Source organism: Apodemus sylvaticus, chromosome 23 (assembly GCF_947179515.1).
Source record: "Apodemus sylvaticus chromosome 23, mApoSyl1.1, whole genome shotgun sequence".
NCBI classification, from domain to species: domain Eukaryota; kingdom Metazoa; phylum Chordata; class Mammalia; order Rodentia; family Muridae; genus Apodemus; species Apodemus sylvaticus.
In genome coordinates, this window is record NC_067494.1 from 36,311,765 (window position 1) to 36,383,853 (window position 72,089).

General features: G+C 39.6%; 1 pseudogene; it reads left to right on the forward strand.

The window, feature by feature from the left end:
* The first annotated feature begins 20,718 nt into the window (after positions 1-20,718).
* LOC127673723 (protein BEX4-like) lies at positions 20,719-53,544 on the forward strand (annotated as a pseudogene).
* Positions 53,545-72,089: the final 18,545 nt, after the last annotated feature.

The following is a 72,089-nucleotide window of genomic DNA, read 5'->3' on the forward strand; positions in this document are numbered from 1 at the left end:
CATGATGTGATGAAGCCAGGAAGGAGAAAGGACAAAATGAGAGCCAGTATCTCCTTCAAGGGTTCTCCTCCATGACCTTTCTTTCACTAAACACAACCTACAACAATTTTTACCACTTCCCGGTAGTGGAGATGGAGAACAAGCCATCAACACATGGGACTTGGGAGATTTTTTAAGATCCAAATCATAATAAAACTACCTCCATTCCCCACAGGTATTTTCTCACAAGACAGATACATCCAGTCAATCACATGGCATCTTTCTAGCTTGACAGCCCAAGTAATAAATCTCCTCTGGGACACAAGGGAAATTCTTAACTATGAGTTACTGTCAAAAACTGCTAAATGAATTGCATACTTGCAGATTTCAAGAGCACAGAGTGAAAAGTACTGTTTCCAACAGTGAGGAAGTAAAAGTAATGGAAGGACCAGAAGAAGGACCAGAAATTAACTCCTCTGTCCTTGTGTCTGGATTCAAGGCGTACGTTGGTAATACTTGAAGCTTTAAGGATGTGAGCAACCATTCCACTATCCATTTGCTGCCTGTTTCCATGTCTGGCATCACTAGCTTCAATTCTACCTGTTTTCACCTTCATAGCTTCACGCATTGACTTATGAGGGCTGCTTTCAGGGAGTACAGTCCTGCTACAAACCCTCTGCCATTACGTATGAACATTAGTGGATGCTTCCATCACCCCACAGGTCTTGCATTCTGTGTCTTACAGATTCAAGAGATGCCCTATTTTTAATATTATCCCCATGCAATGGATTCTCTTCATTGACATTCATCTCAATAACAAGAACACCATCTTTGGCTACTGCAATGTTAAATGATTAATTGCTCTTGTGCATAAGCTTTAAGTTACTTGCTTATTTCTGCTCTAATTATTACTTGCAATTTTAATGTAAATGTGGCTAAAAGCAACCAGTAATAATCATGCCCCTGTGGCCATGCACTTTCTCCATCAGATTAATTAATCTGTCACCTTTCAACTCAACCTCACACAGTAACTTAGGTCATGTATAATGTGTAAAGATGTTTTACATCAGAAAACATGGGGGTGTGTCTGTTCTAATTCTCAATAGATTCTCCATTTCTGTCTGTAGATTCTATTCTGTTAATAGTTTGTCCAGTCCACAACTTGGGAATATTCTAGCATTCTTTCTCTCTAACATATATGGTGTTCTCATGGTTGGCTGGCTATCAGGTAACCCAAGACCAAATTCACATCATAGCACCTCTCTCTCTACACTATCATAGTCAGACTTCCCTAGAAAAACATTCTCAAACATATAAAAGAATATCTGTGGAAACAGGCTAGACTGCTGGTGTGCTCTGTATTTATTAAAGAGAGTGCTCACTATATCCACAGTGATCAATATATCACCAACAAACCATGGACAGGAGGATTCTGTTACTACATGGGAGGATGTTACATGTACTCAGATGCATAAATTGCCTCAGGTTCATTTTAATGTGCTGAGTAATGAACTAACTAAATTGAATTGATAAAATCATCCCTGAGGCAAAATTTCATATTCAATTTCTGTCTAAAGAGTTTTTTTTTATCAGCATGAATATTGTTAATGTCCTTACCATAAGCATGAGTCTCATTACTGTTCATTTGAGCCAGTTTCTATTTTCACAAATTGGATATGATATCTGTAATTTTATTTTTCTTTACTTTTCTCATTGTTCTGTTTTACATCAGTTATATATACATTTAGGATAGATCTAGACAGTCATGCTATCCAGTCTTTGGTTGATTATTATCTTAGCCTAAAGAAGATAGTTCCTATATATCATGAAAGGAGTATGTAGAGATGACATTTATGTCAAATAAGTGCAGAAAACGTTGATGTATTTTATACTTTCTTTTATCTCTAAAAGCAGAAAATTCAGTCAAGGTTGATAATGACATCACAACACAGCACTGTGAATAATTATTTGTATTTTAAGTACATAGGACAATTCTTGAGATGAACTAGATCTGTTCATGCTGCCTGTATCACACTGTTAGTTTAAAAGGAAATTATGGTTTCAGTGTGTTACATTAAGATTCTTTACTCTGGATTTATAGGATCATTTGTGAAAGATACTTTTCTCACTAAGCACTTTGTATATCCCACATAACCATCTCTGTCTAAACCTCGTTACTGTGACTATGAATACTTAATGTATTTTAGGTTCACAACTCAGCTACAAACTGTTCCTATAATAGGAAAAGTAGAAGATTTTTCTTCTACTTAATCTTTGGGTGAAACCCTATTTCACATTTGTCTCAAAATGAAGAAGAGCATGAGAAACAAAATCTATTACAAAGGCTGGTGAATAATTTAAAGGTGATAGTTATTAAACAGTAGGGCTGGGTACCACTTCCTTCCAGCTTACCTGGTAAGCTCACTTTTGAAGTCTAAGTCAGCAGTTGAGCTGGATATTATTGGGTGTAATGTTCCTTTACTTTTGCAGCATTTAGCTTCCCCTCCTCTTTAAATGGTCCCTTTCCATTTCCTTCAATTCAAACAATTATACTTTGATTGCTACATTTACTTTTTTATTAGCTCAAGTCTGAGAATGGATCTTCAAATCATTGCCTCCTCTTTTTACTAAACTTATGCATCGCTTGATGCTGCTTCATAGTTGCAATACTATTACAAGATGCATTTGCACAGAGTTCCTTGTGAACAACAAATGAAATTCACCTTTTGCAGCAAAAATACTTTTGAGACCAGTGTCTCTGCAAGTAACACCAGTTGAAGGTACTTGAAGTAATTTTGTGTTATGTGAGGTTTGACCACCAGTCCTTGGTACAACATCTTATATAAAGGAGATACTGTAATTTTAAACAAACCATAATAGCTCTTGGATTTTTGTAGTGGTACTTTATTTTTACGTTGATTTGACCTTAGTAAAAGAATTTCATGCATGAATACTGTTTTATATCATTTCTGCTCTTCTCTCGCCCCACAACTACCTCCGCTTTCCCTACTACCTCTCAAAATATTTTTATTATTATTTTTATTAATATTATATTAATATAATAATATAATTATTATTTTGTCATATTGTCATATATATTGTCATATATACATATGTATATATAAATACAACCAGCTAAGTCCATTCAGTGTTGCCTATGTGTGTTTAGAACTGATCATATGAAATCAAGTAGCATATCAAGGAAAAGACCTAGAGAAGATTGGTTCTCCCTCTATCAGTAGACATTTATTATTTCTGTATTTTATAATTGATTATAATATTCTTCAAATAAACCACATTTTCAGAAACCCTGCACCAAGGTATATACCAACAAATGTTATCACGTATCTTTCTTTTTTATCAATTATTTGATTAAAATATCACCTAGGGGAAATTAAATGAAATGAAACTTGTAATTACAAGTTTTCAATTTATTTATTTTGTGTTTTCATTTCTGCTTGTGGGTGTTTAGAGTTGGTCATATGGAATCAAGGAGAGTGCCTAGAGAAGACTGGTTCTCCCTCTATCAGCAGACATTTATTATTTCTACATTTTATGATACTACACACATGTGCAGGTACATTCATGCCGTGTGTGAGGATCTGGGAACTGGTGCATATGGAGCTCAGAGGAGAAGTTACTTGAGAAGTCATTTCTCCTCTCTACAATGTGAGTCTCAGAGACTGAACTTCAATCACTAGGCTTGGCAGGAAGTGAACCATTTACCACACCCCAACCTTCTAAGTTTTTAACCTTATGTGTGATATGAATAACCCCCCCTCCCCTGCATGGAACATTTTCTTTTTTTCTTCTTTTTTTTATTGAATATCATTTTCATTTACATGGCCAATGGCAAAGCCTTACTTGATTTCCTCCCTCCCCAAAGACCCCCAACCCCTCCTCACATCCCTTGCCTCCACATATATGCCCCTCCACCCGACTCACTCCTACCTCCCCCTCAGTTTCCCTTTGTTGGGGCCTCTAGTGAGCCTTTATCTTACCAAGGACCACTCCTCCCACTGATGCCCAACAAGGCCTTCCTCTGCCACATTTTTGGCTGGAACCATTGTACCCTTCATTGATGATTCAGTCCCTGGGTGTCTTGGGGCGTCTGGGTGGTCGAAGTGATTGTTCTTCCCATGGGGCTGTAAACCCCTTCAGCTCCTCTGGACCACCCTCCAGCTCCTCCATTGCTGACCCCATGCCCAGTCCAATAGTTGGTTGCTAGTTTCTGCCTCAGTATTTGTATATTGAGAGAGTTTGAGTGTGGGAAGGGAAGATCAGGGTTCTCATTAATAAAGGCTTAGAAAGCCTCTAGTTCCTTTGCCTTGTGGGCTGTTGTGTGACATTCTTAGGACATATGTGTTAGCACACTTCATGGCAGCAAATGATTAAGTGTGACTTGCTCACGTCTACGTTCTCTTCTGGACGTCTGCCACTATCATAACAATGTGACCAACTAGCTGGAGGACTGTAATTTATATAGGAGAGCCCATTTGTCCAGCACAGGCTGTCTTAGATGAGTCACTCCCAAAGTCAGCAAGACCACTGCCTATAAAAGGCTTCAGTCTAACCTGGCTAGGAACAACACAACAGTTCAACTAAGTCACAGACTTAAAGGAATCAGAAATAGTGGCTATTATAACTAAGAAATTTTGGTTTGTTCATTACACAAGTTGATAAAGCAGTGTATAGTTGGAGGTTCAGCTCTTTTTACATTCATGCATTTGGAAAAAATTGAACTACTTTTGTTATTGTCATAATCTCTGGCCTTGGCTATTTAGGATAAATATGACTAATGAAGATGTAAGTTCGTTAGGCAGAACAGTCTAGCACTATGAAAAAGGTTTTGGGAGAAGAGTAGGAGAGTGAGAGAGAGAGAGAGAGAGAGAGAGAGAGAGAGAGAGAGAGAACATAGTGGAACATGTGTCCTTATTGCATGTAGAAGCATCTTCTGGGTATTCCCAGGTATAGCTGGGTCCACAGGTAGTACTATGTATCATTTTCTGAGGAATTGCCAAACTGATTTCCAGAGTGGTTTTAACAGCTTGCAATCCCATCAACAATAGAGAAGTGTTCCCTTTCCCCCACATCCTCTCCAGCAACTGCTGTCCCCTGAGTTTTTCACTTTAGCCATTCTGACTGGTGTAAGGTGGAATCTCAGTGTTGTTTTGATTTGCATTTTCCTGATAACTAAGGATGCTGAACATTTCTTTAGGTGCTTTAGAGCCATTTGAGTTTCCTCAGTTGAGAATTCCCTGTTTAGCTCTGTACCCCATTTTTTAATAGGGTTATTTGATTCTCTGAAGACTAACTTCTTGAGTTCATTGTATACATTGGATATTAGCCCTCTATCAGATATATACACAATGGAGTACCTGTAATTCAGCTATTAAAAACAATGAATTCGAGGTCACGGCGGCGGCGGCGGCGGCGGCGGCAGCAGCGGCAGCAGTGGCTGCTCCAGCTGAAGGGCCATCAGCAGTGGAACCAAGGCGTCACAGGGACCAGTTAGGCCCTGCGCCCACGACCACTGACCTTCGCTGACCAGCCGGACAGCAAGCAGCTGCAGTTGTGCGGCGCCTTTCCTGCACGGAGGCCACTTCAGAACTCGGCCTCCCACCAGTCAGGAGAGGAGGATCCATCTTGGTTCCGTACTCCAGGAATCGGACAGACTGAGGTACACAAACATAATCCGAGGCCAACACCGCGGTGGTCTGAGCCCGACGGGCGTTGGCCTGCACCCAGGCCCTGGGCGGGTCGGGGGGCCATCGGGGTGCCAACCCAACCAGGAGGTTTTTTGCCCAGGCCTGCGAGCGCGCCGCCGCCATTTTGCCTGCAGGACGACAGAGAGCTCAGGCGGGCAGACCTGTAACAGGCATAGCCTAAGGCTAACAAAGCGGGGGTCCAGGCCCCAAAAGGCACAGGACTGACCCCAAGAACTGGGCGGCTTGGTGGGCCATCTGTGAGTCAACCCGCCCAGGTGATTGTTAGCAAAGCAGACTCTCCCGGCACTTTCTGGGAGCGCGGGCGCACACGCCCGCCATCTAGTCACCTGGCAAACCCAATTAACAGTCAAAGCCGTAGGGGAACTTTGCTCGGACCTTGGCCTCCCAGGCTTTTGCCTGGATTCAGGGACTGGGCGGCCAGGCTAACCTTGTGTGCGATAGCCCGGTTGGCAGATCGGCTGCCCAGCGGAGTGAGCGGAACTCAGGGGAGGTCACAGTAGCATACACCATCGGCACTCCCTGGAGTGCACACGGGCTCCATCTGCTCCACAGACACAATCTGGGGCAAGGCCTCAGGCAGAAGCCCTTAGCTCTACTCTCTCCGCTTCCGGATCCAGATCAGTCTGGGCGGCAGCATTACATCTCCAAGTCCTGCAAGTGGCTAGCTGGGCTTCCGGGCAGCCAGCTGGGAGAAGTCAGTGTGCTCCAGTGAATCCAGCGGGCCCCAGCGGGAGCCTTCGGGTGCCTGCTTTGGGATCTGAACAGCCTGGGCAGCAGCACACTGTCTACAAGCAGTGCAGGAGGTAAGCTGTGCACCAGAGGCCAACTGGGAAGGGGCAGCTTGCACTGGTGAGTCCAGCACTGACAAGATAAACTAACACCAGTGAGATCTAGATGGCAAAAGGCAAACGCAGGAACGTCACTAACAGAAATCAAGGCAATATGGCAACATCTGAACCCAATTCTCCTCTACCAACATGTCCTGGATACCCCATCACACCAGTAAAACAAGATTTGGATTTAAAATCACTGGTCATGATGCTGGTACAGGAACACATGAAGGTCATACATAAAGAAATTCAGGAGACAATGGATCAAAAGGTAGAAGCCCTTGCAAGGGAAACACAAAAATCATTGAAAGAAATCCAGGAGAATACAAAAGCCAACAAGGAGGAAATGCAAAAAACACTTAAAGAAATACAGGAGAACTTTGCTCAACAGGCTGAGGTCATGAAAGACGAAACACAAAAATCTCTTAAAGAAATACAGGAGAACTTTGGTCAACAGGCTGAGCTCATGAAAGAGAGAACACAAAAATCTCTTAAAGAATTACAGGAAAACACAAACATGCAAGTGAAGGAGCTAAGCAAAACCATCCAGGATCTAAAATCAGAAGTAGAAACAACTAAGAAAACTCAAAGGGAGACAACTTTGGAGATAGAAAGCCTTGGGAAGAAATCAGGGGACAGAGATACAAATATCAACAACAGAATACAAGAGATAGAAGAAAGAATCTCAGATGCTGAAGATTCCATAGAAACCATGGACTCAACAGTTAAAGAAAATGCAAAATGCAAAAAGCTTGTAACCCAAAATATCCAGGAAATCCAGGACACAATGAGAAGACCAAACCTAAGGATTATAGGCATAAAGGAGAGTGAAGATTTACAACTTAAAGGGCCAGCAAATATCTTCAATAAAATTATGGAAGAAAACTTCCCTAACCTAAAGAGAGAGATGCCCATGAATATACAAGAAGCCTACAGAACTCCAAACAGACTGGACCAGAACAGAAATACTTCCCGTCACATAATAATCAAAACACCAAATGTTCTAAACAAAGAAAGAATACTAAAGGCAGTAAGAGAAAAAGGCCAAGTAACATATAAAGGAAGACCTATCAGAATCACAGCAGACTTTTCACCTGAGACTATGAAGGCTAGAAGGTCCTGGGCAGATCTCATGCAGACTCTAAGAGAACACAAATGCCAACCAAAACTACTATATCCAGCAAAACTCTCAATCACCATAGATGGAGAAACTAAGATATTTCATGACAAAACCAAGTTTACCCAATATCTATCCACAAACCCGGCCCTAAAAAGGATAATAGGAGGACAACACCAATACAAGGAGGGAAACTTCACCCTGGAAAAAGCAAGATAGTAACCTTTCATCAAACCCAAAAGAAGTTAAGCATTCAAATTTAAAAAATAACGTCAAAAATGATAGGAAGTAACAATCACTATTCCTTAATATCTCTTAACATCAATGGACTTAATGCCCCAATAAAAAGACACAGACTAACTGAATGGATACGTAAACAGGACCCTACATTTTGCTGCTTACAGGAAACACACCTCAGGGTCAAAGACAAACACTACCTTAGAGTAAAAGGCTGGAAGACAATTTTACAAGCAAATGGTCTCAGGAAACAAGCTGGAGTAGCCATTTTAATATCAGATAAAATTGACTTTCAACCCAAAGTCATCAAAAGAGACCCTGAGGGTCACTTCTTGCTGGTCAAAGGAAAAATACAAAAAGAAGAACTGACAATCCTGAACATCTATGCCCCAAATGTAAGGGCACCCTCTTTTGTAAAAGAAACTTTATTAAAACTAAAAGCACACATTGAACCTAACACAATAATTGTGGGTGACTTCAACACTGCACTTTCCTCAATGGACCGATCAGGAAAACAGAAACTAAACAGGGACACAATGAAACTAATTGAAGCTTTGGACCAATTAGATTTAACAGATATATATAGAACATTCTATCCTAAAACAAAAGAATATACCTTTTTCTCAGCACCTCATGGTACCTTCTCCAAAATCGACCATATAATTGGTCACAAGACAGACCTCAACAAATATAAGAAGATCGAACTAATCCCATGCCTCCTATCTGATCACTATGGAGTAAAAGTGGTCTTCAATAGCAACAGAAACAACAGAAAGCCCACATACACGTGGAAACTGAACAATACTCTACTCAATGATACCTTGGTCAAGGAAGAAATAAAGAAAGAAATTAAAGACTTTTTAGAACACAATGAAAATGAAAACACAACATACCCAAATCTATGGGACACAATGAAAGCAGTGCTAAGAGGAAAACTCATAGCCCTGAGTGCCTCCAAAAAGAAAATGGAGAGAGCATACATTACCAGCTTAATGACACACCTGAAAGCCCTGGAACAAAAAGAAGCTATTTCGCCCAGGAGGAGTAGAAGGCAGGAAATCATCAAACTCAGGGCCGAAATCAATCAAGTAGAAACAAAGAGAACCATACAAAAAAATCAACAATACCAGGAGCTGGTTCTTTGAGAAAATCAACAAGATAGATAAACCCTTAGCCAGACTGACCAAAGGGCACAGAGAAAGTATCCAAATTAACAAACTTAGAAATGAAAAGGGAGATATAACAACGGAAACTGAGGAAATCCAAAAAATCATCAGATCCTACTACAAGAGCCTATACTCAACACAACTGGAGAATCTGGAGGAAATGGACAATTTCCTTGACAGATACCAAATACCAAAATTAAATCAGGACCAACTAGACCATCTAAACAGTCCCATAATGCCTAAAGAAATAGAAGGAGTCATAGAAAGTCTTCCAACCAAAAAAAGCACAGGACCAGATGGCTTCAGTGCAGAATTCTACCAGACCTTCAAAGAAGAGTTAACACCAATACTCTTCAAACTATTCCACAAAATAGAAACAGAAGGAACACTACCCAATTCCTTCTACGAAGCCACAATTACGCTGATACCAAAGCCACACAAAGATCCAACAAAGAAAGAGAACTTCAGACCAATTTCCCTTATGAACATCGATGCAAAAATACTCAATAAAATTCTTGCCAACCGAATCCAAGAACACATCAAAACGATCATCCACCATGATCAAGTAGGCTTTATCCCAGGAATGCAGGGTTGGTTCAATATACGGAAATCCATCAATACAATCCACTACATAAACAAACTCAAAGAACAAAACCACATGGTCATTTCATTAGATGCTGAAAAAGCATTTGACAAAATTCAGCATCCCTTCATGCTTAAAGTCTTGGAGAGAACAGGAATTCAAGGCCCATACCTAAACATAGTAAAAGCAATATACAGCAAACCGGTAGCCAGCATCAAACTAAATGGAGAGAAACTTGAAGCAATCCCACTGAAATCAGGGACCAGACAAGGCTGCCCCCTTTCTCCTTATCTTTTCAATATTGTACTTGAGGTACTAGCTCGGGCAATTCGACAACATAAGGAGGTCAAAGGGATACAAATTGGAAAGGAAGAAGTCAAACTATCATTATTTGCAGACGACATGATCGTCTACCTAAGTGACCCAAAGAACTCCACTAGAGAGCTCCTACAGCTGATAAACAACTTCAGCAAAGTGGCAGGTTATAAAGTCAACTCAAGCAAATCAGTGGCCTTCCTATACTCAAAGGATAAGCAGGCTGAGAAAGAAATTAGGGAAATGACCCCCTTCACAATAGCCACAAACAGTATAAAGTATCTTGGGGTGACTCTTACCAAACATGTGAAAGATCTGTATGACAAGAACTTCAAGACTCTGAAGAAGGAAATGGAAGAAGACCTCAAAAAATGGGAAAACCTCCCATGCTCATGGATCGGCAGAATCAATATAGTTAAAATGGCCATTTTGCCTAAAGCACTATACAGATTCAATGCAATACCCATCAAAATCCCAACTCAATTCTTCACAGAGCTAGAAAGAGCAATTATCAAATTCATCTGGAACAACAAAAAACCCAGGATAGCTAAAACTATTCTCAGCAACAAAAGGAAATCTGGGGGAATCAGTATCCCTGACCTCAAGCAATACTACAGAGCAATAGTGTTAAAAACTGCATGGTATTGGTACAGTGACAGACAGGAGGATCAATGGAACAGGATTGAAGATCCAGAAATGAACCCACACACCTATGGCCACTTGATCCTCGACAAAGAGGCTGAAAACATCCAATGGAAAAAAGATAGCCTTTTCAACAAATGGTGCTGGTTCAACTGGAGGTCAGCATGCAGAAGAATGCGAATTGATCCATCCTTGTCTCCTTGTACTAAGCTCAAATCCAAATGGATCAAGGACCTCCACATAAAGCCAGACACTCTGAAGCTAATAGAAAAAAAACTGGGGAAGACCCTTGAGGACATCGGTACAGGGAGAAAGTTTCTGAACAGAACACCAATAGCGTATGCTCTAAGAGCAAGAATTGACAAATGGGACCTCATAAAATTACAAAGTTTCTGTAAGGCAAAGGACACCATCAAGAGGACAAATCGGCAACCAACAAATTGGGAAAAGATCTTCACCAATCCTACATCAGATAGAGGGCTAATATCCAATATATATAAAGAACTCAAGAAGTTAGACTCCAGAAAACCAAACAACCCTATTAAAAAATGGGGTACAGAGTTAAACAAAGAATTCTCACCTGAAGAACTTCGGATGGCGGAGAAGCATCTTAAAAAATGCTCAACTTCATTAGTCATTAGGGAAATGCAAATCAAAACAACCCTAAGATTTCATCTTACACCAGTCAGAATGGCTAAGATTAAAAATTCAGGAGACAGCAGGTGTTGGAGAGGGTGTGGAGAAAGAGGAACACTCCTCCACTGCTGGTGGGGTTGCAAATTGGTACAACCACTCTGGAAATCAGTCTGGCGGTTCCTCCGAAAACTGGGCACCTTACTTCCAGAAGATCCTGCTATACCACTCCTGGGCATATACCCAGAAGACTCCCCACCATGTAATAAGGATACATGTTCTACTATGTTCATAGCAGCCCTATTTGTAATTGCCAGATGCTGGAAAGAACCCAGGTATCCCTCAACAGAAGAGTGGATGCAAAAAATGTGGTATATCTACACAATGGAGTACTATTCAGCCATTAGAAACAATGAATTCATGAAATTCTTAGGCAAATGGATGGAGCTAGAGAATATCATACTAAGTGAGGTAACCCAGACTCAAAAGGTGAATCATGGTATGCACTCACTAATAAGTGGATATTAACCTAGAAAACTGGAATACCCAAAACATAATCCACACATCAAATGAGGTACAAGAAGAAAGGAGGAGTGGCCCCTGGTTCTGGAAAGACTCAGTGAAACAGTATTCAGCAAAACCAGAACGGGGAAGTGGGAAGGGGTGGGTGGGAGGACAGGGGAAGAGAAGGGGGCTTGCGGGACTTTCGGGGAATGGGGGGGCTAGAAAAGGGGAAATCATTTGAAATGTAAATGAATTATATCGAATAATAAAAAAAAAAAAAAAAAAGAAAATTCGATGAAAGCCCCAGCCTGGGGAATTTGAGGGGTGGGGGTAGGTGGGAGTGGTTTGGGTGGAGGGGCATATTCTTGGAGGAAGGGGATAGGAGGATGGGTGGGGGTTTCCTGGGAGGGGGGAAACCAGAAAAGGGTATAATATTTGAAATGTAAATGAAGAGCATATTCAATAAAATTAAAAAAATATTTTCCTGTGGGAAAAAAAAAAAAAAAAAAAAAAAACAATGAATTCATGAAATTCTTAGGCAAATGGACAGAACTAGAAAGTGTCATCCTGAGCAAGGTAACCAATCACAAAAGAACACACATGGTATGCACTCAATAATAAGCGGATGTTAGCCCAAAAGCTCAAAATAAACAAGTTACAATTCACCAAACTCAAGAAGAAGGAGGACTTAAGTGAGGGTGCTTCAGTTCCTCTAAGAAAGGGAACAAAATAGTCACAGGAGCAATAACAGAGACAATGTGTGGAGCAGAGACTGAAGTAAAGGCCACCCAGAGACTGCCCTACCTAGGGATTCACCCTATAAACAATCAACAAACCCTGACACTTCTATGGACAACAAGAAGTGTATACCAAAAGGAGCATGCCATGGTTGTCTCTGGAGGGGCCCTGCTAGAGCCTTACAAATACAGAGGCAGATGCTAACAACCAACTATTGGACTGGGCATGGGGTCCCCAATGGGGAAGCTGGAGAATGGTCCATAGGAACTGAAGGGGTTTACAGCCCCATGGGAAGAACAATGATTTTGGCCACCCAGACACCCCAAGACTTCCAGGGACTAAACCACAAATCAAGGAGCACACATGGTTCCAGCAAAAAATGTGGCAGAGGAAGGCCTTGTTGGGCATCAGTGGGAGGAATGGTCCTTGGTAAGGTAAAGGCTCAACAGAGGCCCGAACAAAGGGAAACCAAGGCGGGGAGGGGTGGGGAGGAGGGAGTGTGTTGGGTGGAGAGACATATACATGGAGGCAGCGGGGGGGGGGGGGGGGGGAGAAGGAGGGAGGGAGGTCTTAGGGGCGTGGGTATATTTGGAAAGTTTTTACCATTGGCAATGTAAATGAAGATGATATTCAATAAAAAATAAATTAAAAAGCAAACGAGAGAGAGAGAGAGAGAGAGAGAGAGAGAGAGAGAGAGAGAGAGGCAGAGAGGTGAAATAAGGAGGCACATGAGTGTGTTAGTGGAAGCATTCCACCAGCAACTTCTGAAATGACAGGGTATGAACGTCAAAACAATCATTACTACTCCCTCGGAATAATTTGCAGTTGAACTTATGGTGTCTAAATAATTGTTCATTTCCTAATAATTATTTTTACTTACAAGCCTAGTTTAAAGAAACAGAGGATCTGTTAAGGGTTGAGATTGGGTTCAAATGTCTTATGGCTTTTGAGTTTTTGATGGTATTAAATCAGTAATCAGTACATTTCTATGACACATTTATGGCCATATACTATTGCTTTAGATATTTTCTAGAAAATAGTTAAATTAGCTTATTATTGGTTTTTATGCAATTTTTATTGGTTATTTCCAATGTTATCCCCTTTTCTGGTTTCTCCTCCAAAAACCCCCTATCTCATGCTGCCTTCCCCTGATTCTATGAGGGAACTCCCCTGCCCATCCACTCCCACCTCACTGCCCTAGCATTCCACAACACAGGACCAAGGGCTCTTCCTCCCACTGATACCCAACAAGCCCATCCTCTGCTACATATGCAGCTGGAACCATAGGTCCCTCCATGTACATTATTTGGTTGGTGTTTTAGTCCCCAGGAGCTCTGGGGGGGGGGGGTTGGTTGGTTAATATTGTTGTTATTCCTATGGGGTTACAAACCCCTTCAGCTCCTTCAGCCCTAACTCCTCCACTGGAGTCTCCATGCTCAGTCTGATGGTTGGCTGGGAGATTTTGCATCTGTATTGGACATGCTTTTCCAGAGCCTCTTGGGAGACATCTATATCATGTCCTGTCATTAAGTATTTCTTGGCATCAGCAATAGTGTCTAGGTTCAGTATCTGCAGATGAGATGAATCCCAAGTTGGGCAGTCTCTGGATGGCCTTTCCTTCAGTCTCTGCTCCGCTCTTTGTCCCTGTATTTCCTTTAAATAGGAGCAACCCTGGGTTAAAATTTTGGAGAAAGGTATGTAGCCTTATTCTTCAACTGTCTGTCATGTCTAACCTAGACCTCTGGATATTGTCTCTACAGGTTCTCTCTCCCCTTTGTTGAGTATATCAGCTAATGTCCTCCTCATTGGGTCCTGGGAACCTCTTGCTTTCCTGGCTTCTGAGACTTTCTGGTAACTACACTAGTTCCCCATCCCCCATTGCTACACACCTCTGTTCAATTTCCTGACCCTCTGTACACCTACCCCATTTCCTCCCATACCTGATTTTGCCCCCTTATTCTCCCTTACCTCATTTCTTCCTCCCAAGTCCCTTTTGCCCTCTGCCTCCTGTGATTATTTTGTTCCTCCTTCTCTAGAATGGCCAAGAAGCACCTAAAGAAATGTTCAGCATCCTTAGTCATCAGGGAAATGCAAACCAAAATGACCCTGAGATTCCACCTCACATCAGTCACAATGGCTAAGATCAAAAACTCAGGTGACAGCAGATGCTGGCAAGGATGTGGAGAAAGAGGAACACTCCTCCACTGCTGGTGGGTTTGCAAGCTGGTACAACCACTCTGGAAATGATTCTGGCAGTTCTTCAGAAAACTGGACAGTACTACCTGAGGACCCAGCTATACCATTCCTGGGCATATGCCCAAAAGATGTTCCAACATATAACAAGGACATATGCTCCACTATGTTCATAGCAGCCTTATTTATAATAGCCTGAAGCTGGAAGCAACCCAGATGTCCCTTAACAGAGGAATGGATACAGAAAATGTGATACATTTATACAATAGAGTACTACTAAGCTATTAAAAACAATGCCTTCATAAAATTCTTAGGCAAATGGATAGAACTAGAAAATATAATCCTGAGTGTGGTAACCCAGTCACAAAGGAGCACATATTATATGTACTCACTGATAAGTGACTATTGCAAAAAGCTCAGAATGCCCACAATATAACTCAAAGATCACATAAAGCTCAAGAAGAAGGAAGACCAAAGTGAGGATTCTACTTAGAAGAGGGAACAAAATAATCAGCTTATTATTGTTATTGTAATGAATGAAATATCTAAAGTTTTAGGGAGATCTTTGAGCACTTTAGTTTTTAATGTATAAATAATAAAATATTGACTATTAAATGTTTTATTTTTAATAACCCCCATCATAAAACCATATCTTATGTACTTTTCAGAGTAAACAGATACAGTAATAATATTAATGTGTACTCTTTACTTTCCCCTAGAATGTGCAGGAATGGATGTCCCCATAAAGGAACAATGAACACACGCACAACCAAATGAATAGGTAAAAAGTAATGTATCTTTGTCTTTTCCTCAGAGGAGACTATTCAAACATAAGAACTTCTGAAACACATACCCAGACTATGCAGCTTTTTCAGTAAATACAGAGGAGTGATACCTACCTATTAAATTCTATTCACTGTTCTAATTTGTCTCTTCCTCCTCCTCCTCCTCCTCCTCCTCCTCCTCCCCTCCTCTCCTTCTTTTTCTTCTTCAAGAGGAGTTCCCACTCAGGACAAAAACATTAGGCAAAAAATCCAAAGTTTTTGTGCTTGAAGGAGAAGGCAATTTTATTTTCTCTGCATGTTCTTTGTTTGTTTTTTATTTTATTTTATTTACATTTCAAGTGTTATCCCCTTATCCAGTTTCCTCCTCTCCCAGAAGCTCCCTCTCCTATCCCCCCTGCTTCTATGGCGTCCCTTTATCCATCCACCCACTCCCATCTCCTAGTCCTCAATTCCCCTACACTGGCACATCTATCAAGCCTTAAAAGGACCAAGGACCTCTCCTCCCATTGATGTCTGACAAGGCCTTCCCCTGCTACGTATGCAACTGGAGCCATGTGTACTCCTTGGTTGGTGGCTTAATCCCTGGGAGCTCTGCAGCAGTCTGACTGGTTAATATTGCTGTTCTTCCTATGAGGTTGCAAACCCCTTCAGCTCCTTCAGTCCTTTCTCTAACTCCTCCATTGTGGACCCCACCCTCAGTGCAATGGTTGGCTGTGAGCATCCGACTCTGTATTTATAAGGCTCTGTCAGGGCCTCTCAGGAGACTGCTATATCAGGCTCCTTTCAGAAAGCCTTTCTTAGCACCTATAATATTAAGACAACATGATGAACAGATACAGATTACAGAAATGCACACAGCAGCATTGCCGGAGCTTATGGCAGTGACTGTGAGGGTGTACTGAGTGTGGTCCAAATGGATCTAACATGAAGATGCTTGTGATGTTGCATGCCTGGTACGAATGCCAGCATCTTCCTCTGCTACACTGTTGTCTTGGAAGATGTTGTCATTGGGAAAATGCATAAAGGGGGAAAGACATCTATTGCGATTCATTCTTATAACTACAAAGGATACACAATTACCTCTAAAGAAAACATGACCTACATTGATGGCTCCCACTTGAGCTCATTCTATAGTATAATTTACAAGGATTACAGACATAAAGGGTACATTGCCTCTACATAGACTTGGTTTTTAGCTGTATTTGTGTCATTCGTTATGTTAGAAAAGCTCATCACAATGACTGCTCCAGCTTTGTTTCTGGGCCAAAATGGAAATGTGCCTGTCAGTCAAATCCTCCAAATCATCCTTTACTGTGTGCATCTTTCGGTGCCCAAGGCACACTCAGTCTTTCTTAAAGTAAAGATTATGGTCTGACGTGAGGTTTCTAACAGGGCTTGTAGAGCTCCTTCCCATCAACCTGAAAACTTCCCACAGAACTGGTTTATAGATCTGAACCTTGAATAGGTGCAGTCATGAGTTTGAGTCAAGTCTTCCAAAGGCAGCAGGCACATTCTTTAACTGCGTAAACTGGTTCTAACTGAACGCTTTCTATGTAAGCCTTTATCTCCTGATGGTTCTAAAGGCATTTGAACATGTTGGTACTTCATCACTTTACCCCCTTCTCTACCAGGTGCTTTTGGATGAATTATTTACCTTCTGCATCGTTTATTTTCTGTCTTTCAGGAGAGCTCCTATTGCAGAGTACCTTTTATTTATAAGCACACAGAACATGTCGCTTTTTCTCACCACCTCTAGGCTTTAAAATAATTGCCGTCTCCGGGTACATTTTAACCAAGCAACTGATTTGATTAGCATTTTCAACCTTTTCATGGATTCTCCTACCCATCAAATGGATGTGCTTAAATTATTCACAGAACACTTCCACTGGGAGAACAAAATGCTGACAGTGTCAGAGGAAGCTGTGAAGGAGAAGTGATGATAGTGGCAGTGGGCAAATTGAACAGCCCTACAGAGAAACCATGGTGACATCGTCTCCCTTGCAGAAGAGCTTTGTTCTCACCTATGAAAATGCATTCTTTTAAATGTCAGAATAGAGAGTCTTGCTCAGCCAGTTGCATGAGTGTGCTGTGGACACAATGCCATCCACAGGGCCTTGCATTCAGCGATTTCATTACTGGTATTTGACTTTTTTGTTGTTGTCTCATGTATTGAAGAATGACTGTGTCTTAGTCAGGGTTTCTATTCCTGCACAAACATCATGACCAAGAAGCAAGTTGGGGAGGAAAGGGTTTATTGAGCTTACACTTCCACATTGCTGTTCATCACTAAAGGAAGTCAGGACTGGAACTCAAGCAGGTCAGGAAGCAGAAGCTGATGCACAGGCCATGGAGGGATGTTTCTTACTGGCTTGCTTCCCCTGGCTTGCTCAGCTTGCTTTCTTATAGAACCCAAGACTACCAGCCCAAAGGTGGTACCACCCACAAGGGGCCCTCCCCACTTGATCACTAATTGAGAAAATGTCCCACAGCTGGATCTCATGGAGGCACTTCCCCAACTGAAGCTCCTTTCTCTGTGATAACTCCAGCCTGTGTCAAGTTGACCCACAAAACCAGCCAGTACAACTTGTAACTAACAGTTCCTTTGAGAAGTAGGGCATGGCTCAGTGTGCAAATATGCCAGTTGCACAAGCACACGGATGATAGTTTGGTCTCCAGCACCCACATAAATGTATAATCAAGGCAACTTGTCATGATCCCAGCACTGAGCAATCAGAAGCCAGAATCTTTAAAACAACTGAGGGAGTCAGGCTAGCTGCATGGGACTGTTCTGGGTTCAAGTGAGAGGTGCTCATTACGCAGGCCATTATCAGACGATCATGGTTTCCTATGCTTGTGTCCTGGGCATCCTTATTTTAAATGTCAATATAAAGAAAAGTAGGGATCTGACAGTTATAACACACCAAATCATTCTCAAAAGCACTCCTGTTAAGCAAAGGCATGACAGTGCAACATAATAATTTTAGAGAAACTATCATCATATAACTTTATTATAGTATATTATTATAAATTTTTGTTTTAATTATAATTGTTGATTTCTCAGTGGACCCTATTTTAAAATTAAGGTTTGTTATGGGTATGAATATATGAGGAAGGTCTTAGTATATATTCTTTTGTTGCTCTCTTGTGTTTAGTATGCAAGCATGCGTGTTTGTATGCTCACATATGTCTAGACATCTGTGTAGGCACTTGTGCACATATGTGTGTTAGGTAGTATGGTGTATGTGTGTGTGTGTGTGTGTGTGTGTGTGTGTGTGTGTTTTGTATAGACCAGAAATGATGTAAGGTGTTTTCCTTATTATTCTCCACCTTATTCACTAAGACAAATTGTTTCAGTTGAACCCAGATCTCGCCAATATGGATAATCTAGCTATCTAGCTTGCCCTGGGAATCTTCTGTCTTTGCTTCCTGGATACAGGAATCTATAATATGATGTAATAATGTAATATAAGATAAAATAATATATAATGTGACATAATATATTTTTAAATATATAATAAAAACCAAGTATGGGAACTACACCCTGAGTTTATATGTGTTGAGGATCTGAGCTTACAGAGCAAGCTCTTCAGCCTCTGACTCATTCCCGTCTGCCTTTAATTGATGCTCAAGTGTTCATATTATCTTGTTTTCAAGTCATCTATCATGAGTACATCTGTCCTAAGCATAGAAATAACTGCTGCTTTATTCTGACAATGCGATATATCCACAAATCAAGCCAAAACAAAACAAAACAAAACAGAAGATTGTTTAGTATCAGACAAGGCAGATACCCGAAAATGTCCCAATTGTCCAATTCAGAAATTTATCACAATCTTTTCTTACTTAAAATTTTGATAGCTCACTTATCATATAATTAGTTTTTATTTTTAAATATTTAATAAGCAGTTAAAACATTCAAGCACAATATTTTAAACTGTTATCTTGATTAATGTATTTTTTATGATGAACAAGAGGAGAGTAAAACTATTACCTTATTTAATTCATGCTCTCACAACCTTGAATTTTAGCAATATTCTCTCTTTAAAATATCCTTTTTGGTTTTCCCTTACAATAGTGTCATAATTTAGACATTTTGGTAGTTTTGGTTCATGCATCTAAAATGCTGGGGAACTTATGAAACCCACCTTCTTACATTTCCCCCCCAGTGGATCTTACTAAGTAAGCAAACTCATTAATCTGAATGTCATTTTTAGCATATTATAGGTTATACCCCTCTTTATTTCTTTTAGGAAAAATGAAAATATTCTTAATGTAAATGCATTTGACAATTCATTTAGTGGTGGCACATTAAAAATCATTACTAAGAAATTGGCCTTTCCATTTTTTCCAAACTATTTGTCTCTGTCTAAGAAAACACTTCCATTCACAATATGTATTGCAGTATCATAACATTTATATAATTTTAAGGACATCTACAAATTTCTGGGTAGAAACGCTATAATATAATAACACTACCATCATTCACCTAACTATTAATAAGAAAGCCTAAAAGTACCCATCACATGAAAAGGGACAGAGAGGTGTATCTAGACAATCCGTGATTTCTTCCCTCGTCCATTTACTAACCTGACCTGACCAGCACAGTACACTTGGAATCACGAAGGCCGTGTGTTTACCATCAAATTACATTTTAGCTTTATTATAGAAAGGCATGCATGTGTATACATATTGCATGTAAGCATGTAAGTAGCTTTGCCTGTTTGACTTCACATTTAGAAATTATTTAATTGAACCAACCACAAAAAAATTACTTGTGACAATTATACTATTCACATGAGAGTACATTCATTTTCATTACTAAAAAGATGTGCAATTTATGAATTTTCTTGATCTGTAATTTGCATTCCACTTCGTGTTTTTACGGTTGAACTGATGGCTGCGAACAAAGTGGGAGCTCTCAACAAAAACATATTTCTTCAAAAATCAGCACGTTGAAAGATCAGGTTTGTTTGGCTTATTGTATTCAAGTATAGCTCGTTGTAATGGCAACCGTTAATGTCTTAAACATAGAGATGACAGAAAGGAGGGGCAAAGTTGACTCCTTGATCAACATTTTACTCCCATTTTCCTCAGTGATTCTCAGGATGGCTTTATTATGTAAAGTGACATTTGTGGCAGCAGGTAGATAGCAGCAATGGGGACAGCTCTGTTGTTACTAAGTACTAAGTTCTCATTGGTGAGGATTTTTCCACACAGTATCATGGCACAGACAAGTTAAAAAGTATTGTCTGCCCCAAGACGACAAGATGGGTAAGGTAACTGGGAGCTTTGACTTCTTTTCTGAATTAATAATAGCTTAAAATTCCGGCAAATAAGCAGAGTAATTCATATAATATTTAAACTAAGAAACCTAAATCAAGTGTTTTAAATGGTAATTTGAATTGTGTGCCTCTTTTGTGAAGCCTGCCTGTCTTTTCAATTGGTATGTAAAAAGGACCCTTCCCCATAGACTTGATGAAATTACTTATATACTTAGAAGGCAAAACAATAAAAATGTGAAAACATTATCCAGCAATAAAATGTGACTTTTAATGTCACATTTAAGGATTTATATTTGAATCCAGCAGTCATGGCAAATCCCTTTAATCCCAGAACTTGGTAGGCAAAGGAGACTTTCTGTGAGTTTGAAGTCAGCCTGGTCTATAGAGTGAGTTCCAAATAGCCAGGGCTACATAGAAAAATCATGTATCAAAAAAAAAAAATTTAGTCTTAATTTTTTTCTTCTAATAGTTATTTGTGATTTATTCTGAGCACAATCTGTATTACAAAACGGTTGTTATATAGACATTCTTCCTAAAGAAACATTTTCTATAGTTTCATAATTTTATCAGTCAGCTAATGAAACATAAATTGGAAAAGTGGACAGTAGTCTTACAATCTAATATTTTATTTTCTTATGTGTGCTCATTGACACAAAGGTTTATACTATCCATATCTTTATTACATCATGCTTACTAAGGAAATAAATTTATATATATATATATGTATATATATATATATATATTCAAGTAGTCAATAAATAATAAAATGCATTCATGACCAAACAAATGCACTTTTTTCCATGTAGGTTTAGTTCAACCAGTTGATCAAATTTTAACTTAGAAAATGTGTCATATTTTATTGACCTGTCGTAACAATGAATACAATATATAATTTGTATTGGACTTTAATTGAAAGAAATAGCTTTGAACATCTAATGTGTTTAGCTGAAATGCATCATATGCCTAGTAAATTCAATTTATTTTATGATTACAGGGCTTAAGTTTTCTTATAGACTACTGTACTACTAAGTCAATACTAATAAGTCAAATTTATATTGCTATAAATTTAAGAAAATCTTGGTTAACTTTTATTTCATTTCTAAACTCATTGAATTACCTTCTCAGCATTTTTTGAAGTACCCATTGCTCTTGGAATAAAACACAAATAAATTTGAGAAGAAAATGTAATGGCAATGATTATTTCACAAGAAATATAATTTATCATTATAAATTCTATTAGGAGTCAGAAAAAGATGGCTGGTTACACAATTCCATTAGTAGGATCATCTGTAACTTATTAGGTATATCAAGGGCTTCATTTCCTGACTGTTTAACTTCAAGGGCAAGTAGGCAACTTAGTGTGTCTGTGTTTTGTTTTCATAATTGTTGGGGGAAAACTGTATCTTTAAAAAGTGGTGAAATAGTCACAGGTACAAGAAAGTAGTCAAAAGATAGCTATGTATCTATAATTCATAGATGTTACAAGAACAGTTAAATCTGGTTGTTAGAAACAAGGTTTGGTGGCTGTAGTTAAAAGGACTTATTGCTCTCTCAAAAAACTTGCGTTTGGTTCCCAACATTCATGTCAGGCAACTCAAAGCTAACTCCAGCTTCAGGGGAAATCTGATACCCTCTTCTGGTCTCTGTGGCCACTCCCACTCCATGGTCACACAAACACAAGCACATAAGCATGAATAAAATTAAACCTTTAAAAAATATGATTTAAGTCAGTTTCAGCTATTCTCTCCTTAAATTCTACTTTGCCCTTTTTGCATATTGCTTAATTATTGGAACAAAACATCCTCTTTTTACTATGAAATATCTACCACAAAATAGGGTTATTTATCATAAGATAAGCAGTACCTAGTGATATCAGTGAGCTCAAGGATCTCTCAATATTTATCAGATAATAGTCTGGAGATTGTCTTGTAATCACTTAATTGTGTGTTTCGAGGTTGCCATGGGAACATCCTGGGATAGACACATAGTCAGAGGAAAGATGAAGGGGAAAGTTAGAGGGGCACAGGGGTCTTAAGATAAGCTTCACAGGTTATCCACTGCTGATAAGACATTGCCTGATTGAAGGTAAAGGACCCACACGATCCTAACTGTGCTGTGCCTGTTTATTTCCTAGAGCACAGTGTCATCCACTTTCATTTTGTTGTTGGGTGTGTCACTTCTTCCAGGCTACCTTATCCTCCATCGAGTCTATATCCCACATTCTATCTTTCCATTTGTTTATGGATACTTACCTAGTACGGACCCACAACTCAGCTATTGTTAAAAGTTCTACAGTAAGTGTGGGCACTCACATATGTTTTTATTGTGCTTGATTTGGTTTCCTTTTCACATGAGTGCAGAAGTGGGTAATCTGTGATAGGATGCAGCTCTTGTTAGTTCTTAAGGAACCAGAAAGCTACTCTAGGTGAGGACTGTGCTAATTTACATCTCTACCAACCATGCATAAAAGTACCCTTTTCTCCAAGTCTTCAGTAGTACTTTCCCACTCTCCACCCTCACTTATAACCAGTCTAACTGGAGAGGCAGTGCATCTCATTGTAGTTTAGTCTTTCATTTATTGATGCAAATGATAACTTTTTGCATGTTTGGAGGCCATTGTTATTTCTTCTTTTGTGGAGCACCTATTCAGATCATCCATTTACTTGCTCTTGCTTATGGTTAAGATTTATCATTAAATTCTTAGGCAAATGGATGGAACTAGAAAATATCATCCTGAATGAGGTAATCCAATCACAAAAGAACACACATGGTACGTACTCACTGATAAGTGGATATTAGCCCAGAACCTTGGAATATCCAAGATATAACTCACAGGCCAGGCCGTGTAAAGCCCAAGAAGAAGGAAGACCAACATGTGGATATCATGGTCCTTCTTAGAAGGGGGAACAAAATTCCCATGGGAGGAGATACAGAGACAAAGTGTGGAGCAGAGACTGATGGAAAGGCCACCCAGAGACTGCCCCACCTGGGGATCCATCACATATACACCAAACTCAGACACTATTGCAGATGACTTTTGTGAGGTTCCTTGGTCCTGTGAAGGCTCGATGCCACAGTGTAGGGGATGTCAGAACAGGGAAGCAGAAATGCGTGGTTTGGTGAACGGGGGTGGGGGGTGGGGGTGGGGTGGGGGGTAGGAGGTGGGGGTGGGGAGGGGGGAATGGGGTATGGAAAATGAGCAAAGGGGATAACATTTGAAATGTAAATAAAGAAAATATCTAATAATGAAACAAATAGATTATCAGGGGGAAAAGACTTATTTCAGTTCCTAAAATATTCTCCATGTAAACCTCTGGTAGTTGAATAGTTGGAAGTGTCTTCTCCCATTCATTAGGTTGCTTCCTGTTTCCTTTGTACTATATGAGCTTTTTAGTTTGATGAGAAGGCACTTGTCAATTTTGCTTTTGCTTTCTGTGATGTTTGAATCAATCCAGGAAATCACAGTCTGTGCCAATGTCTTGAAGTCTTTTTCTACTTCTTTCTAGTGGTTTTGAAATTTTATGCCTTTGATCCATTTGACCTTTGTTTGTACAGACAGTTAAATAAGCATTGAATTTCGGTTTTCTGGATTCCCAATTCCAGCAGGACTATAGAAGCTGCTTTTTACGTCTTGCAAGCTTTATACTTTGTTGAGAATTGATTGGCTGTAGATAATGTGGGTTTTTTTGTTGTTGTTGTTTTGTGTTGTGTTGTTTTTGTAGATGTCTATTGCTTTGCATTTGTCTGTGTATCTATTTTAATACTTATACAATGCTGTTGGGGCTATTGTGGATCTGTATTATATCTTGATATCAGGAAATATGATGCCTAAAACTCTTGAAATTTTGTTTTTGCTTATGATTGGGCTCCTTTGGTCAACTCGTTTGGTGATGTTGCTGCTGTTTCCTCTGGTCCTATACTTCTAAAGAATAATCTTGGTGTTTTTCTGGAAATTGATTTATGTCTAAAAATCTCTTTGGGGAGTATGGACATTTAATATTGATCTGTCAAGTTATAGACATGAATAGTCTTTCCATTTCATTTATCAGTCTGTCTGTCCATCTATATCTATCTATCTGTCTATCTATCTCTCATCATCATCAGTCTTTTTGATCTAACATCCTTTTATGAGCTTTGAAAATCATAATCAATACAGTACTTCACAAGGTTAAGAGTGAGAAGGCATATGTGATGTGTTTAATAAGCTCTAGATAAATCTATTAGAACTTACCTAGAGTCAGTTTTCTCTTGTAATATGTTCTACTCAACCTAAGAGGTCTCAGTTGTCTTTCAGAGGAGAGCACTCTCTCAGTGGGACTCTGGATTGGCCATATGCTGCAGAAGCTGGACAGAGCAAGCTGCTGCCACCATATCTATGTCCTGTTGTTCAAGTGTTTTTCAAATGCTCTAGTCACACCATAGGTGTTTGTTAGCTAGGATAAAAGGAATGTTCCTGTCCTTCCTCCACTCAAACCATTATCATCTTCCTCACTCCTTTTCTTACAACAAAGTGGTTATTTTACTGAGAACTCACTAGTTGTAAAACAGAGGACATATGTGCACAGGAATATAACTGGAGCTTTTACATCTGTTTGATAATCACAGCCCTACCTTTGTCAACTTAGCTTGCAGTTAACTCTCTTCATTGCTAAAATAAGATTGTTCTTAATGAAGTCCGTGGGTGTTTGCATACCCAGAAGTCCCAAAAGAAGAAGACGGTCAAGAGTCCTCTGTCAGGTCAGCTCCCAAGACCTCAGCAGGCCTCTCACACTAACTTGCTTAGATAAAAAAAAAAATCTTGCTTAGACATGAAATCTGATTATTTTCTGAATGCAATTTAAACTTCAAAACACTTCACATGCCTCAGCATTTTATATTGATATTGATTTATTTTTCTTTCTAATAAGCCTAGGAACGTTTGAGGTTATAGAAGTCAAGAATTTTGTGATTGGTTAGAACTCTCCTTAAACTAATTTCTTACCTTGCTATGAACTGTTATTGAGGTTGTAGGATTCATTGGAGGCTGTGAGGAGATCCTAAAATCTCTGTATGGAAAACACATATGGATTGGGGCAAGTGTTTAAAAACTTATTCAAGAATATTCTTCTAGTCTCTAAAAACACATAAATAAATGTGTGTTCCTGTCCCTTTAAACATTTCAGATTGGTCTGAAAAAAATGCAGTTTTATTCTGAATAAAGTCAAAGCATGAGTGTACTAGATTAACTACCATAAAATGTATTCAATTTCTTTCTAATATCTGAGATATTATTCACATAGGTTGTACTTCATTTGTCTAATATATGCGGAAACCCCCAATTCTCTCACTAATGGGATGCCCCTAATGCTGTTCCCAACTCTGATTCCTATTCTAAAATTACAGAGAAATATTTCATTTAGACCAAACTGAAATAAGACAGTCAACAGATTTTCATATATCATTTAGGGTATGTATATATGGGAAACAATTTGCAGATAATGGAATTTTAAATACAATTTGGATAATTGTAATAAACTTGTAAATATAACATATATATATCTGATATAAAAATAATAGATTTATTTTATGGGTATGATTGTTTTGCAAATTTCACATCCAAATTTGTACCATATGCATACCTGGTGTCCAAAGAGGCCAGAAAAAGATATCAGATCCCCTAAAACTAGAGTTACAGGTGGTTGGGAAGCATGGTGTGGTGCTGAGGATGGGCCCTGGGTTTTCAACAAGATCAACAAGTACCCTAACTACTGAACTAGCTCTCTGACTCTGTATATGTGATTTTTAAATGATGATTTTCTAATCATCTTGGGTTATTCATTCGTACCTTTAAATCACTAGTGAACTCAGGGAAAACACTCCACTGTGAGCTGACCTTGCTTAGCTTCCAACTGGCAACCATCTTCTCACCTTGCCATGCAGAGGGAGCTTAAGAAATTGGCCTCATACTGTGTCTTTGATATGGAACAAAACTGTCACAGAAAATGCATTTAGCAGAGCATCTTCAAAAGTTTATGGCTTTTTTTCCCTCACATTTTTTTTTCTGGCAGAAAAAAAAAACGAATTATGAAGTCAAATATTGACACTTCCTTCAGTGCTTGGTGTTTCTAGTGCTGAGGGACTCAGGCCAACACATAGCATTTGCTTTGTTCATAAACATACACCCAAGAATAGCATGCACACAGACAGCTTACTAACTGCTTGACAGTTCTCCACTGAATGTCTGTGGCAGCAATAGACAGGAAAAAATTATATAGGGAGACATTTCAGTGATTCTCATGAAGATCATCTGGTAATAGGCTTGGAAAGTTGGGGAGATCAAGGAAGGAGATAAAGATGAAAGGAATGGATATGGGAACATGTGGGGTAGAGATGATGACAATGTTGGGGGACTCAATGGAACCCACACCATTAACATTTCTGATGGGAATAACAAAAGAAAATAAGCAGATGTGGCGAGAAAAATTGACTGATTTATAACATGCTCCTAGGAGAGTCGAGAAAATGAATCATTTAAAAGAAATATTTGAAAATTATGAGGCAAAGGTATGTTAGTGCAATTTGACAACTTAAAAAAATCTCTGCTCGTAACTTTCTCTTGTTCTCTGACTCTTAGCTTCTCTCTTGCCCTCTTTGGCTCTTTCCTCTCCTCTTCCTCTCCCCTCTCTCTCCACGTGGTCATGGCTGCCTCTACTTCTCTACTCTCTCCTTCTCTCTGCCTTTCTCTGCCTCTACAACCCCATTAACTCCCCTCCCTATGCCCTGAATAAACTCTATTCTATACTGAAAAAAAATCTCCATTACATTTCACAGCATATAATAAGACCTGCTTGGAAATGGAAAGGCCACTAAAAGAGGACTGTTTAAATGACGTGACATGCAGAGGCCTTGAAATTCAACATCTTTAATTCTGCTCTCTTTTCTAACATTAATAACACTAATTATATGAGGCAAAATTATAACCTTATTTACACAAGTAGCTGCTTTTCTTATTGAAGCAAACCTCTTTCTATTAATCTTACTAGATGTTTTATTAAAATATATTAAACTTTGCTTCAATCCAAACCTGGGTAAACACCATATGTCTGCTCACAAAAATGCAAAATGATATGCTAACTAAAGAAAACTCATTACATTTAGGCCCATGTTTATTCATTTTGATAAACTTGAGCTTTAGTTTGAAGTGAAAGTGATGTATTGCTTTTCCACTGAGCCATTTAATATAGCTTTTTCATGCCATGTGAGCATCCAGCTCTCTATAATACTAGGATAACTATTCCTAGAATGTAACATATTTCTGGGAAAATATAGAAAAAGTATCTACTCCAGATAATCAGAGATGTGGTGGGATCATATTTAGCAAATAGAAGCTGCTTTGTGAGGATGGAAGAATTTGATGCCGGATGCTCTTTTGTGGCAAACAACTCCAATGTTCATGCATATGAGTTCTAGGAATAAAATATAGCATGAACATTAATTTATGCAGTAGGCAACCTCTGAGACCACAGGTCCATGCATTCTGCTCTCTGTCCTCAGGTTTGGTAAGGAAGTAATTTATCCACTGACCCATACTCTTGGCTCTAGACCATTGAATTTTATGTACTTATTTATTTTATATGTATGACTGTTTTGACTGCATGTATGTCTATAAACTATGTGCATGACTGCTGCTCACTGAGGCCAGAAGAAGGTATCAGATTCCCTGGAATTGAAGTTACAGGAGCTTGTGAGCTGCTGTGTGGGTGCTGGGAACCAAATCCAGGTCCTGTGGAAGAACAGCAAACACTGGAGTTAACCACCGAGCCACCTCTCCAGCACCTAGACCACTCTTTATTACCAAAGGTCTTGGCACCATTGCCACCTCAAACGGATGCATAGAAACAGGTACCGCACTCCTCAAGGTTCAGAAACCTGTTTTTTAGTCAGTTTTTCTGTTTTGAAGACCTAAGTCCCATCATCCACTGCATCACCCTCCTTCTTTACAAGGAGCCTAAATCTTACAATTTTAAACTTAATTGAGAGCATCAATTTCCTTTGCAGAAGCACTTCGTAGACAACTGGGCCTCCATACACTTTTCATGTATAATTTGAGAACAGATAATTCTGTCTAAATCCATGTTCAAAGTAATTTTCAAGTTCCAATCAGTGCTCACTTCACATTTCCTTAGAAGAGTATGCTGTGAGCTCAAGTTTCATTTTCTCCAAACTTTGCTCTAGGCATGTGCGCCATCCCTTTGCTTTTAGAAAAATGCAATTTTGTGAGTCTTAATTTGAAACCTGGAAAAAAACACACTGCTGTTAAGAATTTGTTTCTCGAACCTATTTGCTGTTTAGGTTAAATATCATTTCATCCTTTATTCAAGAAAATATGTACATTTTTCTTGACACCGTGAAGAAACACATGGGAAATCCAAATTAGAGACTGGTGTGCCCAGTCTTCATAGATGAAAAGCAGTTTCTGAATGGTGAAATGTTGGTCCAAATTCCAAGCACGGTATGACATAGCTTATCATTGGCCAGCGCTCTGAATTCTCAGACCACGGCATATTTATGCCAGCTAACTGTGAATCTAGAAAATACACTGTATCAGTGGTGTAGTTATTGTGAAAACAGTCATAATTATTTGATCAGTACATTTGTATACCTCTCCTTTGCAATGAGATTTTCTAGCTCCTGCTCTTGGGCTATCTCTATAACTTACTTTGGCCAATTAGATAATGAGAGAGATGAATTGTTTGCCTAAAATAGCCTTTATCCTGTGTTATTCATGGAACCAGTACTGCCTTGAAAGAAACCCTCTACCAACACACGGTGTCACCTGCCTTTAATCCCAGAACTCAGGAGGTTGAGGCTGGATAATCCCCAAATGGAGGCCAGGCCCGATTACATAGCAGCCTATTATCCCAGTAAACATGATGATATAATGGTAATAACATAAAATGAAATAACTAAATGAATAAATAAACTTAAAAGGCCTTTTGACTAGGATATCCAAGGTGACAGCCCACACATTACAGTTGCCATGTTAGCTAACCAGCTAGCTACTAGTTAGTCCTCACTGATATACAGTAAGTCCAGATAAGACTGGCTTATATCCCTGTGAGCTCTCTACCCTGTAGATGCAGGGACTCATAAGAAATGAGAAATTCTGGTGTTTGAGTCTGAGATTCAGGATAAGTTTGTTCATATATATATATATATATATATATATATATATATATATATAATGTATATGATATATAATATTATATGCAACACTTAACATGAAATTTGTTGCAGTTTCAGTAAAATTATTAAGACAGTTCAGCCAATAAGATCATTATTTTAAGGCATTTGATACTCTATGATATTAATACACTATATTGATAATATATCACCCCAGTAAACATCCCATTCTACCTTGTATGCATAAAGTGCATAGCAGACTGCAAAACTAATTTTTTAAGTAAAAGATAATGCATCCATTCTATTTATAGCCATGAGAAATTTATTGCATGAAACCACGTTTGTGCACATGGGGGTACTTCTTATAAAGACACATTGCACAGCTTATCCAATTTTTGAAATGTAATTATCTCATAATACTCATTCCCCATTGTACTTGCTATAATCTGTCTTTTTTTCATCCCCCCTTTGTGTAATCTTGTTTCCTTTTAGTCTAGTTAAAAGCTTTCTTAAATGTCTTTATATTTTCAAAACCAACCCTGATTGTTTTTATCTCTTGTTTTTTTTCCCCTATTTTCTATGTTGCTCATTTTGATTGATCTAATTTCTTCTTGACTTGCTTTCTTCTTCTCTCTATGGAGTTAGTCTGTTCTTATTTCATTCCTAGGCATAAAATTGGGGGATTGATTTTAGATGTTTCTAGTTTGTATGCTATGGTGAATTTACAGCTGTCAGTTTTCCTATTACAAGTGATATTTTCAGTTAGTTTGCATACTTTGTATTTCCAATTCTATCCACCAATTGTGAGTTGATACTGCATATCCACAACTGTGGTTTTATAAGTTTATTTGGTTTTGGATCTTCAACTTTCATGGCATAATTAACGAATGCCCAGTCCTCTAGTGGCACTTTGGTACTGTGCATCTCTGTGTGTACCCTTCTCAGAATGCCCTGTATGGTTATTATGCATTCAGATTGCTGCTTGACATCATTTTGTTTCTGGTCAAAGGACTGACTTCGTTTTAAGTGGCTTATCTAGCAGTGACACAGTTCCCTAGCTGTTGCTTCTCAGGGAAAGTCTCTCTCTCTCTCTCTCTCTCTCTCTCTCTCGCTCTCCTAATTTTCAAAGGTCACTTTTGTCTGTTTTAAATAGCTGTGCCTGGACGAGCTTTTTATTTTCAACACTTTGAATAAATCACCTCACTTTTCCCCTGTAAGAGCGCTACTTAAAAATCGACTCATAACCTCACAGATGCTCTACTGTGTGCACAGAGGGGCTTTCCTCTTCCTGCCTTCAAAATTCTTTGTGCCTTTGAGTTTTGATGGGCTAGAGTATCTGCCAGCTTCCTTGGGGTTATCCTACCTGCACCGTCATCAGGACTCTTTTTATTATTTTATTTTATTTTATTTTATTTTGTTTTATTTTATTTTATTTTATTTTATTTTATTTTATTTTATTTTATTTTATTTTATTTTATTTTATTTTATTTTATTTTATTTTATTTGCTTTTTTGAGACAGGGTTTCTCTGTATAGCCCTGGCTGTCCTGGAACTCACTCTGTAGACCAGGCTGGCCCTGAACTCAGAAATCTGCCTGCCTCTGCCTCCCAAGTGCTGGGATTACAGGCGTGCGCCACCACTGCCTGGCCATCATCAGGATTCTAAAGTCTATGTCACTTTCCTCAGGTCTGTGAGGATTTGGAGCATCTTCAAACAATGCCCACGCCTCTATGTTGTCTTCTGATACTCTCATTGTATGTATATGCATCAGTGGGTACCCTGTATACGTCATCGGGTTCACATACATCACTTCACACTTTTGCTGTTGTACTTTTGATTGGCAGTTCCATACGCACCATCTTCAAGAGCATTGATATCATTTACCCTTTGGTCACATCAACTATTCAACACTCCTTGTGATAGTCTACTCGGGGTTCTGCATTTCAGCCTCAGACTTTGTATCTGTTTGTCATAGCTTTTATTTCATTGTTGGCATTTCAAATGTTAATACATTTTTAATGATTTCATCTACTTCTTTGTATTCTCTTTTAGCTCAAGGAATTACTTATGTTTAGAAGACTTATTTTTAGTTTGCGTGTAGGAGTATTTTTTTTTTCTGCATCTATGTATGAGTACCACAAGTTTGCAAGATATAGAGAAGCAAGAGGAAGACATTGGATCCCCTGCAACTGTAGCTACAGGCAGTTGTGAACTTCCATGTGGATGCTGCCTACAGTTATGGGTACAGATGTTGGATACAGTGAATCCTGGGTCCTCTACAAAGGCAGCTGCTGTTCTTAACCACTGAGCAATCTCTTCAATCCCACCAAGCTTCTATAGGAACTCTTCTGAAATGTATATAAAGTAACTTGTCATCAGCCTTTATTTCTTTATATTTCATCTTCTCCCCATCTTTATTTTTTCAATCATATTTGCTTTCATTTGCCTACTTACTCACTTTGTTTATGTTTATTTATCTATTAATTACATGTACATATTTTGGAACATGAGGAAACAGCTACTTACCTCTTATGAACTAAACATGCTCACTTCTTCATTGGAAAAACTCACCATACTCTAGGCAGAGATTTTGGGGAGCTCCCCAACCATTTGTGGGTTGAAACTTTTTTTTAAGCATATGGCTACAAATTGTAAATTACAGAGGCTGACTGGTTCCTTTAACAGGAACCAGAGTCTCCTCCTCCTCTGTTTTCCATCTATGGGAACTTAGATTTCTGATGCACCCTCCTTTGTGTTTTGCAGAGTTCCAAAGATTGGCAGCTGTCTTTCAGCATCTTCAGTTAGATAGAGCAGAAGACAGGCAGCTGGGAACCATTTCCATTAAACAACAATCTTAAAATATGGGACTCTTACCTTTTCCCTATCAAGATGAAAGTATATGTAGCAATTATTTTTTCTGACCAGACTTAGCTGCATCTGCTTGGAGTAAAGATTTTTGAAGATAAAATGCAATGTTGTTTCTTGGTGCTTTTCAATGCAGTTTAGATTTTCTTGGAGTATTGGTACTTGTTAGCTGACTTCTAGAGTTCTCATTAAGATCTTCCAGTCATGTTGCTGCTGCATCAGTATCTATATCTTCTGACCTCATCGACCCTCACATACATGCATGCATGCAAAAGCAGATGATATACATACATACATACATACACACACACATGCACATACACACACACACATATATGCATTTTAAAAGGGAATCCTTGCCTCCATTTTAAAATTTAAAATAAGCGAAGAGATGCCTTTGTTCTGCAAAATTATGAGATTTTGATTTCTGGATCATATAAAGTGTTAACTTTTAGACGTTTGGATTTACAACATTAAGCAAATATACTGGGAAGTATTTGAGTTTTGCTGTATTGGAACATAAATTGCAATAGTTTCCTTGTAGAAATGTGCTATAAATGACTTCTAAGCCTCAAAGACTGGTTTAGAGCAGAGTGGTTTGAGTCTACTTAGAAACTTGAACTCTATTGCCTAGAGCAATCCTTACTCCAGCAGAGATAATGATGGAAAATATTTTCAAATGAGTATGCAACCTTATTAGTAGCCTCTCTCCTCTAAGCAAAAATAAATGAGACGCAATAAACACATATTCTGTATCTACTTTTCTTTTGTAAATTAATTCTTTGGCATACACATTCTAATTTTGTAATTCTTCTAATATCAGTTATACTCATGTGCCTGCAGACAAAGCAAACTAATTATGAAGATTCGGTGACCTAACAATCATTTCAATGGTAGCAATGAAAATGTTAAGACTAATTATTCATCTAGTTGGGTATGCTGATTCTTTCTTTTATAAAAATAATTGTATTGTAAAAATCTTGAAAGTTAAAAGACAAAAATAAAACACATTGCACAGATAGATCAGCATAGCTATAAAACACTGGCTTAGTACCAAAGTTTGTACATTTTAATAAATATCCATACCAGTGTTTCTCAACCTGCAGCTCATAATCCTTTTGAGAGTTGCATACCAAATGTCCTGCATACCAGATAAACAGTAGCAAAATTACAGTTATGAAGTAGCAACAATGTATTTTTATGGTTGGGGGGTCACCACATCAAGAAGAATTGTATTGAAGGGTCACCATGTTAGGAAGGTTGAGACCACTGCTCTGTGTGGTTAAATGGCCATCCTGAAGCTGTGTTGCTTTGCTTTGGATTGCTCACTTCTGATATCAATTACATTTTGTGTACCACAGCCTACTGTCATTTGGCTCCATGACTTTATTTCTTAAGATGACCATGAGCGATTCCTGTATAAAGTCTCAGTGATATGTCCACCAATCAGGATAAAAAAAAAATACAGAGTTAAAGGACTCAGGGTTAGGCAGATACAGACTCACATGTGCTGGTTGTGAACCTTTGGCAAACATCCCTGAACCTGTGTTCCCACTCTGCCCCCCCTCCCTTAAGGGCATGATCCCTTGCAATGAGACCAGTGGCCTGAGAGGGAAAGTGAGGTGGAAACAGCCAGAGGGTGACGGAGACCTCAGGTGCTTGTGAGCTTGATGTGAACCGACTCTCAGAAGTGGGTTTAACTGCGGAGAATGGTGGCTATTTAAATCTTTGGAGAGTGGGTAGGGGCTTTGGTGGTCACTGTACATCATGGGCTCAGGTGCTAGGAATGCTTTATTTCCCTGAAGAGGAATTCCAAGTGATTGCTGGACATGAACTTATAAGGGGAAAGGAAATGTAATCCAGCTACTGGCTATGAGACCTCCTCTGATGGAGCAAAGTTGGGGACACATTTCTATATGCACTGGGACATGCAGGCCAATGGCAGGAGGCAAGGCAATCCTACTCCTGCCAGTCTCAGGGGTTTGAACACATCTGGACACCACTGTTGCCCCAGACCTGTTCCCCATGACTCCACGGCTCTCCCAACCCCATATGAACCCAGCGTTTTTGGGTTGTCACAACATTCATCTTCTGAGGTCTTCTGTCTATTGCTATAGTGTAAAAATTCATTAAGGAACAGAGATATGAAACTATTCTATTTCTAAACTTTGTTTTGTTGGTAAAGAAAATAAAGGTTTATATTACCATGTTCTAAAAGAAATGGATTCACTTTTCTAGATAAATTATACATCATAAGAGGATAGACCACCATAATATTCTAAGATCATGGATGTTTTTATTTATTGGTTGAATTTTGAGGTTCCTCTACATTTGGGATAAAAAGGCCACAAAGCAGGTTGCTCATTTGTTATCGAAGCTCAATTTAAAATTCCAAGGTTGTTTTACTTGATGAATTATTATGAATATCTTTACTTTCTATCAATTCCAATAATTATTAAAATGTGTTGAGTTACTAACTACAATGAAATGATATTTTAATTACAAACTTAAGTCCCTATTATCAATTAGATTGAAAAAACAATATTGTCAAGATATAGGTTGGGCAAAAACTCCACATAGATATTCATAACCATTGTAAGGATTATAATAATTATAATATTGGAATTGCGGGCGGCGGCAGTGGCGGCAGCAGTGGCTGCTCCAGCTGAAGGGCCATCAGCAGTGGAACCAAGGTGTCACAGGGACCAGTTAGGCCCTGCGCCCACGACCACTGACCTTCGCTGACCAGCCGGGCGGCAAGCAGCTGCAGTTGTGCGGCGCCTTTCCTGCACAGAGGCCACTTCAGAACTCGGCCTCCCACCAGTCAGGAGAGTTGCATCCATCTTGGTTCGGTACTCCAGGGATCGGACAGACTGAGGTACACAAACATAATCCGAGGCCAACACCGTGGTGGTCTGAGCCCGACGGGCGTTGGCCTGCACCCAGGCCCTGGGCTGGTCGGGGGCCCATCGGGGTGCCAACCCAGCCAGGAGGTTTTTTTGCCCAGGCCTGCTTGCGCGCCGCCGCCATTTTGCCTGCAGGACGACAGAGAGCTCTGGTGGGCAGACCTGTAACAGGCATAGCCTGAGGCTAACAAAGCGGGGGTCCAGGCCTCAAAAGGCACAGGACTGACCCCAAGAACTGGGCGGCTTGGTGGGCCATCTGTGAGTCAACCCGCCCAGGTGATTGTTAGCAAAGCAGACTCTCCCGGCGCTTTCAGGGAGCACGGGCGGGCACACCCGCCATCCTAGTCACCTGGCGGACCCAATTAACAGTCATAGCCCTAGGGGAACTTTGCTTGGACCTTGGCCTCCCAGGCTTTTGCCTGGACTCAGGGACTGGGCGGCCAGGCTAACCTTGTGTGCAACAGCCCGGTTGGCGGATCGGCTGCTCAGCAGAGTGAGCGGAACACAGGGGAGGTCACAGCAGCATACACCGTCGGCACTCCCTGGGGGTGCACACAGGCTCCATCTGGTCCACAGACACAATCTGGGGCAAGGACTCAGGCGGAAGCCCTCAGCTCTACTCTCTCCGCTTCCGGATCCAGATCAGTTTGGGCGGCAGCATCACATCTCCAAGTCCTGCAAGTGGCTAGCTGGGCTTCTGGGCGGCCAGCTGGGAGAAGTCAGTGTGCTCCAGTGAATCCAGCGGGCCCCAGCGGGAGCCTTCGGGTGCCTGCTTTGGGATCAGAACAGCCTGGGCAGCAGCACCCTGTCTACAAGCAGTGCAGGAGGTAAGCTGTGCACCAGAGGCCAACTGGGAAGGGGCAGCTTGCACTGGTGAGTCCAGCACTGACAAGACAAACTAACACCAGTGAGAACTAGATGGCAAAAGGCAAACGCAGGAACGTCACTAACAGAAATCAAGGCAATATGGCAACATCTAAACCAAATTCTCCTCTACCAACATGTCCTGGATACCCCATCACACCAGTAAAACAAGATTTGGATTTAAAATCACTGGTCATGATGCTGGTACAGGAACACATGAAGGACATACTTAAAGAAATTCAGGAGAAAATGGATCAAAAGTTAGAAGACCTTGCAAGGGAAACACAAAAATCATTGAAAGAAATCCAGGAGAATACAAAAGCCAACAAGGAGGAAATGCAAAAAACACTTAAAGAAACACAGGAGAACTTTGGTCAACAGGCTGAGGTCATGAAAGAGGAAACACAAAAATCTCTTAAAGAATTACAGGAAAACACAAACATGCAAGTGAAGGAGCTAAGCAAAACCATCCAGGATCTAAAATCAGAAGTAGAAACAACTAAGAAAACTCAAAGGGAGACAACTTTGGAGATAGAAAGCCTTGGGAAGAAATCAGGGGACAGAGATGCAAATATCAACAACAGAATACAAGAGATAGAAGAAAGAATCTCAGATGCTGAAGATTCCATAGAAACCATGGACTCAACAGTTAAAGAAAATGCAAAATGCAAAAAGCTTGTAACCCAAAATATCCAGGAAATCCAGGACACAATGAGAAGACCAAACCTAAGGATTATAGGCATAGATGAGAGTGAAGATTTACAACTTAAAGGGCCAGCAAACATCTTCAATAAAATTATGGAAGAAAACTTCCCTAACCTAAAGAGAGAGATGCCCATGAATATACAAGAAGCCTACAGAACTCCAAACAGACTGGACCAGAACAGAAATACTTCCCGTCACATAATAATCAAAACACCAAATGTTCTAAACAAAGAAAGAATACTAATGGCAGTAAGAGAAAAAGGCCAAGTAACATATAAAGGAAGACCTATCAGAATCACAGCAGACTTTTCACCTGAGACTATGAAGGCTAGAAGGTCCTGGGCAGATCTCATGCAGACTCTAAGAGAACACAAATGCCAACCAAAACTACTATATCCAGCAAAACTCTCAATCACCATAGATGGAGAAACTAAGATATTTCATGACAAAACCAAGTTTACCCAATATCTATCCACAAACCCGGCCCTAAAAAGGATAATAGGAGGACAACACCAATACAAGGAGGGAAACTTCACCCTGGAAAAAGCAAGATAGTAACCTTTCATCAAACACAAAAGAAGTTAAGCATTCAAATTTAAAAAATAACGTCAAAAATGATAGGAAGTAACAATCACTATTCCTTAATATCTCTTAACATCAATGGACTTAATGCCCCAATAAAAAGACACAGACTAACTGAATGGATACGTAAACAGGACCCTACATTTTGCTGCTTGCAGGAAACACACCTCAGGGTCAAAGACAAACACTACCTTAGAGTAAAAGGCTGGAAGACAACTTTACAAGCAAATGGTCTCAGGAAACAAGCTGGAGTAGCCATTTTAATATCAGATAAAATTGACTTTCAACCCAAAGTCATCAAAAGAGACCCTGAGGGACACTTCTTGCTGGTCAAAGGAAAAATACAAAAAGAAGAACTGTCAATCCTGAACATCTATGCCCCAAATGCAAGGGCACCCTCTTTCGTAAAAGAAACTTTATTAAAACTAAAAGCACACATTGCACCTAACACAATAATTGTGGGTGACTTCAACACTGCACTTTCCTCAATGGACCGATCAGGAAAACAGAAACTAAACAGGGACACAATGAAACTAATTGAAGCTTTGGACCAATTAGATTTAACAGATATATATAGAACATTCTATCCTAAAACAAAAGAATATACCTTTTTCTCAGCACCTCATGGTACCTTCTCCAAAATCGACCATATAATTGGTCACAAGACAGACCTCAACAAATATAAGAAGATCGAACTAATCCTATGCCTCCTATCTGATCACTATGGAGTAAAAGTGGTCTTCAATAGCAACAGAAACAACAGAAAGCCCACATACACGTGGAAACTGAACAATACTCTACTCAATGATACCTTGGTCAAGGAAGAAATAAAGAAAGAAATTAAAGACTTTTTAGAACACAATGAAAATGAAAACACAACATACCCAAATCTATGGGACACAATGAAAGCAGTGCTAAGAGGAAAACTCATAGCCCTGAGTGCCTCCAAAAAGAAAATGGAGAGAGCATACATTACCAGCTTAATGACACACCTGAAAGCCCTAGAACAAAAAGAAGCTATTTCACCCAGGAGGAGTAGAAGGCAGGAAATCATCAAACTCAGGGCCGAAATCAATCAAGTAGAAACAAAGAGAACCATACAAAAAATCAACAATACCAGGAGCTGGTTCTTTGAGAAAATCAACAAGATAGATAAACCCTTAGCCAGACTGACCAAAGAGCACAGAGAAAGTATCCAAATTAACAAACTTAGAAATGAAAAGGGAGATATAACAACGGAAACTGAGGAAATCCAAAAAAATCATCAGATCCTACTACAAGAGCCTGTACTCAACACAACTGGAGAATCTGGAAGAAATGGACAATTTCCTTGACAGATACCAAATACCAAAATTAAATCAGGACCAACTAGACCATCTAAACAGTCCTATAATGCCTAACGAAATAGAAGGAGTCATAGAAAGTCTTCCAACCAAAAAAAGCACAGGACCAGATGGCTTCAGTGCAGAATTCTACCAGACCTTCAAAGAAGAGTTAACACCAATACTCTTCAAACTATTCCACAAAATAGAAACAGAAGGAACACTACCCAATTCCTTCTACGAAGCCACAATTACGCTGATACCAAAGCCACACAAAGATCCAACAAAGAAAGAGAACTTCAGACCAATTTCCCTTATGAACATAGATGCAAAAATACTCAATAAAATTCTTGCCAATCGAATCCAAGAACACATCAAAACGATCATCCACCATGATCAAGTAGGCTTTATCCCGGGAATGCAGGGTTGGTTCAATATACGGAAATCCATCAATACAATCCACTACATAAACAAACTCAAAGAACAAAACCACATGGTCATTTCATTGGATGCTGAAAAAGCATTTGACAAAATTCAGCATCCCTTCATGCTTAAAGTCTTGGAGAGAACAGGAATTCAAGGCCCATACCTAAACATAGTAAAAGCAATATACAGCAAACCGGTAGCCAGCATCAAACTAAATGGAGAGAAAATTGAAGCAATCCCACTGAAATCAGGGACCAGACAAGGCTGCCCCCTTTCTCCTTATCTTTTCAATATTGTACTTGAGGTACTAGCTCAGGCAATTCGACAACATAAGGAGATCAAAGGAATACAAATTGGAAAGGAAGAAGTCAAACTATCATTATTTGCAGACGACATGATCGTCTACCTAAGTGACCCAAAGAACTCCACTAGAGAGCTCCTATAGCTGATAAACAACTTCAGCAAAGTGACAGGTTATAAAATCAACTCAAGCAAATCAGTGGCCTTCCTATACTCAAAGGATAAGCAGGCTGAGAAAGAAATTAGGGAAATGACCCCCTTCACAATAGCCACAAACAGTATAAAGTATCTTGGGGTGACTCTTACCAAACATGTGAAAGATCTGTATGACAAGAACTTCAAGACTCTGAAGAAGGAAATGGAAGAAGACCTCAAAAAATGGGAAAACCTCCCATGCTCATGGATCGGTAGAATCAATATAGTTAAAATGGCCATTTTGTCCAAAGCACTATACAGATTTAATGCAATACCCATCAAAATCCCAACTCAATTCTTCACAGAGTTAGAAATAGCAATTATCAAATTCATCTGGAACAACAAAAAACCCAGGATAGCTTAAACTATTCTCAGCAACAAAAGAAAATCTGGGGGAATCAGTATCCCTGACCTCAAGCAATACTACAGAGCAATAGTGTTAAAAACTGCATGGTATTGGTACAGTGACAGGCAGGCAGATCAATGGAACAGGATTGAAGATCCAGAAATGAACCCACACACCTATGGCCACTTGATCCTCGACAAAGAGGCTGAAAACATCCAATGGAAAAAAGATAGCCTTTTCAACAAATGGTGCTGGTTCAACTGGAGGTCAGCATGCAGAAGAATGCGAATTGATCCATCCTTGTCTCCTTGTACTAAGCTCAAATCCAAATGGATCAAGGACCTCCACATAAAGCCAGACACTCTGAAGCTAATAGAAAAGAAACTGGGGAAGACCCTTGAGGACATCGGTACAGGGAGAAAGTTTCTGAACAGAGGACATCGGTACAGGGAGAAAGTTTCTGAACAGAACACCAATAGTGTATGCTCTAAGAGCAAGAATTGACAAATGGGACCTCATAAAATTACAAAGTTTCTGAAAGGCAAAGGACACCATCAAGAGGACAAATCGGCAACCAACAAATTGGGAAAAGATCTTCACCAATCCTACATCAGATAGAGGGCTAATATCCAATATATATAAATAACTCAAGAAGTTAGACTCCAGAAAACCAAACAACCCTATTAAAAAATGGGGTACAGAGTTAAACAAAGAATTCTCACCTGAAGAACTTCGGATGGCGGAGAAGCATCTTAAAAAATGCTCAACTTCATTAGTCATTAGGGAAATGCAAATCAAAACAACCCTAAGATTTCATCTTACACCAGTCAGAATGGCTAAGATTAAAAATTCAGGAGACAGCAGGTGTTGGAGAGGGTGTGGAGAAAGAGGAACACTCCTCCACTGCTGGTGGGGTTGCAAATTGTTACAACCACTCTGGAAAGCAGTCTGGCGGTTCCTCCGAAAACTGGGCACCTCACTTCCAGAAGATCCTGCTATACCACTCCTGGGCATATACCCAGAAGACTCCCCACCATGTAATAAGGATACATGTTCTACTATGTTCATAGCAGCCCTATTTATAATTGCCAGATGCTGGAAAGAACCCAGGTATCCCTCAACAGAAGAGTGGATGCAAAAAATGTGGTATATCTACACAATGGAGTACTATTCAGCCATTAGAAACAATGAATTCATGAAATTCTTAGGCAAATGGATGGAGCTAGAGAATATCATACTAAGTGAGGTAACCCAGACTCAAAAGTGAATCATGGTATGCACTCACTAATAAGTGGATATTAACTTAGAAAACTGGAATACCCAAAACATAATCCACACATCAAATGAGGTACAAGAAGAAAGGAGGAGTGGCCCCTGGTTCTGGAAAGACTCAGTGAAACCGTATTCAGCAAAACCAGAACGGGGAAGTGGGAAGGGGTGGGTGGGAGGACAGGGGAAGAGAAGGGGGCTTGCGGGACTTTCGGTGAGTGGGGGGGCTAGAAAAGGGGAAATCATTTGAAATGTAACTATCCTCTTACAACATTTTGATGATAACTCATGTCATTACAGACTATTAAGAATATATTGGCCATCACCAACACCAAGAATCTAGATTTGGAAGCTTTGAAGAAGGATCATTTTTATAAGAATGGTGTTAACCCTCTGGGGATGATTAAATGACTAAGGCTACTAATTTAAATTCAATCTTTTTAACTAAAAAAAAAGAAACTTTAAAATTCTGTGTATAGCAGATTTTTGAACCATTTTTGCCACTAAAATGACTGACTCCATTTTAATGTAATTTCACAGGGAAATCTGACATTTAAAATATAGCTACTTGTCTAATAATTGAAAGAATCAATTATGATTGCATATGCTTGATTTCCAGAAGTGGTACACACGTCTGTAGTTCTAGTCTTCAGGAGTCTGAAAACAGGAGGGTTACTACAAGTTCGAAGCTAGTCTATAATACACATTGGGACTCTGCCTCAAAACAAATGGAACTAAACAAGCTAAAAGATAATATCCACCTATATTTTTGAAAAGTGGATGTCTCTTTAAACTGAAAGGAAATTCAGAGCAAGAATTTCTTTATAATTATGTGAAAAGTTCCTTGTCTAGATAAACTCAGTGAAAGGAAATCATCATAAAACAAGAACAGTCTACCTACCAACTAAGAGTTATGTGCATATTACTGTCTGTGATTTGATTGGTTAACAACTTGTAATGGTTTAAAACAAATGATATAGGAGAGCTGAGACATTTATGCTGCAGAGGCGAAGGGATTATCACTTTCCCTCAGTCCTTTTGCAGTTGGTGTTTCCGGCTACAAAAGCGATCATTGTGTCAGTGCCCACATCTTTGTAGTCTAACTTCTTGGTAAACTGAGCCAGATAAAACTCTTACTCTTTAAGATCAGCCTTAATATTTTCTATGGGTTTTAATTCACGAAGTAAACTCAAATGTTACAATTCATTTTTAATGGTTGTTCTCATAAAGGGTCAGTGTTCACCATAATGAGCAGGAGAGTTGGGGAGATGCAAATCAGCATCCTGAATAGACTTGATATCCCTAAATTATCTGCAGGAATGGCAAACGTTAGCTGGGATACCATGAAATCTGCACATCTGGATTCAAAGCCAATATTAATATTTTCACCTTAAGAAGATATTTACTATTTGAATTGAAATAACACAAAACTTTATATTTTTTAAAAAAAAAGTTGTGTCACTTATTGACTGGGGGTATGGGGCTGCATTCCAACAATACCAGTGAGCAGATTACTTAAATGGCAAACAAGTTTTTAATCCCAGTTTCACCAAGGTATGAAGCAGATCTGTCCTTCTGAGGCTCACCCTGTCCTGTTTGCAAATAGAAGTCTTTCACATCCATCACAAGACACAAAAAGAGAAAGCAAGTTCTGTTTCGTGTTTTTTAATATTAACATTAATTCTACCTATCCTGAAGTTCCTATCTTATGATCTAATTAGCTCCCCCAATCCTAACCTCTACAGAATACATTAGCATTACTCTTCTGCCCAACAGTTTCCTAGCAACAGTTAGGTAGGCCTGGCTTGCTATAAAAGAGGCATTTTGTACTCTCTTCTGGAGCTTTCTCTAGCTCTCTTCTCTCTCCAACCCCCTTTCTTCCTATCTCTCCTTCCTCTTCCCTCTCTTTCTCCACATGTTCCAGCTGGCCTTGTCCCTTCTCTTTCCCTCTCTCTGTCTTTCTCTGTCCCCTCTCTTTCTCTGCCTCTTTTTCCTTCTCAACTCCCCTTCCCATGCCCCCAAATAAAGTCTACTCTATACTAGAACCATCATATGGCTGGTTCTTGGGGGCAACCCCTCCCACCACACCATACCATGTTCTACAAATCATATCCTTGGCTTTAAAATATGTATCAATTACAGTTTCAGAAAGCAGAATTTTTTGGGGGGGATATAACTCAATCATTTTAGCAATTAAAATTAGTTAGCAATCTTTTTAGTGATTTCCAAGTGTCTAATAGTTAATACTTTGTTTCTTTTTTTTTTTATTCGATATAATTTATTTACATTTCAAATGATTTCCCCTTTTCTAGCCCCCCCACTCCCCGAAAGTCCCGCAAGCCCCCTTCTCTTCCCCTGTCCTCCCACCCACCCCTTCCCACTTCCCCGTTCTGGTTTTGCTGAATACTGTTTCACTGAGTCTTTCCAGAACCAGGGGCCACTCCTCCTTTCTTCTTGTACCTCATTTGATGTGTGGATTATGTTTTGGGTATTCCAGTTTTCTAGGTTAATATCCACTTATTAGTGAGTGCATACCATGATTCACCTTTTGAGTCTGGGTTACCTCACTTAGTATGATATTCTCTAGCTCCATCCATTTGCCTAAGAATTTCATGAATTCATTGTTTCTAATGGCTGAATAGTACTCCATTGTGTAGATATACCACATTTTTTGCATCCACTCTTCTGTTGAGGGATACCTGGGTTCTTTCCAGCATCTGGCAATTACAAATAGGGCTGCTATGAACATAGTAGAACATGTATCCTTATTACATGGTGGGGAATCTTCTGGGTATATGCCCAGGAGTGGTATAGCAGGATCTTCTGGAAGTAAGGTGCCCAGTTTTCGGAGGAACCGCCAGACTGATTTCCAGAGTGGTTGTACCAATTTGCAACCCCACCAGCAGTGGAGGAGTGTTCCTCTTTCTCCACACCCTCTCCAACACCTGCTGTCTCCTGAATTTTTAATCTTAGCCATTCTGACTGGTGTAAGATGAAATCTTAGGGTTGTTTTGATTTGCATTTCCCTAATGACTAATGAAGTTGAGCATTTTTTAAGATGCTTCTCCGCCATCCGAAGTTCTTCAGGTGAGAATTCTTTGTTTAACTCTGTACCCCATTTTTTAATAGGGTTGTTTGGTTTTCTGGAGTCTAACTTCTTGAGTTCTTTATATATATTGGATATTAGTCCTCTATCTGATGTAGGATTGGTGAAGATCTTTTCCCAATTTGTTGGTTGCCGATTTGTCCTCTTGATGGTGTCCTTTGCCTTACAGAAACTTTGTAATTTTATGAGGTCCCATTTGTCAATTCTTGCTCTTAGAGCATACGCTATTGGTGTTCTGTTCAGAAACTTTCTCCCTGTACCGATGTCCTCAAGGGTCTTCCCCAGTTTCTTTTCTATTAGCTTCAGAGTGTCTGGCTTTATGTGGAGGTCCTTGATCCATTTGGATTTGAGCTTAGTACAAGGAGACAAGGATGGATCAATTCGCATTCTTCTGCATGCTGACCTCCAGTTGAACCAGCACCATTTGTTGAAAAGGCTATCTTTTTTCCATTGGATGTTTTCAGCCTCTTTGTCGAGGATCAAGTGGCCATAGGTGTGTGGGTTCATTTCTGGATCTTCAATCCTGTTCCATTGATCCTCCTGCCTGTCACTGTACCAATACCATGCAGTTTTTAACACTATTGCTCTGTAGTATTGCTTGAGGTCAGGGATACTGATTCCCCCAGATTTCCTTTTGTTGCTGAGAATAGTTTTAGCTATCCTGGGTTTTTTGTTGTTCCAGATGAATTTGATAATTGCTCTTTCTAACTCTGTGAAGAATTGAGTTGGGATTTTGATGGGTATTGCATTGAATCTGTATAGTGCTTTAGGCAAAATGGCCATTTTAACTATATTGATTCTGCCGATCCATGAGCATGGGAGGTTTTCCCATTTTTTGAGGTCTTCTTCCATTTCCTTCTTCAGAGTCTTGAAGTTCTTGTCATACAGATCTTTCACATGTTTGGTAAGAGTCACCCCAAGATACTTTATACTGTTTGTGGCTATTGTGAAGGGGGTCATTTCCCTAATTTCTTTCTCAGCCTGCTTATCCTTTGAGTATAGGAAGGCCACTGATTTGCTTGAGTTGACTTTATAACCTGCCACTTTGCTGAAGTTGTTTATCAGCTGTAGGAGCTCTCTAGTGGAGTTCTTTGGGTCACTTAGGTAGACGATCATGTCGTCTGCAAATAATGATAGTTTGACTTCTTCCTTTCCAATTTGTATCCCTTTGACCTCCTTATGTTGTCGAATTGCCCGAGCTAGTACCTCAAGTACAATATTGAAAAGATAAGGAGAAAGGGGGCAGCCTTGTCTGGTCCCTGATTTCAGTGGGATTGCTTCAAGTTTCTCTCCATTGAGTTTGATGCTGGCTACCGGTTTGCTGTATATTGCTTTTACTATGTTTAGGTATGGGCCTTGAATTCCTGTTCTCTCCAAGACTTTAAGCATGAAGGGATGCTGAATTTTGTCAAATGCTTTTTCAGCATCCAATGAAATGACCATGTGGTTTTGTTCTTTGAGTTTGTTTATGTAGTGGATTGTATTGATGGATTTCCGTATATTGAACCAACCCTGCATTCCCGGGATAAAGCCTACTTGATCATGGTGGATGATCGTTTTGATGTGTTCTTGGATTCGGTTGGCAAGAATTTTATTGAGTATTTTTGCATCGATGTTCATAAGGGAAATTGGTCTGAAGCTCTCTTTCTTTGTTGGATCTTTGTGTGGCTTTGGTATCAGCGTAATTGTGGCTTCGTAGAAGGAATTGGGTAGTGTTCCTTCTGTTTCTATTTTGTGGAATAGTTTGAAGAGTATTGGTGTTAACTCTTCTTTGAAGGTCTGGTAGAATTCTGCACTGAAGCCATCTGGTCCTGTGCTTTTTTTGGTTGGAAGACTTTCTATGACTCCTTCTATTTCTTTAGGCATTATGGGACTGTTTAGATGGACTAGTTGGTCCTGATTTAATTTTGGTATTTGGTATCTGTCAAGGAAATTGTCCATTTCCTCCAGATTCTCCAGTTGTGTTGAGTATAGGCTCTTGTAGTAGGATCTGATGATTTTTTGGATTTCCTCAGTTTCCGTTGTTATATCCCCCTTTTCATTTCTAAGTTTGTTAATTTGGATACTTTCTCTGTGCCCTTTGGTCATTCTGGCTAAGGGTTTATCTATCTTGTTGATTTTCTCAAAGAACCAGCTCCTGGTATTGTTGATTTTTTGTATGGTTCTCTTTGTTTCTACTTGATTGATTTCGGCCCTGAGTTTGATGATTTCCTGCCTTCTACTCCTCCTGGGCGAAATAGCTTCTTTTTGTTCCAGGGCTTTCAGGTGTGTCATTAAGCTGGTAATGTATGCTCTCTCCATTTTCTTTTTGGAGGCACTCAGGGCTATGAGTTTTCCTCTTAGCACTGCTTTCATTGTGTCCCATAGATTTGGGTATGTTGTGTTTTCATTTTCATTGTGTTCTAAAAAGTCTTTAATTTCTTTCTTTATTTCTTCCTTGACCAAGGTATCATTGAGTAGAGTATTGTTCAGTTTCCACGTGTATGTGGGCTTTCTGTTGTTTCTGTTGCTATTGAAGACCACTTTTACTCCATAGTGATCAGATAGGAGGCATGGGATTAGTTCGATCTTCTTATATTTGTTGAGGTCTGTCTTGTGACCAATTATATGGTCGATTTTGGAGAAGGTACCATGAGGTGCTGAGAAAAAGGTATATTCTTTTGTTTTAGGATAGAATGTTCTATATATATCTGTTAAATCTAATTGGTCCAAAGCTTCAATTAGTTTCATTGTGTCCCTGTTTAGTTTCTGTTTTCCTGATCGGTCCATTGAGGAAAGTGCAGTGTTGAAGTCACCCACAATTATTGTGTTAGGTGCAATGTGTGCTTTTAGTTTTAATAAAGTTTCTTTTACAAAAGAGGGTGCCCTTGCATTTGGGGCATAGATGTTCAGGATTGTCAGTTCTTCTTTTTGTATTTTTCCTTTGACCAGCAAGAAGTGTCCCTCAGGGTCTCTTTTGATGACTTTGGGTTGAAAGTCAATTTTATCTGATATTAAAATGGCTACTCCAGCTTGTTTCCTGAGACCATTTGCTTGTAAAATTGTCTTCCAGCCTTTTACTCTAAGGTAGTGTTTGTCTTTGACCCTGAGGTGTGTTTCCTGTAAGCAGCAAAATGTAGTGTCCTGTTTACGTATCCATTCAGTTAGTCTGTGTCTTTTTATTGGGGCATTAAGTCCATTGATGTTAAGAGATATTAAGGAATAGTGATTGTTACTTCCTATCATTTTTGACGTTATTTTTTAAATTTGAATGCTTAACTTCTTTTGGGTTTGATGAAAGGTTACTATCTTGCTTTTTCCAGGGTGAAGTTTCCCTCCTTGTATTGGTGTTGTCCTCCTATTATCCTTTTTAGGGCCGGGTTTGTGGATAGATAATGGGTAAACTTGGTTTTGTCATGAAATATCTTAGTTTCTCCATCTATGGTGATTGAGAGTTTTGCTGGATATAGTAGTTTTGGTTGGCATTTGTGTTCTCTTAGAGTCTGCATGAGATCTGCCCAGGACCTTCTAGCCTTCATAGTCTCAGGTGAAAAGTCTGCTGTGATTCTGATAGGTCTTCCTTTATATGTTACTTGGCCTTTTTCTCTTACTGCCTTTAGTATTCTTTCTTTGTTTAGAACATTTGGTGTTTTGATTATTATGTGACGGGAAGTATTTCTGTTCTGGTCCAGTCTGTTTGGAGTTCTGTAGGCTTCTTGTATATTCATGGGCATCTCTCTCTTTAGGTTAGGGAAGTTTTCTTCCATAATTTTATTGAAGATATTTGCTGGCCCTTTAAGTTGTAAATCTTCACTCTCATCTATGCCTATAATCCTTAGGTTTGGTCTTCTCATTGTGTCCTGGATTTCCTGGATATTTTGGGTTACAAGCTTTTTGCATTTTGCATTTTCTTTAACTGTTGAGTCCATGGTTTCTATGGAATCTTCAGCATCTGAGATTCTTTCTTCTATCTCTTGTATTCTGTTGTTGATATTTGTATCTCTGTCCCCTGATTTCTTCCCAAGGCTTTCTATCTCCAAAGTTGTCTCCCTTTGAGTTTTCTTAGTTGTTTCTACTTCTGATTTTAGATCCTGGATGGTTTTGCTTAGCTCCTTCACTTGCATGTTTGTGTTTTCCTGTAATTCTTTAAGAGATTTTTGTGTTTTCTCTTTCATGAGCTCAGCCTGTTGACCAAAGTTCTCCTGTATTTCTTTAAGAGATTTTTGTGTTTCGTCTTTCATGACCTCAGCCTGTTGAGCAAAGTTCTCCTGTATTTCTTTAAGTGTTTTTTGCATTTCCTCCTTGTTGGCTTTTGTATTCTCCTGGATTTCTTTCAATGATTTTTGTGTTTCCCTTGCAAGGGCTTCTACCTTTTGATCCATTGTCTCCTGAATTTCTTTATGTATGACCTTCATGTGTTCCTGTACCAGCATCATGACCAGTGATTTTAAATCCAAATCTTGTTTTACTGGTGTGATGGGGTATCCAGGACATGTTGGTAGAGGAGAATTGGGTTCAGATGTTGCCATATTGCCTTGATTTCTGTTAGTGACGTTCCTGCGTTTGCCTTTTGCCATCTAGATCTCACTGGTGTTAGTTTATCTTGTCAGTGCTGGACTCACCAGTGCAAGCTGCCCCTTCCCAGTTGGCCTCTGGTGCACAGCTTACCTCCTGCACTGCTTGTAGACAGTGTGCTGCTGCCCAGGCTGTTCAGATCCCAAAGCAGGCACCCGAAGGCTCCCGCTGGGGCCCGCTGGATTCACTGGAGCACACTGACTTCTCCCAGCTGGCCGCCCGGAAGCCCAGCTAGCCACTTGCAGGACTTGGAGATGTAATGCTGCCGCCCAGACTGATCTGGATCCGGAAGCGGAGAGAGTAGAGCTAAGGGCTTCTGCCTGAGGCCTTGCCCCAGATTGTGTCTGTGGAGCAGATGGAGCCCGTGTGCACTCCCAGCGAGTGCCGACGGTGTATGCTACTGTGACCTCCCCTGAGTTCCGCTCACTCCGCTGGGCAGCCGATCTGCCAACCGGGCTATCGCACACAAGGTTAGCCTGGCCGCCCAGTCCCTGAGTCCAGGCAAAAGCCTGGGAGGCCAAGGTCCGAGCAAAGTTCCCCTACGGCTTTGACTGTTAATTGGGTTTGCCAGGTGACTAGGATGGCGGGCGTGTGCGCCCGCGCTCCCTGAAAGCGCCGGGAGAGTCTGCTTTGCTAACAATCACCTGGGCGGGTTGACTCACAGATGGCCCACCAAGCCGCCCAGTTCTTGGGGTCAGTCCTGTGCCTTTTGGGGCCTGGACCCCCGCTTTGTTAGCCTTAGGCTATGCCTGTTACAGGTCTGCCCGCCTGAGCTCTCTGTCGTCCTGCAGGCAAAATGGCGGCGGCGCGCTCGCAGGCCTGGGCAAAAAAACCTCCTGGTTGGGTTGGCACCCCGATGGCCCCCCGACCCGCCCAGGGCCTGGGTGCAGGCCAACGCCCGTCGGGCTCAGACCACCGCGGTGTTGGCCTCGGATTATGTTTGTGTACCTCAGTCTGTCCGATTCCTGGAGTACGGAACCAAGATGGATCCTCCTCTCCTGACTGGTGGGAGGCCGAGTTCTGAAGTGGCCTCCGTGCAGGAAAGGCGCCGCACAACTGCAGCTGCTTGCTGTCCGGCTGGTCAGCGAAGGTCAGTGGTCGTGGGCGCAGGGCCTAACTGGTCCCTGTGACGCCTTGGTTCCACTGCTGATGGCCCTTCAGCTGGAGCAGCCACTGCTGCCGCTGCTGCTGCTGCCGCCGCCGCCGCCGCCGCCGCTCTCTCAATACTTTGTTTCTTAAATGAAACTGAAGATTCCAACTTGCTTGTTTTCTCTCTCTCTCTCTCTCTCTCTCTCTCTCTCTCTCTCTCTCTCTCTCTCTCCTCTCTCTCTCTCTCTCCTCTCTCTCTCTCTCTCCTCTCTCTCTCTCTCTCTCTCTCTCTGTTTCTCTCAATGGTGTGTGTGTGTGTGTGTGTGTGTGTGAGAGAGAGAGAGAGAGAGAGAGAGAGAGAGAGAGAGAGAGAAGGAGGGAGGGAGGAAGGTAGAGAGGGAGGGAGGGAGAACTTATGTGTATATGTGTTTCTTCCTTCTGTCCATGCCTCCCTTTCTTCTTTCATGATTTCTCCAATTAAAAACAAATTGCCACAGAAGCAGCCCAAGAAGAAACCATCATGGCAAAGAACTGGAGAGTCCTTTTTACCACTCACCAGGAAGAACTGAGGACACCCATCCAACATCAGTTGTAGAATTGAACCTGCTTGGCTTGGAAACTCAGATCAGCTAAGCTGGACCAATGTCTCTGGACTTGGAAGATTTCTTAGTTCATTTGGACTGTGAGAACAAAAAAGCAAGCAGCTCTCAGTTAATTCTGCAAATCATAGCCAGCAGAATACGATGGCATTATATCTGATTCTGAACTTGTTGAAATATGTTGTGGTCTAGATACTTCATAACAACAGAGATTTCTTCCCCCTAGTTCTGCAATCTGGAGGGTCAATTTTACAGCACTAAGATCTTTGGGGTCTGATTAGGGTCAAATTCTTCAGACAGGGAAGACTTGCTTTGTCCTAAAATGAAGCAAGGAGCAAGCTCCTAAGCTCCTTGTTGTGACACTAATTACATTTCTGACTATACCTGTTTTGACCACTCCCCAAAGCTCTATCTCCTACTGTGGGGGTTAGGGTTTCATTAAGACTACCAAGACTCATATTATCATGTGGAATAAATAAATATTATTTCAATGTGCTATGTGTATAGTACTTATACAGCAATAAGTAGCCCATGCTAGCATAATAACAAAAAACTAAAATGACAGAAAATATTTAATCACAGTAAGTGTTATTACAATAAGATTATTTATGAAGAGACAGGTTTATGAGGACACAGTTTGAAACAACAGAAATGTTGAAAAAATAGATGGAAAAATTATAGCAATTTTCATACCACTGTCTCTAAAAGAGAGGACTATGCATAATGTTTCTATCATATAAGACAAAACACGTGCATGTTGAAATGTTTACTAAGTATTAGTAAAGGAAACACTCTAAAACCTAAAACAGCTCAGAAAATAGCATCATAAATAAGGTAGACTTAATCAATACAATGCGTGGGAGATTTGAATATACTGGGGATGTAAGAAATTAGTCTTCTAAGCAGTTGCACCATGGCCAGCCTTAATAGTTACACTGAGCGTTCTCCTGTTGATTACAAGCAGTTTTATAAAACACCCACACCAGGAAAGAACACAGTGCACCCATCATAAAACTGATACAAGATGGCCCTCTCTTAGCTAATATGAATTCTTTCTTCGTAGTCTAAAGGAATGAGTGTTTAGTTCTCATTCACTTATTTTACTTTCTAGATAAAACATTTTCTACTCTTCTCTTATCTATTACATCCTAACTGCAATTTCCCCTCCCTCCACTCCTACCCCACCCCGATCTTCACTCTCCTCTAGATCCACTCCTCCTCTGTTTATCTTCAAAAATGAGCAGGCTTCCTAGGGATATCATCTGAATACACCATAACAAGTCACAAGAAGACTAGGCACTTGCCTTCATGTCAAAGCTGTATGAGACAACCTATAGGAGAAAAGGGGTCCCCAAAGCAGGCAAAAGAGTCAAAGACACCCCTTCTTCCACTGTTAGGAGTCACACACACGAAAACCAAGCTACATAACCATAACATATATTCAGAGGGCCTAGTTCAGACTCAATGCAGGTTCCCTAGTTGTTGTCAATCTCTGTGGGCCCTAACTTTTAAGATATTAAAAATAGCACTGCCTCTCTGCTTAATATCATCTAATTGTGAACTTCACTATTAATCGTTGACCTGACCACATAGCACCAGCTTAAATTTTATAGCATGAGTCTCTATACACTGTAGATTGGAGGCACCACACACTCTCCCATAGAATGTTTTCTCCCTCACTACAAAGAATGAACACACCCAACTTAGTTTGACTATCATTATATTCTAGGTGGTTTTTGAATGGAAAATATCCAAATGATCCTTCAAAATGTAAAATTTAAGGCTGAAACTATTATAAACGGTGTATCCAAGGTCATTTAACACAGACCAAAGGTAGAGAGGGCACAGGTGAAAGTAGAGAACACCTAGATTACTATCAAATGTTGCTATATCACATATGTAATATACTCTGACTTGGTTTATTTTAGTTCTCCTTAAAGTTTATACTCAGTTTCTTAGCTTTACATTTGGAGATGTGTATGATTACCAGGTTTTATAAATACATAAACATTCTGACTCCCTTCAGCCTGCCATCTGGCTAAGGTACCTATTCCTGGTAGAGCCGCTCCTGGTGGCACAGAGCAAACTGGAGTTCAGGCAGGGCACAAAGCAGAGCAGCTCTGAGTGGCTTTAGCACACTTGGTGGTGAGCAGTGCTCGGAGAAGGAGAAGGCAGGAGAGGCCCAGGAGTAATGGTGTCCAAAGAGCAACAGGTCTGTGGAAAATGGTGGAAAAAGAAATCTAATGGGGAAAGACCTCCAAAAAGGCCCATCATTTGGAAGAGGTTGAAAACAAGCCTGAGGAAAATGTCAGGACGGGCCAAGCCAGGCGACCTGTGCCTAATTGTTGATGGCTCATACCTCATAGACATGTGGATCACAATGAAGGAGCAGAGGATGCTGGGAGGTTTGTAGGGCAGTTGATAGAAATCAAGAGAAAGACAAGAGCAGCAGATGAGGCCTTACATGCATTTCCCAACCCCTGAACCTGACGAACATTAGGACCTTCACCTCCTACCTTGAAATCTAAGACTTTTTCTGAGCTCAGAAAATGACTACTGTTTTAAAAGCTTGTATTTAGTGAGGTATTTCTTTCTGTAAACTTTTGTTGTTTCCACTTAACAGCTTCTATATGAACATCATTTTAGTATTGTATTTAATTTTAAACACTCCTATCATCATGGGAACTTAACCTATGTTAGAATTTTTTTAATTGTCATTCATTGTAATTTAAATGTTTATCCATTTTACTGTTGATTGTATATCTGATCCCAGCTTTTCTCTTGAATCTAAGGTAATAATATCTTAAATGCCAAAGTGGAAAACCTTGTTGCTTTATCTGAGGACAACTGTAAAATATTGTTGAGGAGGTTTGACTAATTATTTTTTAAAACAAAAACGTCAACTGAATCAAGATAATTATTCAGTTCTGCAATATAATTCAAATCAGTGTCTTTTCTCAGAAAAACAAAAAACAAAAAACAAAAATCCTAGGCTGATGGTAGATCATCTCTCGGCAATCACTTTTTATTTCATCTCTATTTGATGCCCCATGCGGCCTCTTTCACCTCAAGGTCTTTTAGATGATTGGAACAACATGCCATGAGACAGGCTGTAATAAAATACAAGAGCAAAAGACACTTTTTCACATACCTCAATACCAAAATAGAGTCAGAAAATTTCAAATTCTCAGTATTAGAGATATATTGAGGTCTTACAAAAGAAAAAAATAATCTTTTCCAGGCTTTATTAATGCTGTAATAATAATAAAAAAAAAAACATCGGGGGAAATAGGAACTTGTTAAAGAAACCTAAGGAATAAGAGCTGACGTATTTGGTGATTTAACCAGGTGATTATGATGAATGTTAACTAGATTTCAGGATGCAAATGAGATAATGTAATACATCTAGGATCTCATCAGTGAGGATCAAAGGAGACCATGAAAAACAATCAAATAATGAATATGCACCATCTGGTCTACCTTTCCCACCCTTAGGATTAAAATTTAATGAAGAATTGAGACTACAAGGCACATCCCAAGTACCTGTGCTTCACAAATTCAAAAACAAGTAAAGGTTAAATAGTACTTTAAGATTGGGCTTTCCTGAAGACTGAAAAAAAAGTTTTAATATTGAACAATGGGAGAGGAAAGAAAGAACAGTGAAAATAAGATGAATTACACAAAACAGGCTACATTAACCTGTTTGGATTTTTGGTGACTTTGCTCCCTTGGTTTGGTTTGCCTAGAAGAAACAACCATGGCAGTGACAGCACATTTTGCAGCAAAATCAGTTAAGGAGCAGATTCTGAAGCCACTGGCCAAGGTACATGCATTAACTTTCACCTTCATGCTTGAGATTCTCTGAAGACTGAATTTGGGGGCCGGGGGCGGGGGGAGAGTAAGGTTTAAGACATTTGGCTAGGAGATCAGAATACTTTATGAACAACTTCCCCCCCCCCACCACCTCTCTCAACAAAACTTAACCTTTTCAACACAATAAAGAAATTATCCCCTGGTTCAGCGGTCATGGGTTTGGAAAACGCCAAGTTTCAATACATGTGTTTGGCCTCTGTTCTCCCCTGCTTTTACTTGCATACCTGGCAAAAGCATCCGTTATATAAGGGCCATAAATTTGGAGATTGTCTAGAACAGTATTTTTTCTTCTCTGTTTGCCTGTAAATCCACAATGGAAAATGTCCATATAGTTCATAGAGCTAACTTACTTTAAGACCGATTTATAGCCCTGATTAAACTGCTCACTACTCGCCTTCTCATAAGTTACAATGATAGACATTCAGACATGCTCACTGTCAATAACTAAGGACACATTCTCTGTGTCTTTGTATATCTATCTATCTATCTATCTATCTATCCACCCTTCTATCTACTACCTACCTACCTATCCTCTGTGTGTGTGTGTGTGTGTGTGTGTGTGTTGTGTATGGATGAGATAATGTTAGTTTGGGCTTTGGAGCTAAACAGCCAGGTGCTAAATATTGAATTTGTGAGAAAATTTAGTTACATTCTCTGAGCCTATTTATTTTCTTTCTTTCATCTTGTGTTTAGAATGGGATTTAAGTCTGTAGCCCAGGCTAGACACAAACTCACAATCCCCCTCCCTCAGCCTCCAGAGTGCCAGGATTACAGGTTTATACCACCATACTCAGCAAAGCCCTCTTTCTTTCCTCTTCAGTTTCCTCTTTTCTTTCATTCCTCTTTTCCTTTTTGCACTTTCTTAATTTCTTCTTTTGTGTGGTACTTTTCCCAGCTTCTATCTCCACAGATTAGGGCTCTATCCCTGAGTTATATCCCCAGATCCCTAGCCATGTGCTTATGTCTTTCTGGTAAATTGATTTGTTTAAAGCGTCTGGAATGGTATTCAATACTAATTCAACAATTGAAAGCTAGAACACACATCAACTATATGTGGTTCACTCAGCAAAATTTGACTTACTGTTTGATTGTGATCAGTATCCATAAGGCTACACCACCAACAGTCCACAGAATGTTTGTTTGTTTGTTTGCTTTTTCAGAGCAGCAGTATTAATAATCACCAGAAGGATTTAATAAGGTTATTTCTTTGTGGAACAAACATAGAACTATTTAAGATGGTTCAAACAATTCTAAATAGAATTGCTGTTGCATCTTTATCTTTGGGGCACTAAAACTGGACACTTCACAACTTACAGGTCCTACACCAAGCATAAAAATGAATTGGAGTTCAAAACATTCTTTCACAGGCTCTCTTAAAGGTTCCCTATGTTGTTGCCTTGGGTCTTTAGCATAGCAATAGGATCCTCCCGCATTCTGTCACAGGTTGAACAGCAACTCAGTGCCTTCTTCAAAATGTCCTCTTTACTGAAAGGAGTTCTACATGTAGTGGAAGAAGGAGCCGTTCTGTTGGACTGTTGGAAGAAAAATTTTGGGGGGTCCAGGAGTCACCCACAACCACAGGAACACTGATCTTGGTCAGACAGGGATGGTTTATTGAACACACACCCTGAGACTGATCAATGAGAGCAAGGGCTCAAAGCTATGCTCTGGACATTTCTCAGTGCCAGTTTATAAAGGCTAAACCTGCAAAGCCCACCATGAGCTCATACACAGGTACTGAAAGTGCTGTCTGATGGTTGGCCCTGACTCAAGGCATTTATACACAACAGTTCATATTGGCCTTTAATTTGATGAGTCCTATGTGAAGCTTATGGTTATGGAATTTCTTAAGATTAACAAACCTCATAACATACAGAATATAACAGGGATTTTAGTCAGCATGACCCTGCTCTGAGTCAAGTTGTTTTTCTACAATAATGACTGGTAGGCATATTACTGAATCAGTATAAAAATAGCTGGCTGGCATGGAACAAAATGGCTACAGCTATGCTAGTATGTGTGTGTGGGGGGGGGGAGGTAGGCCTCAATAACTAAAACATTCGAATCCAAATGTATATGCTATCTTTAAATATTCATGGTTAAAAGAGATTTGGATTGTGAGGTACATTAGTATTTTTTTATTTCAACAAGTTAGGTGAAATGTAGAAAATATTTCCAAATCTTAAATAATTAATATATTTCTTATAAGAAAAAGTATCCAATTTGACTCAAATGTCATGCTTTCATAGATCTGTTATAATGTGTTCAGCACTGTGAAATCCTTAAGCTATGATTTCCTAAAACTGTACCAGCAAATTTCGAGTGGCACAAACTCAGATTGATCTAATGTGTTGGACAATGGTTTATTGAGACAAAAATCAATACTTACAAGCCTGGAGAGATGACTCAGTGGTTAAGAGCACTGGCTGCTCTTGCAGAGTTCATGAGTTCAATTCTCAGCAACTACCTAGTGGCTCACACCATCTATAATGGGATCTGATGTCCTTTTCTGGCTTATAGGCAAACAGAGCTCTCATACACATTAAACAAACAAACAAACAAACAAACAGAGCTGTTGTTCTTGCAGAGGACTTGGGTTTGAGTCCCGGTACCCACATTCAAGTACCCCTATAGTGGATCACAACTGTTCCAGGAGATTTCGCTTCCTCTTCTGGCATCCAAGGCACAAAAATGGTCCATGGTCATATACATGAACAAAACCCATACACATAAACTAAATACATCTAAATACAATTTCTAGAAATTAGTATTTAAATTTGTATATACTCCTAATAGCTTTGGCACATTTTCTCATGAACCCCAAGATCATTTCAGCTACTGTTTATTATAGACAACCCAATTGGTGTTTGAATTTAACTTCTATAAAATCTTTGTTCACAAAATGAAGCTGCTGTGCTTGAAGTCCCCTTACAGATCCAAACTACCCTCCATCCTTCCCTCATGACCTTGAAGCAACTCAATTGTCATCACTTAGTGCTAGAAGCATAAGCAAAACATAACAGCGGATTCTGAAATTTCATGATGATACTACATTGTAAAGTAATTGTTCAAACTATAAAAGATGGACATCTGATTAATAATTGATAATAATTATTTGCATTTGCAGAAGAATGCGAATTGATCCATCCTTGTCTCCTCGTACTAAGCTCAACTCCAAATGGATCAAGGACCTCCATAAAAAGCCAGACACTCTGAAGCTAATAGAAAAGAAACTGGGGAAGACCCTTGAGGACATCGGTACAGGGGGAAGGTTTCTGAACAGAACACCAATAGCTTATGCTCTAAGATCAAGAATTGATAAATGGGACCTCATAAAATTACAAAGTTTCTGTAAAGCAAAGGACACCATCAAAAGGACAAATCAGCAACCAACAAATTGGGAAAAGATCGTCACCAACCCTGCATCAGATAGAGGGCTAATATCCAATATATACAAAGAACTCAAGAAGTTAGACCCCAGAAAACCAAATAACCCTATTAAAAATGGGGTACAGAGTTAAACAAGGAATTCTCACCTGAAGAACTTCGGATGGCAGAGAAGCATCTTTAAAAATGCTCAACTTCACTAGTCATCAGGGAAATGCAAATCAAAACAACCCTGAGATTTCACCTTACACTAGTCAGAATGGCTAAGATTAAAAACTCAGGAGACATCAGATGTTGGCGAGGATGTGGAGAAAGAGGAACACTCCTCCACTGCTGGTGGGGTTGCAAATTAGTACAACCACTCTGGAAATCAGTCTGGCAGTCCCTCAGAAAACTGGGCATGTCACTTCCGAAAGATCCTGCTATATCACTCCTGGGCATATACCCAGAGGATTCCCCAGCATGCAATAAGGACACATGTTCCACTATGTTCATAGCAGCCCTATTTATAATAGCCAGAAGCTGGAAAGAACACAGGTATCCCTCAACAGAAGAATGGATGCAAAACATGTGGTATATCTACACAATGGAGTACTATTCAGCCATTAGAAACAATGAATTCATGAAATTCTTAGGCAAATGGATGGAGCTGGAGACCATCATACTAAGTGAGGTAACCCAGTCTCAAAAGATCAATCATGGTATGCACTCACTAATAAGTGGATATTAGCTTGGAAAACTGGAATATGCAAAACATAATCCACACCTCAAATGAGGTACAAGAAGAACGGAGGAGTGGCCCCTGGTTCTGGAAAGACCCAGTGTAGCAGTATAAGACAAAACCAGAACAGGGAATTGGGAAGGGATGGGTGGGAGAACAGAGGGAGGGAAGGGGGCTTATGTGACTTTCGGGGAGTGCGGAACCATAAAAGGGGAAATCATTTGAAATGTAAATAAAAAATATATTGAATAAAATTAAAAAAAAAGAAATAAAAACCTGTAAGTTTATCATCAAAAAAAAAAATTATTTGCATTGAATATCTACGCCTTCACTAAAGATGCCCCTCATCCCTTTACTCCAAAGGAGGTGAGATAACACTTTTATTCATTTTAGAGACGGCCTCTTGGCATATTCTGCTCTCAGTTCACTCCTTTGTGTTTTGTTTGCACATAGCCATTCCAACCCTGAGGAGACTTAAAGTCAGCATGTCAGTTTGCAGACTTCTAGTTTATTTTTTAACATCTTTTTCTTAACTCTTCTCTATAGTTTATAGACAACTCAATTCCTCTAAACCCCAATGATCATTGAGATGCCTCAAAGAAGTTAGACGTTGTGGACTTTATTTTGCTTTTATGTCTTTTATCTAGGATTGAGAATTTTTTTATGAGGAGCAAAGTTGATGCTACCATATGGCTCGCCTGCTCTCTGTGTCATTTCTGTTAATGTTTATGGTCACAATCAAATCTTTCCCAATAGTGAGTATTTAATGGCATTGCTATTACATGCAGATGGGTTGTCAGTGACATTTAAGAAATATGTACCTCCTCTTGTGTGTCTTCAAGACTTATTATGTTCCTATTTTTGTAAGAACTAGAAATAAATTTAATAATTTATTCGCAGTCTTAGCAAGGTATCATAGGGCAGGGAGAGAGCAAAGGTATGTTGTATAGACTCAGAGGAGGGGAAGAAAGACATCAAATCTGAGCTGATTTTACCAAGGGTTGTGTGTTAGAAAACCTATCCTTGGAAACCTACGAGTATCAAAGACAATGTTTTATTTCTAAGTTACATATGCAAGCTTTAATATGAATTTTTTTATTTAACTCTGGCCTGAGTTAGTAATAGTCTCAAGATGACTTGCTTAGAAGTGAGATACTAAATTCTTGCAGTAGGAGAATAACAAAAGGACAAGTCCCATTTAACTTATAGTTGAGACACAGCATAATCCTGGGAAGTAACAGACTATTAGAATATTATTAGAGGAATAGAGCAAGCTAGTTAACAACAACACTGGTTTGGGTACTAAATAAAATCTGGCTATTGGCCCTTGCAATATAAACATTATGTATATTTTCTCAGCCAAATTTCACCTGGAGGGTTGGGGTGATTAATGATATATTTTTCTCAGTGCATTTAATCATGATCTTTAGAAGTGAGTGAACATCCTATGACAGGAAGATAGATGTTACATTTAGGAGAACAATGCTTAGGGTGACTAGAAAATAGCTGATAGTGTTCAATTTTGGACCCTTCACGACATAGGAAATAAAAATGAATTGGAATTTTGGAGACCTGATTATCTAAATGCCCATAAAAGTGTCTACATTAATCTAACAGAGAGGTTAAAGATAAGAGTCAAACTGAAGACGTTCCGTTGAACAGGCACTTTAACTAGGAAATTAAATGAGATTTAAACATGACCACAAAACATTAAGAATGATTACATACAAACAGAGGTCAGTGTTTTCATGTGTTCAAAAGAAAAAACAGACAATATTATTAGAGAAATCAAGCAAAAGCATCACAGGAAGGTTACATTGCCAGCTGATGAGACTGTCTCTGGAGAGACAAGACTGTGAGAAATTCTTTGGACTTGATAAACAAGAAATCACTGCTTCAAGAGAGACAGTTCTATAGAGTGGGGGTGGAACCAAATGAAAATTACAGAGGAGAAAGCAGAAAATGCTCTTCCTGTTGGCCTGATGCTGTGGTAGAAAGGAGAAGCAAAGACAGGAATCTTTCCACCCTTGATTCATAGTTCATAAGCAATTAAGCTGGTACAATCTTTTCAGAGCCATTGAAATCACCATCCTCAATATATACTAGCTGTAGTTCTTTTTCACAAAATTAATTGATTCTCAGATGAAGAAAACATACCCATCTCTGTTGGATCTGATTGCTTATTCTTGACATTAACTCATAGACAGGGTAACTCTTAAGGAGAATGTTTCTAATACCTTGACAGAGTCTTACCTTGACATGGGGAATAATCACATCTGAAGAGCCTTTCCCTATGGGCACCATCTTGGATAAGGAACATTTATAAACAGGGAGTTCAGTACCATGGGCCAAAGAAAACTGTTGTGTGGTTCTTAGCATTGTAATGTAGTATTGCCTTTGCCCGTCAATATTCCTGGTGCAATTAAATTGCTCATTTTCATTGGGAGATTCATAAAAGCAATTACCACTAGCATCTAATTATTCCTGCCTTTCTTCCAGCCCATACTTTATCTGCTTATCCTACCCTAGTGATTAAGACAAGATAATTTCCAGGGAATTTATCCCAGAGACTAGATGAAAAACTCCCAATGGCATGGAAGAGGCGCTTATTGGCTTTAGGAATTTACCAAATTCATTAGGGAGTTTGCTGAATCAAATACTTATTAAAACAACCAGAAATTTATATCTAACTTCCCTTCAGACACTTTCATTCCCTAAGCCCATAGCCACCCGTGTGATCATATACATCATTACTTATCCTGGAGAGAAAGGCAGGGAAGCAATGGGAGAGAGAAACGACTTTCTAAAGAGAGGGAGAAAGATGTGTATTTGGGAAAGTAGTGAGGGTTTTGGAGGAGATGAAGGAAGGGAATCCATGATCAGAAAATTCTGTATGAAAAAAATATTTTAAAGAAGATTTTACAAGGGACATTTTAGAAATGTATAGAGATTTTACTATTTACTGATTAATAGTTCATAGCTAATGTTTTCAAACAAAATGTCAATACACACAGTCATAAGGTATAGAAACCTTTGCCACATGTATAGAGTCTTATTATATATGGTGAGTAACCATATATAATCTGAGTATGTAATCAGAAATCTGTTGTTCTTCACCATGAAATATCAAGGGCATTTTTCTAAGTCATCAAAGAAAAAAGTTCTCTGTAAATTTATCCAACATACAGATTTAGTCCAGGCACTATCTGTCCTAGGCAGGGTGTGTTCAGGAAAAAAATGCAACAGGCAAACTTCCTGGGTCTGTGGATATTAAGCTGTGGTTCCCAGCCTCAGAAAGAGAAAAGGGAAATGCCGGGAGTAACACATCCCAGGGAAACAAAGAGAAGGAGAGATAAGTGGATATTAGAACATCAGATGGAGATAATGACAAGGGAAAAATATAAATGATAGAAAAGAGATGTCATGGGGGCGGGAAATAAAGCATCGTGGTACAGCAAGAAACATGCCTGAGGGGGATTAACTCATTGTTCACTAGGCCCATGAATTAGTCATCTGGATACTAGGAAAATAAACAGAAGTTAGAATATGAGATAGGTCTCATGAGTCTAATGAGCTCACTGGAAGTTCAGAGTTTAATTTAAAGTTGAAACCTGTCATGTAGTTGACTTTCTCTGCTGTTTCCACCCTGCAGTAGGTAGTAAACTGGGATCCAGTCAGATGTGGGAAGAAACTAGCATGTATTCTCTCAAGAGAGGCAGTGGTTGAGGATCTTAGGTACAAGACTATAAACAGGGAAAGGTGGAAATATGAAGTTGTAAGAGATTAAAAGAGTCAGATGCAATGAAGTACCGATCTCAGTGAAGTTAAAGAATGAATGGAGATACTGGATATGGTGGTTTCTCAGAAAACTGGGAATTGATCTACCTAAAGACCCAACTATATCACTCCTGGGCATTTACTCAAAGGATACTCCAACATACCAGAAGGACCCTTGCTCAACTACGTTCATAGCCGCTTTAATTGTAATAGTCAGAAATTGGAAATGGCCTAGGTGTCCCTCAACCAAAAAATGAATAAAGAAAGCATGCAACATTAACATAATGAAGAATTACTCAACCATTAAAACCAATGACATCATGAAATTTTCAGGCAACTGAATGGAACTAGGAAAAAGATATCCCAAGTAAGGTAATTCAGACCCGGGAAGATAAACAGTATGTAGTCACTTATAAGTGGATATTAGCTGTAAAGTAATGGATAACCACACTACCTATAGTCCACAGACCCAGGAAACTTAAGTAACAAGTAGGACTCCAGGTGGAGACACATGAGTCTCCATAGAAAGGAGAAATAGAACAGAAATTGCAGAAGTATGGGGGAGGGTAGAAGGGATCAGGTGTGGAGGAGATGAAGGGAGACAATACTGGGAGAGACAACTGGAATTGGGGAGCATCTCAAGGATGAGTTAGAGACCTAGGACAATGGAACCCCCCAGAAATCTATAATGGTAATCCTGGGTAAGACTCCTAGCAATGCAGGATCTGAATCAACCATCTTCAGTAACTAGGCATGACTTCTGGTGAAGAGATTGGAATAACATCCCAGACACAAAACCTTCGACCTATAATCTATCCTCCCTACAAGATGTGCTGGGGTAAAGGTGGCACAAGAATTGTGGGAATGGCGAACCAATGACTAGTTCAGCTTAAGACCCTGACACTACCTGGAGGGACACGACCCAGAGGCTAAGGCTGGATCAGTCCAGAGATCTAAACTAGAACCAACCACAAATTGGGGGGTAGGTAGTCAATGAAATGATTCCTACTGATAATCTGCTATACTGTAGACTGGTGTATAGCCCAATTGTCATCAGAGAACCTTCATCTAGCAACTGATGGAAACAGATGCAGAGACCACAGCCAAACATTAGGAATCCTTTGGAAGAAGGGGAGTAAGGATTGTAGGAGCCAGAGGTGTCAAAACCACAAGAAAACCCACAGAATCAATTAACCTGGGCTCCTAGGACTCACAGAGACTGAATCAACAATTAGGGAGACCATTTGTGTCTGACCTAGTCCCTCTGCATATATATGTTATAATTTGTAGGATATTTGAAGCCCAACTTCTTGTTGGGCTCCTAAAAGTGGATGTAGGGTCTGTTTATGATGCTTTTGTCTGATCTTGGGACACCTTTCCTCATACTGGATTGCCTTGTCCAGCCTTAACATAAGGTGAAGTGCCTAATGTAGGTTTAGATATTTTAAAACTTACTTTAATAACAGTTCTGCTTCAGCCTCCATTCCAGGCCACTTACCAGAGGTAGGGGAAAAGAAAGGTTAATTGGAAATGGGAGATGTGGACCTGTTTAGAATCAGTTCTTTGGAGTAATTCCAATCTTCATTGTCAGAATATCAGCAGTCCAGTCCAAAACACCAAGCACAATTAATAGCAGCTGCTGGATCCAGAAGAAACTGCAAGGCTCCACCTAATTGGCACAAGTTTGAGGAGATGTCAAGAAGCAGTGAGAGGCCAGACCAACTCAATGATTTAAGGCTCCATCTTAGAGTACATGACCTCAGGCTGAACTCTAGTTAACCAACAAGCCTGCCCCTGGCACTTCACTCCCTAACAACCACCAATCAGGAGGAAAGCAGAAGTTAAGTTTATGGTTTGGCCTCCAGCACCAGCCAAATATTTTAAAGGGCAACAAAATTTCATAATAGCATCTAATCAGATGTGTGACATGCTAGAACCCCTTGCTTATCTCTTTGCCCTTATAGATGCTTGCTTGAAACTGGGCTTGGGGCTTCACCCTCCTGTCTGGCTGTGTCAGGGTCAGTGGACAGCCCAAGCTTGAGCTTGAATAAAAAGACCCAAGTGCTTCTGCCTCAGAATTGACTCCTTGGTGGCTTGGGGTTCATGAATGCTTCTTGAATGAGCATAACAGCCAAAACACCACTAAGAATATCTTTGGTGTGTTTCTTTCTATGAAGTCACAAAAAAGTGAAGATTAGTGAAGACCAGCAAAGTGTTGCAAGGTGTACCAATGCAAGAGTGTCATCAGCAAAGACCAGTGAAGATTCGAAGACTCTCACTGTCTGTGGGTATACACACACACACACACACACACACACACACACACACACACACATATATATGTATGTATATATGTATGTATATATATTATATATGTATGTATATATATTATATATATGTATGTATATATATATTATATATATGTATGTGTGTATATATATATATATCTTTCTAAACATCATGTACCACCTTAAGCATCCATTCCAGCAAAACTTCACATGCCTTTTCACAAGACAGCTTCCAGAAAAACACCATGTGTCTGTTCCAGCAAAACATCCTCTCATATGTCTGCTTCAGTAAAACATCCTCTCCTAATACAGCTTCCAGAAAAATATCACATGCCATAACTGAATCTCCAAAGAAACCAGAAATTTCCACTTCAGTCTTATCTGATTGCAATTTGATATGCCATGATTGGTTAATATCTACAGAGTGGATAGGAGTGGTGCAGAGGAGAGATGAGAGGAGAGGGGCTGGGCAGAGAGGGGGGATGGAGGGTAAACTGTAGTAGGGATGTAATAATAATAATAATAATAATAATAATAGAAGAAGAAGAAGAAGAAGAAGAAGAAGAAGAAGAAGAAGAAGAAGAAGAAGAAGAAGAAGAAGAAGAAGAAGAAGAAGAGTATTAGTAGTAGTATGACTGGAGTCTGAGACTCAGAGATAGTAATTTGGAAACAGAAAAGATTGGGTGCTCAACTTACTGATCTTTTTTTTTTATATTTTTATTTTCTATATTCTTTGTTTATATTCCAAATGATTTCCCCTTTCCCGGATCCCCCCTCCCCATATGTCCCATAAACCTTCTCTCCATCCCTTCTCCAATCACCTCCCTCCTTTTTCTCTGTCCGTATATTCCCTTCCTATGCTAGATCAGTCCTTTCCAGGATCAGGACCCTCTCCATACTTCTTCATGGGAGTCATTTGTTATGCAATTTGTGCCTTGGGTATTCAGGGCTTTTGGGCTAATTAATATCTGCTTATCAGAGATTGCATTCCATGTGTATTCTTTTGTGATTGGGTTACCTCACTTAGGATGATATTTTCAACTTACTGATCTTGTCAGAGGCCCAAGAGGGTATCCTGTAGATGCCTGTATGAAAATGCAATTGTCCAGTAGGAAAGTTTTGCTGAGTTGCATCAAAAGATGACTGTACTACCTGGGATGCCTGCCTTATCCCTTAGATATTTTTCCCCTCCATTTCTTTTTAATTTACCTTGTCACTATTTATTTATTTAGTCAAAAGAATGAGATCTGAGTTATATTTGTCACCTGGGGTGTAGGCATGATTTTCTGAACTGTCGGGCACACATGAAGATTGCTAATTAGCTGAAGACCTTCTGGTAAAACATAAAGATACGTTGTTGTTCCCACCTATAGAGGTCAATCACCTGAGCTTGAAAATAACCCTCAGGTTGTTTTAAAAACTAAAACAAATAGGGAATTGTTGTGCTGCCTAATCTTAAGTGTCTACTTGAGTAGATCAGGAATAAACTAAGATACAACTCTGGGTATATCTTTAAGTCTGTTTCCCCCTGATTAATCAGGGGGAAAGACTCCCCCCTCCCCAGAGTTGATAGTACCTTCTGGTGGAGGCCCAGCTATAAAAAGGCTGAAGAAGAAAGTATTTCTTGCCTGCCCTGGCTTCTTTCTGGTAGGTCTGTCTATTCTGTTTTCAGTCATGGGAGCAGCTATTATCTGCTGCTCTTAGATGTATAAGATCCCAACTCTTGTATATTCAAACACTAGAGACCATTATCTAAGGATTTTCCAGGACACAGCACCAGATTTAAACAGCCAAAGCATCCAGCACCATGGATGTAAATAGCTATACTTAGCCTCTCTAGTAAGTGATACCCTTGTCCTCCCTTGTTAGCCCATCTCATATGTCTGTTTTTGTGTTATATATTGCTTCTATTGTTTCTATTCCTCTAAGCACACCCAACTGATACAATAGGTCATCACATGTTGGACCCATTTAGTCAGTGCCTCATGTAACTAATTATATGATTAATTCTATTTGATATCTGCACAGTGCACTGGGTTTCACAAGAATGCTTTGACATAGAATACAGGAACTGTGTAAGTAAGGGGAGATTGGAGAGAGATTCCAGTATCGGTTTGACAAACTATGCTACATCTATAGAAAAAGTGAGATGAGAAGGAATTAACTATCAATCATCAAAATAAAGTTATTTTTGTCTTTGTTTCATAACTATATGACCCGAATAGAATATAGTGGTGAACAGTGTCATGCATGTGTCAATGTTAATTGACTGGAGGACAAAAGAGTGATGAAGTAATGGGTTTACTATTCCATACTGAAAATTAACAAATATATTATTCATGAGTATAAACTTTTTATCGCAAATTTGTTGCCATACCTATAAAACATAACTTAAAATTATTTTGTCAAGCTGAAAGGAAACTCCAGTTTCCCAAACTCCAAAAGGTAGTCGAAATATTCTGAAGTTAATAGTTCTACCTGGATTCTAGGAAGATTTCTCATCGGGGCATTAGATAGAAACCGGCATCCTTCAGGAATTTGTTAAACTGGTCTTCATTTGACAAAAGGAATCATTTGCCTTACCTAAGGGACATGGGCTTAGCAGCATCTCTAAGTGCATGCTTGCCTCCAGGCCTCCTCAGTATTATGGGTACCCGGGGTGCACCTCAAGGTCCATGCTTGCTTTGTAGCCCTCCTCATTTGCCCCTCTACCCTAAACTCCCACCAGCTCTCCAGCTCACAGGCTTTCCTACCCACACCTGCTCATCCTTCTTAAAACCCAGCCAGTCTCACTATCCTCAGTCCTACTATTCTCACTGTGTTCCCTCCTCTCCTCCAACTTTCCCCTCTCTCAAGGATAGCCCTGGTCATGTCTATCCAGTCTGCTGGCCATGTTCAATCTACTCTGGACTCATCCAGATACATGCCTGCTCTCTCTCTCTCTTTCTCTCTCTCTCTCTCTCTCTCTCTCTCTCTCTCTCTCTCTCTCACACACACACACACACACACACACACACAACTGCAAGGCGCAAGACCACCAACCCAAATGAGAATTACCAAATTAATTAAAGCAAGTGGTTAATTAAAGCAAGCATATTTTATTTGTGTGCAATGACTGCCTCTCCCTCAAAGTAAAGTTCGAGAAATTAGTGCATGTTACACATGGGTGAGATAAAAGGTTTTAATATCAAGAGTAGAGAGGGTTCCAAATGGGGGGGTTGGTAGGCAAATGGGTGGGGTTGCAGAAGCAAACCTTAGTACAGCAAGTTGCTCACAACTTCTTGTGAAACAAAGATGGTTTCACAAAGATGGGATCACAAAGTGATCATAACAAGATGATTATAACAACAGGTGGTCATAATAGCCTTTAGAAACAAAAGCTTGCTTGCCATTACCTGGAAAAGGTAGTACAGAGACATTTGTAGTTAAGGTTATGGGTAGAGCATAGCCCAATCCTTGAGAATCAGATTTTATCATAAACAGGCATGAACCTAGCTTGTTTTTTTTTTGTTTTTGTTTTTGTTTTTTGTTTTTTGTTTTTTGTTTTTTACCATAAAGTAGCTTTTAAGTCTAAGATGGAGGCAGGCTGGTTTATCAATATCTACAACAAAAATCTTTCCTTTAACCATACGATGGAGAAGAGTCATGTCAACCTTATCGCTACTGAGATCCTGTTGCATACACATTTGTGTATGAACATCTGGCTATTCTTCTATATTAATTAAATGGCCATATCATAAGCCATTCTTAATAGAGTCACTTAGTAAACTTACAAAAGGAAGCAACCATGTGCAAGAAAATTACCATCTTTAATTACAAACCTGAGGAGACTTATCTTATATCATTAATTCCCTTGGCTATAGTCTTCAGAGACAAAAGGAAACAGATGTGCCTGCCCAGAGGGACGAGAGCCAAGCTCCAGACTTCTAGGGCAATACTTTGTTCAATTTCCACAGAGAAAAGATGGAGAGAAGAGAGAACAGAAGTTCCAGCCAACGCTTCTTAGGGAGGAGGGAGCAGAAGATTCAGTTCCCATTCTCATGCTCTGTCTTTAGCAGCTGGGAAACACCAGGAGGCTTTTTACAGGACTCCATTTCCAGCTAGGAAATGCAGGAGACAATGACTGCTCAGAGATTCTTCACCATAGACCTTAGCACAAAGCCTCTCCCCACCCTAATGAGCTGAGCTCCGAGTGAAAGAAGAAGTCCATTAAAATACACAAATAAGAATCCTGTACTTAGCAAGCAGGGGATAATTTATTTGCTCATGCATTCAAGTTGCTGTTATAATATATTGGTAGAGATTCTTCCAAAGAGCAAAATTTTTCGCTCGGTGGCAAATATGAAAATCATTTCCAGGTTCTTTGAGTCATTATTTTGAATCAGTCTCGTAGCCTATTCTGTCAGTTTCTGTAATGTTCCTTACACAGAGCCATTCATTCCTCACCCTTTTGTCCCATGTATTTCCCTAGCTAAGGAAAGTAATCTCACCATATTACTAAGGACTAATGATGTGTCAATTCTTTTCATTAAAGCAAAACCATTCGACTTTCTTATGAATATGATCAATCATCGCATTTTCATTTTAATGTGATTTAGGGAGAAATAATTTCTACTTTCATAGTATTTACTCTAATCTTTTTTATATAAGGCATATTTCACGGTGTCTATTGTCTTAAGATTGTGTTTCAACATTATTCATTTGAAATGAATATTCACCAAAGGAATGTAAGAAAAATCTCTCGATATCATATTGTCACTGTTAGGTCCCAAACTCCAAAAGGCAGTGCGTATGACTGCAGGATTGCTGAAGGAGATTAGACCAAGTCCACTCTCATGATTCCTCGGGATGCTATGAATAGGGTTTCTCTCTGCCAGGCAGAACCATTTCCCTAGTAACATGTACCTAAGCCCTTGTAACCTCCAGGGTCCTCTGGGCCCTCACTGACAAGTACCTATGGTGCATACCAAAGCCACTGGGCTCCTCTGGCTGGTAAACTCCTCCCCTGCTATCCTGAACTTCAAGCTGTTCTAATTCACAGGACTCTCTGCACATGCTACAGCTGGGTTTTCTTTATAACTCAGGAAGTTTCCCCCTGTTCCAGCTCCTCTCTGTGCTTCCTAGGATAGATGGCCCTGGCACTTGTAGGCTGATCCTCTCCTGTCTGCACAGGGAGGTAGACTCGGCTGCTTTGGACTTCCCAAAGGCCTCTGGCTAGTCTCTCTCTCCTATCTATAATAAAACCCTTCTTCCCACCCAAGAATCAATCAGTTTGGTGGCTGTTCTGCATCCATGCTTACAGGAAAGCTATGTGTTGTATTTTGTAGGAACAAATCACTTTTTATATTCTTTTTCCATATTCACAGAAATTTAGAGAATGGTGACTCTAACTGTTAGTAATTATTGAAGGCTTATTAAACTTTACATAATCTGCTTCTTGTTATAATAATTCACATTTCACTGTGAAACACCCTGTTATATAGATACTAACATAGATGCATTTTTCCCAATGTAAAGCTGGAATTTGGAATTTGAATTTCCCCCTAAACTTTCCATGGATAGTGAATATCAGAGATAAGATTTTTTAACATATACCTTGTGTTTTCCAATCTTATGCTCCAGAGTTTTATAAAATTGAGAAGAAAATTATATCAAACATGGAAGCCAGCAAAATAAATGAAGAAAAACCAAGTGTCAAGATATGGATTCTATAACTGAAAACAGGAATAATGTGATATATAGATACAGATATAGATATAGATATAGATATAGATAATTTGTTAGATAAGAGTTACTGTTTCAGCAATAATCCAATCTCATTCATTAACACCTTAGATATACCATTAGTTTAATATGCCAGCAATGGTATATTTCTTTTAAAGTTGCAGGCCAGTGAGGCTCATATATAGCCAAACATTACAGGCTATGGCCAAGGCTCTTGGCTACACCCTCCAGAATTTGACATGAAGATACCACATATATGAGTTAATAGAACATAAATAAATCAAACTGGTACTTACCTACCCTACAGGATAGCTTTCATGGTGCTAGAAGATGCTGTGTATGCTACCAGATGAGAATACTATTCATCAGTTATGATCAACTATACACCATTTAAGCTACAGTGATGGATGGCCTGGCAAAATATTCCCTGGTGCAATAATGGCACAAATGTCATCAGACTAAACAACCACTTTCTGACAGTATCTAAGTCCTGTTACACAAGATGAAATACATTCCTGGCACCAATGTTAGGCCAAGAAGGTAAGGCTATTATTCTCTTAAGTGGCCAAATCCTAATGATTTATCACCGTGCTCAGAGCAATAAATCTTTCGGGAAAAATTTTATTTACAGGAGATGGTGCTTAACATAGAATCCCACAGTTGGTCATAGTACAGAGAATAAGAGATTGTATAATGCCCAATCCCAAAGACAACATACATACTACATCTTGTCCTTCCAAGGATTGGTCAAAAGGATGTAAAAGCCAGAGATAGTTAATGACTTCAAGGAAATATCAGCTTCTAGATACAGCAATACAAATGCCCAAATAAACTCAGGGTGCTTGTGACAACATGTACAAGACCTATACAAACTGAAGCCATACTAAGCACATAACCCAGCCCCCAACCACAAAGTTGCCAACATTTTTTAGCAGCTGGTAGAGGAAGAGAGTTTTCTCTAAGAATGCAGTCACTACAACATTGGCCAGTCTCCACAAGAAGAGTGTACAACAAAAGACCTATGGGAAGCCCAAGTAAGTCTAGATATTTTTAAGAATACGAGCTTGGGGAGGCAGAGAATGGAGATTGGATAGAGAGGGTGATTGGATCCTGGAAAGTTTGAGGATGAGGAAGACTATGTCCAAAATATGTATTAATTGTCTTATACTCCCAGAGAAGCAATCATTTTTTTTAAGTTTGCAGGGTCTTTAGTAATACTACTTCTACCTACTACTTCTATCTACTACTACTAATATAATCATATACAATGATCTTCCATATTGCTATTGAAAAATG